General features: G+C 45.4%; 1 protein-coding gene and 1 pseudogene across 4 annotated transcripts; both read right to left on the reverse strand.

Moving 5' to 3' along the window:
* Nucleotides 1-5,305: 5,305 nt before the first annotated feature.
* Nucleotides 5,306-32,698, reverse strand: CES5A (carboxylesterase 5A). 4 transcript variants are annotated; one of them, XM_039880910.1, is made up of 14 exons: nucleotides 32,501-32,698; nucleotides 31,214-31,418; nucleotides 28,966-29,104; nucleotides 27,389-27,522; nucleotides 25,696-25,849; nucleotides 24,119-24,223; nucleotides 22,147-22,251; nucleotides 20,673-20,813; nucleotides 18,571-18,639; nucleotides 15,716-15,863; nucleotides 12,274-12,423; nucleotides 10,089-10,161; nucleotides 9,896-10,004; nucleotides 5,306-5,469 (listed from the first exon to the last, which is right to left on the reverse strand). In XM_039880910.1, exons 1-14 carry the CDS (start codon nucleotides 32,601-32,603, stop codon nucleotides 5,365-5,367), a joined length of 1,740 nt encoding a protein of 579 aa, XP_039736844.1. In that variant the 5' UTR covers nucleotides 32,604-32,698; the 3' UTR covers nucleotides 5,306-5,364. The 4 variants fall into 4 exon arrangements, with proteins under 4 accessions (XP_039736844.1, XP_039736845.1, XP_039736846.1 ...); XM_039880911.1 differs by lacking the exon at nucleotides 5,306-5,469 and having other exon boundaries at nucleotides 9,400-10,004; nucleotides 29,056-29,104; XM_039880912.1 differs by lacking the exon at nucleotides 5,306-5,469 and having other exon boundaries at nucleotides 9,400-10,004; nucleotides 32,465-32,698.
* Nucleotides 32,699-39,755: 7,057 nt separating this feature from the next.
* LOC120617416 (uncharacterized) lies at nucleotides 39,756-39,871 on the reverse strand (annotated as a pseudogene).
* Between the last annotated feature and the right edge of the window lie 32,030 nt (nucleotides 39,872-71,901).

Below are 71,901 nucleotides of genomic sequence, written 5' to 3' on the forward strand. Positions count from 1 at the left end.
GAGTGACCCATGGCAGGCACAGTTGACGCCTTTAGGCAGGGGAGGCTTTGCAAGTGGGGGCGGGGGGCTCAAAACAAACTTGAAACCGTTCAGAGCAAATCCCAGCCCTGTGGCGTGGACTTCGTGGTAGTCCCCAGAGGTGACTGCTTCTACAAAGACTGACCCGGGCTGAGATTCCTCCCTTACTTTTATCCAGGAGAGAAACACGGGTCACCCTAATAAGAACACCCCCATCTCAATCCACGTGCAACAATTCAGGTTGCCTTTTAAGCAGACAAAGAAGCTGATTCTTACCATTTAGCACAACACAGACACACACACACACACACACACACACACACACATTCTCACACTGGCCTTTGCAACCCGGAAACACAGCCCTGGCTGTTGGCCCATGAAGATTATAAGGTGCTGGGGATCAGCAAAACATAGAAAACATGGGCATTAATTTTTCTCCAATCCCACTTTTGAATCTTGTGATACCAGACAATTCTGCGAACAGAGGCAGCCACCTCCAGACCTTGCTGCATCCGGCTGCAGCCTGGTAGCTCGTTCCTGGCTCAGGACAACTCAACAGAAGTGATGAGTGAAGCCGGAGTCGGCCATGCCTGTATATTTCCCCCTATTTCACAATAGCTGTAAAGAATGTAGAATTTCTTTGTTTCAGTGGCAGTTGTTTGGGAATCTGGTTCTGCCTTTGAGAAACTCCCTAAGGTGCCCCACGTGGAAAGAGATGATCTGGAGAGTAAAATCTTGGGAATCGGCCTTAACTTCTAAGTGGCTGGGCAGGTCTTACGAGAGAAGACACCTCTGAGGGCTACAAACTACCTCACCCCACCTCTCTGTCTCCATCGAATTACTCCACGGGTGTATAGAAAGCATGCACTAGAGCAAGCACTGGACAGGTGCGAGCCCATGACCCACTTCACTTGGCTTTGATCATGGGATTAATCAGGTGAACCTTTCATGGTGGAGAACAATGCACTACGAGACGAGAGCTTGGGAAACCCACGGGGTGACACTGGGGTATCCTTTCTGGAAAGCGGGTGGTGAGAGGCAGCGGGTGGCTATGGATGAGGTGATCTCTCATGCACAGTCCTCCCTGGACCAAAATTCTGTGAACCTAGAATTCTATGACATTTTCCAACGCAGCCTGGACATATGCAGCGTTTCTCGAACCTCGGTTATTCTCATACTAACATCATGTTTTTTGCCATATCAGCATACCATCTGTACTACTGTTAGCCGTTTTCCTTAAATGGGTTAATTCTTTTTACTTTCAAGAGTAAAAAGGAAATTTTATATCATTTCCATAAATGCAAGACCCGTATAACTTGCCAAGAATGAAGGCAAATGGAAAATGCGTTGTCATATTTTTAAAAATTGAAATGATGGTAAAAATAAAAAGTGAATATGGAAATGTAATAACACCTCTAGTTGATTTACAAAAGTGTATACCTGAAAATAAGTTAATGTGAACTGTGGATGGTCAGTTAGCAATAGGAGGGCAGGGACAACCTGGTCCACCATCACGACCACCAGTTAGGTGACAAGGCACTGGCTTGATCAAGGGCCATTGTTACTGCAGTCATTTCAACGAGCTTCAGGGAACATTTTCCTTTTGACACTCAGATCATTAGGCAGAAATCACGTATCCATACCTCTCAAGGCCTGTGTTGTAACAAGGTCATTGGACTCTTGGCAGGAGGCTGGGGACAATCTGGTCATAAGACTGACTGAAGCAGAGCACTTGTGTGAAATTTCGGCCTGAAGGTGGGTCTGTAGGAGAGCGCTCGCTCCCCACGGGCGTTAAGTGGTTGTCCTGCGTGACACAAACTACTGGCATTCGGGCCATCGCCACCGGTCCCATGGGACAGCCTAAATTAGCTCTTACTAAGCACTATTGTAAAATTAGTGTGAATGACAGTAGCAAGAGTTCCAGAATTTCAGAAGTTAATTTCTTGCTTACGAAAAGAACAGGGGTGCTGTTCAGGTCAACAAGGTGGCTGGCCCCCATACGGTCACCCTAGGATCTACCAGAAGGTTGGAAAACTTTTTCTGTAAAGAGCCAGCTGGTATATATTTTAGGCTTTTCGGGTCCTAGAGTCTCCAGCAACTACTTGACTCTGCAAGTAGCAAAACCAGCATAGATAATACGTAGGCAAAGGGGCATGGCTGCGTTTCAATAAAACTACTTTAAAAACAGGCACTGGGCCAGATTTGGAAGATCCTTGGTCTCCATGGTGGAGGCTTTGTCATCTTAATCCATGGTTTCCAATGTCAGCATGGGCGTCGGTTCCAGTCACTGGGAGTGGGGAGGAGCCGGCCTGGATGTGGTGCTCCTCACTTCCACTCACGTTCCACTGGGAAGAACTGAACCACATGGCCAACCTAGGTGCAAGGAAGGCTGGGAAATGTGGTGTGGCTGTGCACCAGAGATGACCGGATGGATTTTAATGGACGGCTGGCAATTCCTGCCACAAATAAAGTCCATTCAATCATGGACTTGGTATTAAGGATTTTTTTTCTTAGCACACAGCAAAATAAATATGCAAGCATTGCGTAAATGCTTAAAACTTTGCTTTCATGCCGTCTAAAACAATCTAGCATGATTCCAGGAACAAGTGTGTTACTCTTTGGTAACAACAGAGTTTTCGTATTTATTTGATTTAAATTACAAGTGTCTGATTGGAAACCCAGTCCCTGCTTGCTAGGGCTGCTCTCTAAAAGCTTCTTTCAGCCTTTTAAGAATAAAAAAGAAAAATGAGTGAATCAGAAAGACATAAAACTTTAGGCCCAGGAAAGTTAAGATTGAATTCTATTCTGCAAAGGGCTCAGCAAACTCAAACCATTATTATAGGTTTTATTACAGACATCTGGGTGAACGCAGTGACCACAGACTAAAGCAGCGTTTTGTTTTCTTACCCTGAGAATTGTCAGAGTTTGTTGGTGTCCCAAACTGTCCGTGACTCCTCCTGATTCTCTTGGGCACTAAGAAATGAGCAGGATTTGGAGGAGTAGAGAAAAGAGCACATTAGCAATGGTGCAAGGTGGGTTTAGGGCCTTCTTCGGGAGGTCGGCAAGGGCTGGAAGGGTAAATAGAGGACAGAGGGCTTGGATGCCAAGCTAAGGAGAGCCAAGTCAGCTTTCACGCTGGACAAAAGGGAGCACGAAAGACTTTAATTCTGAGAATGGCAAGATTACAGAGGGCGTTTCCAAAAGTAGAATCTGGTAGAAGCAGGTAAGGCAAGAAAGTACTTCTGAAAAGGAACCACCTAAACTCTCACCTAAACTGGGAGAGTAGAAGGTGAGCTCACCTTTCCAAAAACAGTCAAGCCCTCTGATTATGAAAGCTAAGCCTTTTGAGGTCCAACAGGCTTCAGCATGAATAATGACATAAGTGTCTCCAACATGCTGAACCGTACAAAGGGATACAAATCCCTGAATTACTGATGCTGGCCCTCAGTTCTCACTTTGGTAGATTACAGTGGTCACAGGGAAGTTGCAAGTTTCTGAGACCCGCCCAAACATCGTTGGTTCTGTGCCTACGTGTCTTTCTATATCAGTAAGCCAGGGACATATCGGGGTCAGGAACAAGTGTTTAGGGGAGAAAGATGAGTCAGTCCATGGTCTCCCCCCAATCTCATCACCCAGGTTCCAATGGCCTTTCAAGCTATACACATACAACATGTCATTTCAATATACTAAGAAGCATGCAAATTAAAACCACATATTCAATTTGCCCCTATCAGATTGGCAAGAATTTTTACCACTATGGTTTTAGTGGCTGTGCCCAGTATCAGCAAAGAGTATGGAAAAATAGGAATTTCACCGCTGATGTGGGAGATAAACTACTAAAGACTTTCTTGGGGACAATTTTGCAAAATCTCACCCAATATATAAAAGGGGCATCTCTGTGGCCCTAGCGGGTCTCTTTCTAGGAATAATTCTGAATGAGCCCAAAGGTGTATGCATCTGATAGTTCTCAGTGATACTGGCAGTAGTAAAAAGTATGAAATAGCCTCGTGACCAACAATAGTAAATGGTTAAATAATTTATTAAGTATTCCTATTACCAAAAACATAGAAACACATATAATATTGTTTTTAAGTGTTCACTAAAGAAGCAACTCTCCGCTTACTATTAAAGAAGAAGGTTCAGACACTTGCATTAATTTCTACTCCCCCTGAACTCCGCTAAAAGGACAAATAAATGAAGTCTTTAAAGACACGAGCTCACATATACAAACAGAATGCAAGACAAGATGATGGCAACAGCATTTTGGAAGCTGGAAAATGAACATAGCAATGACAACTGCTCTTGGAGCAGAGAAAGTGAAAGTCAGTGCATGGGGAGGGGGGCGGTGCCCAGACAAAGGGGTTCAAACAGAAACAGTAGGAAACTCTCTGGATTCAGAGTTGCCGGGTACCTGTGTGTGTGTGTTGGGGGGGAAGCTGCCCCTCACTTATGCACATGGGAAGTGCAGATCTCCCCTCTGAGGCCCACCCCCAGGAAAGAGTGTGCTCTGCCTCTGCTGGTCCTAGAACTGTGTAGAATCCAGGGAATCTAACCACCAGATTCCAACAGGAATCAGAAGCCTTGAGAGTGTCAATATAATATGATTTCTGTCCAGAAATCTAAGTGTCAAAAGGAGGACATTATTTGAAACTCAAGAAACGGCTGCAGTAACAGTGACCCTTGATAAAATCAATGCCTGGTCACCTACCTAGTAGCCATGATGGTAAACAAAGTTGTCCCCACCCTTATGTTATCAACCGACCATCAATGATCTATTTTTCCTATTGAGTAATTTATTTTCAGGAATGCAATTTTGTAAATCAATTGTTACATCTAATAAAACTAAGCAAGGAAATAGACAGTAATTAATAATAAAGTATAGCAGTCTTTCAGAAAATGCCAAGTATTGACATTAATATGGAGCAGCTGTAAATCTCGCATTCTGCTAATAAGAGAGCAAATTTGTACAACCCCTTTGGAAAACTTTTGGAGTGCCTAATAAAGTTGATGTTTGTGACTCCCATGCCCCAGCAAAGCCAATGGTAGATAAATATCCAAAAAAAATGCATGCAGATAGCCACTAAATGACATGTTCTAGAATATTTATAATATTCTACTTATAATAACCTGCAACTGGAAACTATTCAAATGCCCAACAAGAGTAGAATGAATAATTTATGGCCTATTCACACAAATAATGACTCCACAGCAATGATGAAGAACAAACTACAACCAGATGCTATATAGAGAGTGTCATAACATGACTTTGAGAGAAAGAAGCCAGATGCAAGAGTACACGATTCAGTGTATACGAAGCACAGCACCCAGAAAAATGACAGCATGCTGCTAGAAGTCAGTTACCATTGTGGGTGGACCGCACTGGGCAGGGCCTGGAACTGAGCTCGAGATGGTTTCCAGATGCTTATCATCTCCTGTGCCTTGCTCTGGGTGCTGGTTACACAAGCACAATCAATCAGTGAAAATTCATCAAGACACACTATATATTATATATTAATATATTACACATTATATTACACGATATATACTTATACTTTCTTATATGTAAGATCTATTCAGTTGAAAACTTAAAAATGTATACCAGGTCTTAAGAACTTATTATCCTAGAGAGGAGACAAGATCGTTAGAGATAAAATTACTGAAGACTATGTAAGTTATAGGAATAGAATAGAATAGAAATAGTCGATGTGCAATTATTTTAATTAGTACCCTATCATATGTACTAACAGAAATTCTACTTAAACTTACCTAAAGCATATATTTACTATGTTGGCTCTTGTATATGAAAAGTCCAGGAAGTAAATAGAGTTTCAAATTTAATTATATAAAGGGGCCCAGATAGTTGATAGATGGATGGATGGATGGACGGACAGATGGACAGACAGCTAGATGTATAGATAAATTCACCTTTTATCAATCATCCTTCTGTAAAGAAAGAAATCTATTTCCTGCAGGTCCAGGTTCAAAGCCATTCCTTTAGGCCTCCACGGTGTGCTCCAGCAACCTTGCCAACAGTAGCCATGCCACCCTCTCGGTTGGCCTCTGGCCACCACTGTGCATCCATGGTCGAGCTTCCCCCACAGCTTTGATGGCCTTTATCCTCCTGTCCATCTTTTAAGTCCCAACTTGAGCTCCATCCTGTCTATGGAGCACAGCAAGGAATCGTTTGGATTTTGACACAATCAAGTGACAAGGTAGGTTTTCCTCTCGCGTTCCTCCCTCCTCAAGGAATAAAATGAGGTGCACTCTTAACACAAACTTTCAGCAGAACACAGGGCTCTGACCCAATAGGTCTGTCTCGGCTGTGAGAAGAGAGGTTCATCTTGTTACCTGGGCAATGCCAGTTAGGGCAGCTTCCCAGGTGCAGGGGTGAGCTCACCTCCCACTCTCTCCCCACATCTGCCCAGGGAAAAACCTTGACTTGCAGCCAAGGGGGCCTGAGGCTGAGAGGGAGAAGAATTGGGCTTTGGGGTTAGACAGAAAGGTCCAGAGTCCAAAGCATCATTGAAGGAAGAGGAAGGAACAGGGGGCCAGAGGAGAAGGGGCTCCTCCGTGGCCTTCTGAGGTGGGCTTCTAGGGACTTGATGAAGAAGAACAAACATTAGGAGAGAAAAAAGCTGTTGGCCCCAGCCTCTGCTCTGCCTGACAATTAAGTCATTGCAGTCAAACTTTTTAGGTAAAGAATTGTACTTTTCCCTTTTCCAAATGTTACAGGGAAAAGGGATAAGGATAAATAGTATTGGTTGTAATTTAACTGTTTTGATTGGTTTTCTTTTCCTTCCAGCTCTACAGTATTACAAGCACCTCAGAGGGGAGAGAAGCATTTTTCTCCTTTTATGATGCTGCCCTCTGCTGGACATTAGGAAATTCACAGGGGAAAACATTTGGTTTGTCTCTGGAGTTTTGTTTGGGTTTGATTTAGTGATTCAGGCCTAAGATTGTTTGGTGTGGGGAAAGATTTTCTGTAAAAAAAAAATAATAATAATAAGTGTTTAATTTACAATGAGAAAGAAATTAAGTGGTTTAGATTTTTACAATGATGAAAAAGCAGAGATGACTGTGAAATATGTCGCGCTGATGAGTATGAAGTGACGTGACACTTCAGGGAAGTGAATTTATAGAAAAGGAGTAATTTAAAAAGGGCACTGCCTTGGACCCTGCCCGCCTTCTCTTGCAAATCCAGACACCAGAAATAATTTTAAAAGCTAAAAGTACTTATTCTCAAAGTCGCTCTACAAATTATGCCCACAAATGTGCAGGAGCGGGCTAAAGGCTAGAGAGATTGTCATGTATCCATATCAGGCAGAGACGAAAGCTGATTTTTAAAAAGATCCTCTAGCAACTTGGAAAACACAAATACCATGCTATCCACACTCAGCAGTTCTTAATCAGGGTTATGCATTGAATACCTAAAAATTGCAAAGATTGATTTTTCAGGTCCCAGACAAGAAGATTCTGCTTCGGGTGGACTGGGGTATGACCTGGGTATTGGAATTTTGGGAAAGCCCTCCCAGCGAGTCCCCTAATTATACCCCTAATAGAAAACTCTGAGTTAAACGAAGACAGCAGGGTGCCAAAGGGCATTCATATATCACCTTTAACTCACTCAATAATACATCAACTGCACACGGACAGGAACAAAAAGAGGACTTTGTATCTGGATGACTTTAAATATTCTGTCTCTTGCAAGATACCTACCAAAATTAGAACCACGCATTTGAGGATTCTGGGACTGCGTGAAGTACATAAATAATATGTGTCATGTTATTTCACATGATAGTATTTTAAAAAATGAGTTGAGTGGTGTTTTCAAGCTGTTAGTTTAGTCAAATATCAATGTAGAAATTAGCCTTCTGCAGCCGCGGAGGCAACTGAAGTTCCAGTTTGCTTGCGTGTGGCTCAGTCCCTCTTCCTAGAGTCATAAAGTGGCCTGAGTATCACTGATCTGCCCTTTCCACAAACACCCAGACCAGAGATAGCCTAGGACCATCTGCTGAGGGAGGTAGGTAGCCTGGCAGGAAAGACAAGAGACTCAAGGCCCAGTTTTGATCTGCTGCTAACTCACTGAGGGATCTTAGGGGACTCCTTTGCCTCCCCACCGATTACTATAAAATGAGAGGTTGGGGGTCTAAATTTAAGCACCCGCAGGGGTCAGATGATGTCTGTGAGTGAAACGGGCCAGGCACAAGCCTAAGGGGAATAGTGAGGCCTGTGGCGAGTTGAGAGCTTGTGCCTTTGTAAGGGGGTGGCCAGTGCTCAGCTCCTGCAGATTGCTCTACCGGGGTCACTGAGAACAGCTGTGCAGGTTGTGTGCTGCACAAGGGCACGATGTCAGAGGTGGTGTCCTTCACCTCACAGACATAGATATTTATCAATGACAGTTTCCTGGAAGATGTCTGTACAGGGTTTTGAGGAAAGAATACCTTCTAAGATGCACGAAAGTGTAGTATGGACTGTCAGAAGCCCTGGTTACCACGTGAGAATACAGGTCTAACGTTGCCTGTTGCCAGATCTTCTTCTTTCTGTGTTTTTCTTTTTTTTCCCCTCTAAGTTGAAAACATGGCTTTTAATGTGAAATTCCCCTACATTAAAATTAGTTGGAAACTAATCCCAAAACATCATTTGACATTGTGATGGCTAAACAAATCACCTCTGGGGCCACATTCCAGCTATAGTTAGAGGTCCCTGACCCAGATAAATCCTAAGTTACTGCCATCTCAGAAACCCTCCTATCCTATGTACCTCATGTGTAATGTTGGGGCCATCACAGAGGAAAATGAATTACCCGGGTCAATTATATCAAGATATAATAGAGACTATACTTTTTAGAGGCTCTAAAAAGTAAAAGCGCAGCCTTTGAATGATGGTATATACGACCTCCCCACCTATCATCTGGTTAACTCTAATTCATCCTTCTTATTATCAACGTTATTTCTCCAGAGACAACTTCCTAAGACTTCCATCTAAATAAAGTTCTCCTGTTACGCTTTCTTAAAACACCTTGCTTTGCCGAGTGAACTTTTACATCATCAGATATTCACTTGTGTGAATCATGGCTTACTGTCTGTTTGCTTATGAGATGATGGATTAGTCTGGACCTCATCAGGGACATATCTTTTCTCCTTGGTGTCTCTGACCTGAACTTGCTGCCTGGGGTTTGACTTCTGGGTTCCTGACCTTGGAGGACGTCTGGTTTCCATGGCTGGGAAGGAAGCTCTCTGGCTTGCCTCCCTCCCCCTCATCTCTGAGCCAGAGAAGGAAGCCAGTCCAAGCCAGTGATGTTCAGGACATCAGGCTTGGCCGGTGGCTGAAACCTGCCTGGATTGCGGTTGGGGGCTCAGATTTCAGATAACGCACACAGATACATTCTCTGATAGACAGTCCACTTCCTCTTAGATAATGGGGTTGGGGCTAGAGTTTTCGGCCCAGAATTAAATTCTATTCCTGTACATATTTTACGTTCTGATTTTATTTCATAGGCATAACAAGATCATTATTATACCAACTAATAGGCCAGCCCTCTTGAAGATTTATCGAAGAAATCTGGTAGTCTTTAAGGCCAAGTGCATTTCTTGATACTGAAAAGAATTTCCTAAGGATCATCCATCCCCAAGTCAGTAAAAGATCAGCTAAAACAGCTCATTCCATAAAGCAGCTAAAAACAGAATGAAGCCAATGAATGTGGGAGAAATTGCAGAAGGAGAAGGAAAAAACAAAATCACACAAAGATAACTTCTCAAGGAGCAAAAGCGAGAAAAAAAGGTAAGAGCAGAGAAAGAAAGATTAAGGAGGAAAGAGGACCAGGGAGCACTCCGGAAGTGGACATTATCAGGGGGACAGTCTTCGTCCAAAACGCCACCTCCATCTCCTTGAGTCTCTGTCCCACACTCAGGTTCAAACCCAGCTGCAGGTACTGCTCCGTGTGATTGTAGGCTGGCCACAGAGGCAGGCCTTCCCCATTAGGGTCCCTGGGAGTGAGAGCAGAGGCAGCGGTGAGATTTTCATCCTTGAACACCCGGTTTGTGGCGGGGGTGTCCCGGAGGTTTACTTACCCGGTCCGAGCAAAGTTGGCCCAGTATCTCATCATCTTCCTGCTCAGCAGTTTCTCCTCTTCTGTGGCTCCTTCTGAGGAGGATAATCACAAAACTCGGCTCGCACAATGAATGCCAGACGCCCAAGACGTCTCACCCTTTGATGACTCTCTCACATCTCTCTTCCGGCTGGATCCTCACCAGCCTCCCAAGCCATTTTACTTATGTTGCATTTGCAGATACTGAGGCTCACGCCCAGGGTCACGGCTTCCACATGGCGGAGTCCAAACACACGCCTTCCTTGTCTACCTGATGTTCTCCCAGGCTTTCCCACGAGGCGGCAAGTTTCTTAGAGCGAGAGGGGTCGCCTCTCTGTCTCTCTGTCTCTCTCTCAACTGATTATTGTATCTCTTGATTTGAAAAAATAATACTTGCTCAAAGTACAAAATCCAAAATACAGAAAGAGCATCTCATGGAGATCCGTTTCCCTCTCATTTCTTCTCTCCACGGCTACCAGCCTCAGAGGCGACCATCGCTACCAGCTTCTCGAGTGCCCTCTGAAGGCTGCTAGACGTGTACAAGAGTTTATGTGACCATGTTTTTACAGACATAGTAGCATAATGGACATATATTCAGCATGTTCCTTTTTGGCTAAAATTCCATGTAGGACATAGTTCTACAGTGTCGCCTATAGAGCTTCCTTTTTTTTTTTTTTTTTTTTTGCCATTTAACGTTCTCTATATAGAGTTATATGCAATTATATATAAATACACCATTAGTGTATCCAGTGCTCTATTAATGGATCTTTACATTATTTCCAAACTTTTGCTGGCAAAAGCAATGCTTTAGGGGGCACATCTATGTTTGCATATGTGGAAGCATAACAGCACAAAAAATCCCAGACGTTGAATTGCTAAGTGCTATAAGTACTTCAAATTTTTGTAGTTTTCCATTGATTTGTAAAGTTGTCTGTTTCTCCATACCTGCTCAAATAGTAATTTAAAACGTATTGTTCTTCCCAAACTTGACCAATGAAAAATGATTCCTCAGTCAAGGTTAGTTTGTAGTCTTTTTGTTGTGAGTGAAGTTGAGTGGATTTTCCTGCTTAAAAGATTTTTTTTGTTTCCTTTTCCATAAACTTTCTATATCTGTTACCCAGCTTTTGACTCAGTTGTTCCTTTTCTCTACGATTTTAGGAGCTCTTTAGATATCAGGAAATTTACCCCTTGACACGTGTCATTCATTTTTTTCCAATCTGGAGAGTCCATGTGGCCATCAAATACTACAGTAATACTATACTGTACATCAAACAGTACATCAAATACTCAGTAATGGTTGCCGAGTAACGATAATAAAAACATTTATTAAGCAATAACTGTGTGCTTATGAGAATTATTTCATGTAACCCTCATGACAACCTAGGAGGTAGTTCTGTTATCTGTGTTATAAGAATAAACGAAGCAACGAATGAACCGCAGTGCCCAGATACACTCTGTATGAGAGATTCTGTCCTTACCTTCGAGAGGCCAGCATGCACTGGTTAAGAGCCTATATTGCACTATTTTTTAAACAAAATATTGTAGTGATATCTCCTGTGTGTAGTTCCTATAACTTTTATTTTTATTGATAACCTCATCTGATTGGCTTATTCTTTCGGGCACTGAACAGGCCATTAATTCAGGAATAAATGAGCTAACCTCACTGATAACAGTTCACACGCATTTACATTAGATCACCTGTATCTGGACCACTTTGGGCTGAAATTATGAAAAATGAGGTCCTTGCCTTTTAAAGCCCTGGGTGGTAGCCCCATGGGAGAGTTCTGAAAAGGGCAGGAAGGGTGAGTCCTGCAGGCAGAGAGATGTGAGAAAGTGGTTCTCATCTTTTAAAAGATTAGATTGCACGAGAGTCCCCCAGTGCCCACCTCCATAAGCAAAGAGAAACATTCATCAAGCAAACTTGGCAGCTCATTTTCATCTTAGTTTCTAAAAATACAAGTGGAGAGGGGGGCATTTTCCAGGGGAAGGTCATGTTTGTAAACCATAGATTAAATAAGCAAATGAAAACCAGTCCTCCGGGTTCTCCTGCAGCTTTGGGGCAGTTGAGGGGCTTGGTGCTAACAGTGGGGAGTCGTGTGTTCCCCTCAGCTCCCGCACGCTCACGTTCCTGCAAGCGCAGGAGCCCAAGGCAGCTTCCTCTTCCTTACCGAACATGACAACGTCACCCTTGAGGAAGGCGCCTCCGAAGACAAAGCGAATTTCATCAGAATGATCGGCTTTGACGAAGGCTGGCTTTGTGTCCTTAAAGCACTGGGGCCGGTGCTGGAACTCGTAGAAGTAAATGGGTGCACCAGCATCTGCGGAGATGTAGAAAAGGGTCCAGGCCAGGCATGCAGGCAGGGGAGGCGAGACTGTTCCTGCCTCCCTACCCATCTAATCCTGGATTCAAGAACCAACGGGTGGGGCAGCCCAGAGACAAGAGGTGACTCGAATGGAGCTAACTTCCCTCTCCCTCATTTGAGGCCTGCTCCAGAGGCCCTGATGACAGAGAACTCACACCCCTCAGGGCAGCCTGAAAGGTCAAGAGTTCTACTAAAAAAAAGCCCTTCGCACCAATCCAAGATCTACCTCCTGTGATGACTTCTCATTGGCCCCAGTTTAACTGCCTGGAGACAAACAGAACAAACTTATTTTTTTCTCTATGGGATCATTGCAAACATGCTTACGAAGTCTCCCCTTAAAGCACACATACAAACATACATGTGCACACACAAACATATGCATGCACACACATACAAATGCATGAGCACACACATGGGCACACACGAACATATATAGTCTTGGTCTCACCTTCCCCTTCAGTCACTGGCTCATTCCTCTAACTCCCTTCTAGAAAAACCCCACAGTACAGTTGCCTTATACTCATTATCTCTGCTTCCTCTTCTCTCATTTTGTCTTTTAATTGTAGTGTCATTTATGGACAATAAAAAGCACAGACTGGAAGCATACGGTTTGACATAAGTTTTTTCAAATGTAGCCACATGCATGTAACCACCGCCCTAGTCAGGACATGTAACCATCACCCCAGAAAGTTCCCTTGTGTCTCCTTCTAGTCATCTACCAAGACACAATGTTTTTATTTCGCCTATGTTTGGCCTCTGCATAAATGGAACAACACAATACATACTATTTTGGTGTCTGGCTTCTTTCATTTAGCATAACGTTTTTAAGGTTCATCTCTATTGTAGTATGCATCAGTACTTCATTTCTTTTTATGGTCAAAGAATAATCCATGGTGTGGATAGACCACATTTTGTGTTGTTTATTCATCCATCCGTTGATGGACATTTGAGTTGTTACCACTTTTCAGCTACTCTGAATAAGGCTGCTATGAATATTTACGTACAATTTTTGTTTTCAGTCATCTTGGGTATATCCATCCCCAGTTGTGGAACTGCTTGGGTTATGTGGTAATTCTACGTGTAACATTTTGAGGAACTGCCAAACTGCTCTCCGCAACGAGCACACCATTTTACGTCTCTGCCAGCAGCAGATGAGGGCTCGTTCCTCCACATTCTCCATAGCACTGTTACTTTCCGTTTTTGTTTCTGTTCCGTTGTTTGTTCTTTTACTACAGCCACCCTCGTGGCTGCGAAGTGGTACCTCGCTGTGGTTACGATTAGCATTTCCCTCATGACTAACAATGTTGAGCATTTTCTCACGTGTTTATTAGCCATTTGTGTGTCTTCTTTGGAGAAATGTTCATTTGAACCTTTGCTCATTTTTGAGTGGAGTTGTTTGGTTTTTGTTGCTGTTGTTAAGAGTTCTTTATAAATTCTGATTAATAGACCCTTATCAGATATGTGATTTGCAACGATTTTCTCCCATTCTATCGGTTATATGTTGTCCTTTGATATAGAATAGTTTTTAATTTTGATTAGGTCCAACTTATCTATTTTTTTCTTTTTTAATTTATGCTTTTGTGTTATATATAAGACTCCACTGCCAAATCTGAGGTCATTGAAATTTGCCCCTATGCTTTCTTCTAAGAGGTTTATGATTGTGGCTCTTATATTTAGGTCTTTGAACCATTTTGAGTTAATTTTGGTTTCCAGTGTGAGGGGAGGGTCCAAGTTCACTCTTTTGCAGGTGTCATCCAATGGCCCCATCACCATTTGTTGAAAAGACTATTCTTTCCCCCATTGAATGGTCTTGGCAGCCTTGTTGAAACAATAGACCACAGATATATAGGTTTATTTCTTGATTTTCAGTTTTGTCTCACTGATCTGTATGTCTAACCTGTGCCAGTTCTGCATTGTCTTGATTATTATTGCTTTGTAGTAAGTGAGTTTTGAAATTAGGAAGCGTTAGTCTTCTAACTCTGTTCTTTTTTTTTTTTTTCTTCAAGATTACATTGGTTGTTTTGGCTTCCTTGAAATTCCAAATGAATTTTAGGATGACCTTGTCCATTTCTTCAAAAAAAGGAGATTGGCATTTTGATAGAGATTGCATTGAATTTAGGGATTATTGCCATCTTTATAATACTAAGTCTTCCAATCTATCAACACAGGCTGTCTTCCTATTTATTCTTTAATTTCTTCCAACAATGTTTTATAGTTTTCACTATACAGGCCTTGTATCTCCCAAGTATTTTATTCCTAACTATTTAATTCTTTTTGATGCTATTATAAATGACATTGTTTTCTTAACTTCATTTTTGAAACATTCATTGCTAGTGTGTAGAAATAAAATCGACTTCTGTATACTGATCTTGTATCCTGAAACTTTGCTGAATGTATTTATTTGCTTTTATAGGTTTTTTTGGTGTGTGTGAATTCTTTAGAATTTTCTATATATAAGATTATGTCATCTGTGAGTAGGGATAGTTTTCCCTCTTTCTTTCCAATTTGGTTTCCTTTTAATTTCTTTATCTTGTCTAATTGTCTTGACTAGCATTCTAGTACAAGGTTAAACATTAGTGGTGAGAGATGACATCTGATCCTGATCTTAGGGGTAAAGTTTTCAGTCTTTCACCATTAAGTAAGACAGAAGCTGTGGGTTATTCAAAGAAGCCCATTATCAGGTTGAGCAAGTTCCCTTCTATTCCCGGTTTGTTGAGTTTTTCATCATGAACGTGTGTTGGCTTTCGTCAAATGCTTTTTCTGTATATATAAAGATACTCCTGTGTTTTTTCCTTTATTTTCTTAATATGGTATATTATTGATTGATTTTCATAGGATGAACCATCCTTACATTCCTAAGATAAATTTCTAGATCACAGTGTACATATTCCTTTCAATATGCTGCTAGATTCAGTTTTCTAGTACTTTGTTGAGATTTTTTTACATCTATACTCTGGAACACTGGCCCCAGAAAATCATGGGGATGTGGGAATTTTCTACATCGTCCTGAAGCAGGGAAAAGAACAGAAACAAGAACTGATCAACATTCCTGAACCCTGAAAGGCAGGGGACTTGCAAAGGTCAGTGCGCAGGGTTATATCTCAGACACCCTTGGGAGGTCTCTCTCAGTGAGGGAACAGAAGGGAGGAGCAGGTGGCCAGTCAGCAGGCCACAAGGATCCCTGCAGCCACTGGCCTTGCTGGGCTGTGGCCCTGCAGGGAGTGGGTGAGGATGCTAAGAGACTCACCTCTGTGATACTGAGCTGTGACCAGCCCCGGGACCACAAAGAACATATCTCCAAGCAAGTCGAGAAACCTGTTTCGTATTTCAACCAGGGAGTGCTTGTTGTAGAAGTATTCATCAACCAGAAGGCGTAAATACTGGGGAGGCGTGTGCTGTAAAAAATCACAGGCACAGGAGATCTGGGTCAGTGACAACAGCCAACAAATTAAGCATCTGCCTGCGCAGGCTCGATTCCGAGTGCTTCACATGCGTTGTCTCGTTTAATCCACATGGCAACTCTGTGATGTCAAAAGTAGCCCCATGTTACAGAATAAGCAACTGAGACCCAGAGAGGTTAAGTGCTTTGTCTAAACAGGTGGAACCATGATTCTTTCACAAGTCTATTTGCATCTAAATCCCATGCTCTTAATTATAGTACACACGTGGCTCCGAAATGTTTCAGAAACAGCCACCCCTGGGCTGAACTGGCTATATCATTTGCAGGGCCCAGTGCCAAGTGAAAATGTGGGGCCTCTCGTTCAAAAATGAAAAGTATTCAAGATAGTGACAACAGGACATTCAGCCAACCGTAGGACCCTTCTGAGCACGAAGATGCACACCCATGAGGCTGGCCCTGCTCCTGGCACCAGCAACGCCTCTGGGCCTTTGCTATTTGATCTAAACTAGTCCCCGGGAGTTCCCTCGTCTGTGAAAAATGGGTTGCTCAGAGGGTGACGTGAGAAGCAAACAGAAGAGCACGCTGCCTGGCATGGAGCAGGCCTTCAGTTCCGTCGGTCCCCGGAGACCATCGCCAAGTCCTTCGGCAGGGGGTCCCCTCCTCGCTATGACCTGACACCAGGCCATCTCTTAGTATGCGATCCCTCAACTAGACCCCGGCACAAACACCGGAGGGTGGAAACTAAATTCATGAAGGTTCGGGTCTGTCACGTAGGTGCTGTTCCTGGCAGGGATCTGATGCTCCAGGGAATGCTGGGACACATTGTTGCACCTCAAACTCCTGATCTAAGACAGAGGTAAAGCCCTTCACAGGTTTCTGTGCAATTTGGAGGTGCCATGTATCATATCAGCCAGCACTGCTCAGACTTGCCTCGGGGCCTCCGAAGCCCGCCTGCTTTCAATTGGGCCCAGAGCAATTGAGCGCTCCGTAGCAAGCCTGGGCTGTGGTGCAAGTGCCCTGCCCTTCTTGGACCATATGTCCAGCAGACCCCTCAAAGCTCGAGGGATCTAAGGTGGGTACAGATGCTGTGTGGAGCCTGTGGAGAACCCCACCAGGGCAGTCACAGGGCAGACCCCTCGGTTCTGGAGCAAGGCTGTGCCATCTGCAGCAGGGAACAACTAACTGTTTGAAAAGCACTTCCTGCCCCGCTACTGGGCCCTAGGAGAGACTCACGCCCACCCTCACAGTCCTCCTGCACCTTCCTGCACACCCTTCTTCCCAACCCCGGGACCTGGCTCAGATGCCTTCTCCTCTTAAAATGCCCAAGACCCAGATCAATGGTCTCCTCCTGCGTGAGGCCATCTCCTACCAGTCTGAGAGGTTCCACGGCCTGACCTATGTTAAATATCTCTCAAACCTTGGTCTCAACTCATCACCGGGCAGCCAAGACTCAGCCAACATTGCTTCTGAGCCTTAGGGCCTGAGGGGTCCCCTGCCTCTAATGGATGTGGAATCACGTCGCCCTTTGTTCCCAGCCCCTGGGATGAACTTGATATTCTATCCGTCTCACTTAAAAGCCGCACACGCCCTTCCCTGCTACAGCCAACCACTTTGAGCTCTTCATGCTTTTCTGCTCCTAACTGGTCCTCTTGGTCTTCTGGCTCCTCTCGCTCCTGCTCCTCCATCAGCCAGACAAACCTAACTCATTCTCCAAAATGCTTCCAGGAGGGAGCCACCTGCTCCCTCCTGTGGGCGCCTCAGGGTCTCTCTCGGACACCCCTCTGCCCTGATTTGTATAGCCATGCACTGAAGTTGCTTGTCATATCCGTCTACCCTAAAAGTCTACAGGTTCCTCAAGTGCGGGGTGGTGCTGGTGGTGCTGGTGGTGGTGCATGCTTATCACTGTGCCCCAGTGCCTAAGGGCATGTGGACTCTCAATAGACATTTGTTCAATGAATAAATGAATGGAACAAACCTGGTACAGAATACACACTGAATAAATGTTTAGGGGGAAAAGGAAGGAAGGAAGGAAGGAAAGAAGGAAGGAAGGAAGGAAGGAAGGAAGGAAGGAAGGAAGGAGGAAGGAAGGAAGGAAGGAAGGAAGGAAGGAAGGAAGGAAGGAGGAAGGAAGGAAGGAAAGGAAAGAAGGAAGGAAAGAAGCATGGAAAGAAATCCATCTCTAATCCTCATGTCCAGGATGTATTTGTGCAAGGAGTAAATGAATAAATGGTTAAATAATGGTCCTCGGTATTGCTAGATCCCTGTACAGTATGTACTGGCAGGTAGTAAACACGAGTCCCTAGTTTCAGGTGAGTTTCAGAACTCAGAACTTTTCAGGTTGTAGATCGGTAATTCAGTACGTATGCTGCATATTATGTAACATGCCGGGGAAGCAGCACGGTGGCCCCTTCATTATGAATAATGAGATAAAGAGAATGAAAGTGTGGGAATAATAAAAACTAATGGCTGTATCAGTCTAGGTCAAGTTTGGCTGCCATGTAGATTACAAAAAGCCTCTGGGTTTTCAGAGTACTTCGGATTTTGAGTTTGTGGATAAGGGACTATGGAACTCCACCTAAAAGATCTATTGAATAAATGAATGAATGAGGAACATCTATATTGCCAGCTCCCACCCCTGAGTGTGATCCAGGGAGGTTTGTTAAATGACTCTACGAGAGTCACAGTTGCCCAAGCTCACTCACCAGGATTGTGTGTATCAAGTGCAGGGCGAGAGACTTGTTGGAGTCTCCGAAAATCTCAGGAATCTCCTTCTGTGGAGAGAAGCAGAGTACTTCGTCAGCACATCACGTCATCAGAAGGGAGACCGGTGTCTCTGAGGGCCCAAGCACCCTCCTGTCAGATGGGAGGCTGAGAGGAACAGGAAATCTTTCGGCCCCCAGGGGACCCTATGTAGGAGCAGCCTCAGTGAGTGAGTTAAGCAACAAAATTTCTTCTTTTCACATTTGATAAAACGTAGCCATTCCCTGTCATCCCTGTAGTCCTGTGGGACCTGAGTGGCTGCCCTGTGAAAAGGCCGTGTTGTGGGCTGAGTTGCGTCCCCCACCAAATTCCCATACTGAAGCCCTAACCCCAAGACCTCAGAATGTGACTGTGTGTGGAGACAGGTTTCTAAAGAGGTGATTAAGTTAAAATGAGGCCATTAGGTTGGGCCCTAATCCAACTGACTGATGTCCTTAAAAGAGGAGGAAATACAGACACTCAGAGGGACACCAGGGATGTGTGCACACGGGGAAAAGACCATGTGAGGACACTGCGAGAAGGTGGCCACCTGCAAGCCGAGGAGGGAGGCCTCAGAAGAAACCAAACTGGCTAGCACCTTGATCTTGAACTTCTCAGCCTCCAGAACTGTGAGACCATGAATTCCTGTTGTTTAAGCCCCCAGGTCTGTGATTAGTTATGGCAGCCCTAGCAAACTAATACAGACCATGACTTGGCTTTGACACCAAGATCAAAGAGAGGCCAGAGAATCTTGAAACCAGTGGATTACTGGTCTCCTTCTAAAGACTCTGCAATCAGGGCCTCTGAGAAGCCAGCACTTGGCCGGCGGCCAGTGAGGTGGGTAAGGACATGGGCTCTGCTTCGTACATAGTGAGAGCTACGAGTAATTATTTATGAAATGACCTTGCCCTGGCCAATGTTATGGTTTAAGAAAGAGGGGGCATAAATACTATTCACTTGTCAAATGAATTTCCCTGGTACATTTTCTGCTGAAAATATCAAGGTTAAAGAATCACTGAGGTAGATATTTAAACGTATCCGTCTCTTGGAATCTGAGGGAATCCCCGGAGTCATTCAAGTTATCTGCAAGTATATTCTAACTACTAAGAACCCTCTCTGTCTGTTCAGGAGCTGGGATTTGTGGCCACCAACGAGTCTTGTAATGCGACAGACCTATGTGTTTCATAACCTCGTTTCCCCCAGCTTGAGAGGAGGAGGTTGGCCTACATCAATGAGCTTTGATGGCACTCTGAATCTGAGTACTCCACTCTTCCGAGGACAGATAAAGGTTTATTTCGAACATGGAGGGTCTTCTCAAAACACGAGGTCAAGAGATCGTGGCTCCTTTTCAGCATTCAGGCCTCGGCTCAGATGATCCTTCCTTGGAGAAGCTTTGCACAGCCACACTTCCTCCTGCCTAAAGAAGCCTTCTCCACCCCGTTTATATCCTTCACAGCACTTATCGCTCACTGGAACCGTCCTTCCAAACTTGCATTCCATCTGTCTCTCCCCTGGAGAATGTAAGCTGGCGGAAAGCTGGACCCATGGACTCGTTCGCTATTAAATGCTCGGTTTTTATAAGAGCTTAGGGCACAGAGTAAATGCTCAGTTCATTCTTGTTGAATGAATGAAGTGACTCAATGATTTTGCAACTTGCACAAGCTTAGAGAGCATTCTTGGAAACCCGAGTGCCAGAACTGAGGCTGGGTGTGAAAGCGTAAAGGCCTGAAGTTTTCAAATCTACACGGATTTCATCTTTGAAGGAGTAACTGTGCTTATTTGAAACAGCCATTGGTAATGCTTTGAACAAATCTCAAATGGGTCTCCTCCTAGCTTAGTGTTTCATAGAATTGTTTCTTATGACATAGAACTATACGAAGAGCAGGGTGCAACTTGCTACAGCTGACCCCAACTCTCAGGTACCCTCCTTCAGAGAGATGAAAGATGACCACTGTATACCTGACCGATGGGCTTCATCGCTCACAATGCTTGGTGTCATCTACAGGAATGTCTCACTGTGCCTCACTGTTCAAGGAGCCACAGGAGGCGCAGCCAGAATTCTTACCATGGGCAGCAGGAAGCCACACTCGTGGTTATTGACTCCGATGATAGAAGGAATTGAATTAAATGTTTTTCGAGTCAATAGTTTTAGAGGCTCATCAGGAAAGAAAAAACCATCAACCACTCGAGTGAAAGACTTGGTTTTCTGAAACAAGAATAGAAAAATCAGACACTGTCTCTGTTCACCAAATCTGCTGTCCCCAAACCCTAGCCAACCTGAGCCAACATACTCAAGCAAAATTCATAAAGAAAGGAAAAATAAACCACACATGGCCCATTCCAAAACATCTGTGCTGGCTGGCCAACCCTGCCACTTCCTTTGGCAATGGGGCTCAAATTCTCTGTGCCTTAGTTTCCTCATCTGCTAATCGGGGATAATAATAGTATCTACCTAAAAAAAATTGTAGCCTAGGATGGTGGTTCTCCGAGTGTGGCTCCCGGACCAGCAGCATCAGCATCACCAGGGAATTTGTCAGAAATGCAAATTCTCAGGCCCCACCCCAGATGTACTGAACATGGAACTTTGGGGATACAGTTCAGCCAACTAAATCCTCCAGGTGATTCTGAAGTTCAAGTGTGGGAGCCACTGGCCAAATGCATTGGGCAGAGATGGCGAGGGTAGCAGGGTTCATATGAGCATCTTCCTGAGATGTCTTCCTCACCACTGTGTCTTGGATCTGGCTGGGTAGCTCTTGGGTCTCAGGAAGGAACGCCTGGCTCTATTGATGGTTTTTGTTTTGTTTTGTGTTGTATTTTTGGGTTCCTGTTAGGGAGTGGTGGTAGGAGGGAGCACACAAAAGAGCTTTTGCCCGACATCAGGTCAAGGACTTGTTATCCACATCTTGGAGTCCAGGAGAGCTCATGGCAGATCCTTAATCCATGCCAAATAACTGTTTAACAACTGTTGGCATTTGACCTTGCTCTTCCAAGGACTATTAGAAGAGCGAAAGGGACATACAAGATCATCCAGTTCAATGAATCATCCAGTGATGGAAATCTGTCAGCAGTCATCTGGACTCTGCTTGCATACCTACAGGGGTGGGTATCTCCCTGCCTTCTAAAGGAGCAGATCCCTTTTCTGACAACTGAGTTTTTAGAAAGTTCTTGATCATACCAAGCCACAATGGCATCCTAAGAGGACTTCCAACTCTTGACCTTAATTTTAGCTTCTGGGGCATGTAGAACAAGTTTGGTCTCCCTTCCCAGCCAGATATCTTTAATGACTTAGAGACAACTTTTGTAATTTGTATTTTGCTGGATCTCCTCTAGGCTAAGCAGGCACCCCTGGCCCATAAAGTTCCTTAAATTGCCTATAAGGGTTCTATGTTCCACAATTTTGCAGCCATTACTATGATTCCCCAGCCCCCATCTTTCTAAGCCCTATGCTAAAACAAATAAGAGAGTGGCAGGATTTGGCTACCACTCCTCCATTCCAAAGGCCTGCCCCCCTGGCCCCCAAACCTCTCCTCCTGCTTCACCTGGTTTATGCCTAGCAACTCCGTGGAGGATTTTGTCCTCAGGCACTGCAGCAGGGCCTCGGAGTCCGCCACGCTGCAACCGCAGATATTCGCAACCATCTGCAACTATTTCCAGAGAAGGACCAAATCAGAACACAGTGCTGAGAGCCTCCAGGAAAACAAAAGTTGCAAAGAGTCCTCGATCCAGCCACGGGCTGGTCCTTCATGCACGAAGCCCAGCCCTCTGCCTCTCCCCAGTCCTATGGAGCTGTGGCAGAATGGACACTGAGGTCAGCTTGGCACTGTATCATTCTTAAGAGAGTAATGTCTTTTTTTTGTCTCTACACCAGTTTCACTTATTCTTGACCCTCTTTGTCATCTTTAGCAATCACTGGAGCTGAGGGTGGGGATTCGTCAGCCTGTGGCCATGGGAAAGAGTCAAAAGAACTAGTCACAGGCTCCATTGTGATGTCCCAGTCCTGTAATGTTGTCTTCACTGGCACTAGGCCCCACAGAGCCCAGGAGCCCAACTCTGGGGTGACAAAGAGAGCCAAAAGTCCCCAAAAGTGAGGAGCAGCTTTGCAAACTCCTTAACTGTCTGTTGAGGTATGACCCGATCTCAGAGTCCCAGTTTGTCAGCTGCATCCTCAGCCTGGAATGCCCTGAATGTCTTTTTTCTGTCTCTACATCGGTTTCACTTATTCTTTAAGGCCCAAGTCCCACCTTCTCTAGAATGTCCTTTCAGACTGTTGCAGCCCCTATGAATCTCTTCCTCCTCTGATCTCCACCCACCCGTTTGCTAAACACCTTCTTGCCCTGTCACTAAACTTTCCACATGTGTAGAACTTGTCCCTTGAATGGGATGCTCCTTAATCTTCTGAGATTCACGGATGCTCTGAGATTCCAGTGAAAGCTCCAGACTCTCTCCTCGGGAAATTGCGACATATACTGAGTCTGTACACAATTGCAGGAGGTCAAGGACCACCTCCCAAGCACATCCGTGGAGTCCAGGTTAAAAATCCTTCTCACGAAACAATTATAGTCTTCTTAAGGTAGTACATGGCTTCTCCACTTACAAACTCGCAGGTCCTAACACACAGCTGGGTAAACAAGGGGTACTCGGTATGTGTGTGGCGAATGAATAAATATATGCACACACTGAAAGTAGCTTGATATATCATGTTACCAACATCAATTTTCCCTCTGTAGTGAGGGTGTTTTTGCAATATTAAAACTCTGTTTCTGCTCTTGGTGTATGCTGTTATTTTCTATAAGGTGTTGAAGAAAATGCACCACTAACGTGAATAATACCCAGGAGGTGGCTCCACAGCTTCGTGTTTAATTAATATTCATTGACCGAATCAGCTCATTTGTGAACTCATTCATTCAGCAAACATTTATAGTTGCCTAATATACACCAGACATTATGCTGGGACATGAAAGATAAAGAGACCTTGGTCTCCAGGTCCTCGCTATCTGGTAGAGTGCCAAGACGAGATGACAAATGACAAATATCTAGAGCATATGTCTCACCTCCTCCTCACACTCTCATGCCAGACAATATTAATAAGTCACAGTGTTATTTCCTACTGAGCTGTAAACAGCCTCAGAACCTTTCTTATCAAAGTATCCTTGGTGGAATAGAGTAGGTACAGGAGATGAGCTGTATATAATACAGGCAACTGAGTTATACATCACAATCAAAGAATAATGGATAAGATGTAAGAACGGTCACAAATACATTTACACACAGACTCACACATACATACACATACACACACACTCACGGGCACCAGCAGCATTGCACTGTGTACCTGGACCCATTTCCTACTGAACAAGGCCTTCCATGGAGAAACAAGATTCACCCTGGGCTAGCATCAGATTCTCTGGCCATGATCAGTAGGGACAACAAAGCATATGGTCTATTGACACCTGACAGCATTCTCTCCTGATCGAGGCAAGGAAGCTGGAGAGGTGTTAACAATATACCTACATCCTCATTTCTCTCATCGTCAGGGGCCTTCAGGTAAGGGATGATGGCCACTCCACTCTCCATGATGGCTTTGTGGAATAAGCCATTAGCCAGGGGGGACAGAATCTGGAAAGAGAACACAGGAGACCCAGCGAAAGTTATCCAGGGGCTCCTCGGCATTCACACACACCACCCATCCCTTCTTTAAAGAAAGCTTCCCAGGAAGCCTCCTCAAAAGCGCTCACCTTGGAGGAAAAAAGTCCTGGTTTGGGGGTTCGACAACCAGCTGTGAAGTTTTGGTCAAGTTATTTAACCTCTCTGAGCCCCGGGTTCTCAAGCACTCTGAAGTCAAACGTTCTGGCATGCGAGCACCAGCTCCTTCACCTCCTAGCTGGGTAACCCGGAGCAAGTGGCTTAATATTTCTAAGCATCAGTTTACTCTCCTATGAAACTAGTATAAAAGTTGAGCCCATATCACAGAACTGTTTTGAGGAGTAGGAGAAGTAATGAATATAGAAGGCTTCGCACAGTGCTTGGTTAAATAATATGCACTCATGAAATGGTGGCCGTTATAGTGTATGTAAAACTGAGTTGATATAATCCACCTTCTAGGGTTATTTTGAAGATAAAAATACCTTCTATATAGTCACGTGTTATACAGCAGAAGCTCTCCTAACCCACTTCTGTGTAACTGGTTTCTGTGATTAGCATGTCATGTTAACCGATGTCCACTCAGAGCCATTGGGCCATTTTCTAGCACCTCTGTGCATTTCTGTTCCCACTGATTTCTTGCCAAGTGTCAGCTGTTTGCTTTCAAATCGGTTTGGTCAGTTATATCTCCTATCGTCATTACATAATCAATGAATTATCATGGGAACCAATGAAGTATGTGTGTAAAAGAAAAACAAAACGAAGTTATGTTTTGGGGGAAAACAACCTTGATAAAAGCGGGTAGCTAAAGAATATTACTATCAAATTAAAGGGGCAAACAAAGTAAGAGTAAACTGTGTGGGGGAAGCAGCAAACTCTAAGTGTGCCACATTCAGAGACTATTCTGCAGACGTCTTTAAGTGCGTGCTCACTGTAAAGAAAGTAAAACCACGATTTGAGGGCAGTGAATTCTGTGGGTGGTTGACGCAAGAGAGCCATGTAGGACCACCAGTCAGCAGAGCGACTCTGAAAAGATGAGTTCCCCGTATCAAACTATTGCTGAAGGAATGTACCTTTTATGTTTTTCGTTAAAATAAAATGTTTACATGCATCCTTTGTTATTTTGGGCTTTAGTTGAGTTTTCTATTAAATAAGTAATTATCAGTCCTGATAACTGGATATCAGGGCTTCGACTCTACAAATATAAATGATTTTTCCTTAAATTACCACTCACTCCGTGATCTCGGGAGATTTGTTTAAACTCTCTGACGACAGCTCTTGTCCTTACAATGAGACTGAGCACCTAACTCAGAGTGTGAGGCTGGAGGGAGAGGATGTGTATACAAGTGTTCGACATGAAGCCCCAATCAGGTGTGAGTGGTTCATCGTCCTCATTTCTGTAACTTCCCTCACTGAGTTATATTCAAGTTCCAAAGAGGAGAACTCACAAGGCTGGATACACTTATGGCTCCCGCTGACTCGCCAAAGATGGTCACAGAGCGTGGGTCCCCACCAAAGGATGCGATGTTCTCCTGGACCCAGGTCAGGGTGGCCAGCTGGTCCATGAAGGCCCAGTTCCCCAAAGCGTGCTTGTCCCCTGTGCTAGGGGCAAGAGGCGGGATGAGAATGCTCAGTGGGCCACTGTCCGCTTCCCGCAGCCCAGGGAGTTGGTGGCGGAGCCTGTATGTAAATGGATGTCAGGGCAACGCCACTCCTGCTGGGGAAAGGCTGAGAGTCGGAGGCCTGGGGCTTGGCTCTCTCCCTCTGCTGGGATTTGGGTTTGAGAATCTAAGGAAAGTTACACATCCCAGAAAAACGTACAGACAACCTTCCATATGCAGCTTCAGGGTAGTCCTAGGCTCCCCTGAAACCACAAACTCCAGAAGTGTCCAGCTCATGAGAACTGGTCTGCACCAGGGAGTGAGAACCGCCCTGGGCACCGGAGTGATTCAATGAATAATGATGATAATAATAGCAGTGGCAGCACCGTGAGAGACACTGTCCTGAGCTCTTTATAGTTGACACTCTCATAATCCTCCCAATCTATGAGGTAGGTGGTGCCGGTTTTTCTCCCTTTGCCCCTCTGGTTTTCATCTCCACCTTCTCTACCCTTCCTCCAAAAATCTGGCCCGTATGAACTGTAGCACCCAAGCTTCCTGCTACATGCAATCAGTGGGAGACACTGGCTGGGGGTTTGGGGTGGGATATCGAGAGACCGGGATGTTTATCCCAGAACCCCCTACCCCTCTCTACTGGGAAGTGCTTTTGGGCGGTGGCTGCACTTCTCCGAGGCCACAGCTCACGCCACTTCCCTTCAATGAAATCTGCAAGTAAACCCTAAGGGTACTGCTGGATACATTGGCTCCTTCTCACAGACAGGAAAGCAGGACACAGAAAGGATAAATTCTTTGCCCAGGACCAAAAAAGATGCAGATTTGGGATTCAAACCCAGTGAGTCTGGCCCCAGAGTCCACACTCCTGGCCATGGCCTGAAGCTGCGGCCCATGCAGGGGGCATATTTCCCAGGATAGGTAGACAATTAATGGGGAGGGGAGCCAAGATCACGAAGCGATTATTCTCAGGAGCATTTGAGGAGCCTTGAGGTGGGGCCCTATGGCAGAGACTGTACTGCTCACACACCCAGAGTCCTCAGCTTCCAGGCACACAGCTGGGCCACACTTCCCACATCCCTGGGTTGGGTGTGGCCATGAGGTTGAGATCGACCAATGGTGTGTGAACAGAAGTGACGAGCACCACCTCCAGGCTGACACAGAAGTACCTTCCTGCCATGGTCTTCTAACCTCTACCTCCACCTGCTGGCCAAATGCAGAGGGTCCGGGGCAGAGCCACGAGGTAGAAGGAGCCTGGGTGCCTGACTGAGCTAAAGATTGTCTGTCGGTCAGGAACATACAATGGGCCTTTACTTGACCGGAAAAGAGATTTTTATTGTTCTAGGCCATGAAGACTTGGGAGGTTTATCTGTTATAGTTGCTAAAATTATCTAAAAAAAATTGGGGGCCAAATTTGTTCAATGTCACTGAAGGCTCATTCCTCTTTGGGATGCTGGGCACTGAATCCCCTGTGGGTGCTGCACGACTGCCCCCTGGGGACGAGGGGTATCAATCACTTGGGGACACTCACTTGAAGAAGCCAAACATTCCTAGCCGATACTGGGTAGTCACAACCAGAACATCCTCATAGGCAGCGAGGGCGGACCCATCGAAGATGGAGGCTGAGCCAGTCTGGAAGGCGCCCCCAGGGAGCCACACCATGACCTAAGGAGGGAGAGGAACTTCCCAGTCAGTACCCACCAAGCACCCACATCCCAGCCCTATGTGTGTTGGGACCTTCTTTCTTTATGGAAATATAAAAGTCCCACTTTCCCTTCTAAATAGCATCAGGCGTTTTGTCTTTCAAAGAAGGCCCTGGGTTAAGCATCTGGGCTCTAGCAGCCGAGCGCCTGCCTCGGTTTGCTTCTGAGCTCTGCCATTGCCTCGCTGTGTGACCTTGGGCAAACTACTTAATCTCTCTGAGCCTCAGTTGTCTCGTCTGTAAGATGTGAAGAATGGACGTATTTCACTTACGAGGTTATCATGAGGTTTAAACTAGATTCTGCATCTAAGGTTCACAGAAAAATGGTGGTACATGTCAAGGGCTCAGTAAGTCTTAACTAAACATCATTGAACTTGTGACCTACAGCAAGATGGAAATCAGAAGCCATGTATGAGAGCAAAAGCAGCTTAAGCTGGTTCGGTGAAAGGGTCTTTTTCCCACCTACAAAGAGAAGAGAGGAAAGAAAAAAGGAAAGAGAGGTGTGGAAACCTTATTAATTAGAAAAATTGGGACCAGGAAACAGAAAACGTTATTCAAATAGTATTATTACTATTTATGTACTTAATAATAAATCCCTTTCATTCTCTTTTTTAAGCTCATATTAGGGACTATAACACTTGGGGCAGGAAAAGACAAGAAAGCCACTGAAGAAAAAGGAAAACTGGACAAAGCTTTAACATCAGGATCTACCACTTACTGTGTGCAGAGCATGGAGCAAGTCGTTTAAGCCCTCCCCGTTTATGCCTCATCTTCCTCATCTGTAGAATGGGTCCAATAATCCTGACCCACTGGGTTGTCGTTGCGGTTAGATGAGATAATGTACTGTGCCTGGCACATAGTCAGCACTCTGTTAGGATGCAATAGAGCATGTCTCTCATTGCAGGGGTGTTAGGGATAGAGGGTGATGAAGGGTGTGGTTAAAAATTGAATGGTACCTCCTTTTCCATTCACTTATACGGGGATCTTTTATATTCTTAAATGAAATACTTCAGATTATTACCTGTCTTCATTGCAAACAGAAAAATTGGAGAATACAATTATCCTCTTTAAGAAAGGATTTCCCAAACAGCGACAAAAAAATCAGAGTCTTTTTAAGCAGTGCCTTTTCTAAATGTTTACAGACCATTAAATACTCCACAGAGGGGAAAAACAAAACAAAATAAAAATCAAAGGTCAAGTCACTGCCCATAAAGGAGCAATCAGAAAAGATAAAGTGAATTTATCATTAGAAAGAACTTTTAAGAAAGTTATTGCTGCGCCAAGTGATGACATTTCCCTTTGACCCAACAGGGAGCTGGGTCTGATTCCAGACACCCAGCCCCTCTGCCTGGGTCCTAGCCCAAGGACCTGCTAGTTGAAGCCCCAAGCATGGCAGGCAGCCTTACGGGGAGCTTGGAGCCGGTGTCTGCATGGGCTGGCGCATAGATGTTAAGATACAGGCAGTCTTCTGACACTCCGAATTTGGGGTAATGCACCTTGAGAATGTGTTGATCTGAGCGCAGCCACTCCGTGTTCTGGAGGCACCTTGTAAAAGGGGAGGAGAACCCCCCAGAGTTGCTGTCAGCAAACCTGCCTGGGAGGGGACAGTTCTCATGACAGCAGGGAGGCCTGGCAGTCTCCTCTGCTTGAGCAGAAGATGAGTACAGGAGCTCTTGGCACAAAGTTGATCATGCCTGCCCTTTACCCCCAACTCCTCCCCTGCCCGCCGCCCCACCTCCTGCCCCCAGCAGTTGCACAAAAAACTAACAAACAATGATTCTCTTTGATCTGGTTCCTGGGTAAGAAAGTACACTGTGCACAATAGTGTACCATGAACCCCCAGGACCTACCCACACCTAGGCCCACCACCATAATCCAACACACATATAAAGACTCAAGCTGGCTCAACAATTTGCTTAACTGGAGGATGGGACACTGGGTGGCATATCAAGGGCTTTGCTCTGGCAGCTCTCTCTTCTGCCCCTAGGGGATCAAAAGGACATGCCAGGCCTCTCCACCAGGAACCAGCTGAGGTAGGTGTGCAGGGGGACCCCCATATCCATGCCTTTGTTCAAGCTGGTCCCTTTGCCTAGACTGCTCTCTCCCTATGTATCTGCTTGCTCATGATTTTTCCTTTCTTTCAGATTTTGTTCAAATGCTAGCTCCTCCAGAAAGCCTTCTGAGGTTTCTCCAGCTAGACCACAGCCATCTTTGGAAAACCCTGCACACCTTGTGTTCTGTCCTAGAACTTCTCCTGGACCTGTATGTGAGTACTTTCGTAGTCTCCAAGTCAACCGTGAGCAGCTAGAAGCTTAGGACCCTGTATTAGTCACTTAAGTACCTCATAGCCTCTAGTACCAAGCCTGACACACAGTAAGACTAAGTGAGATTGTATATAGGAATATTTCTACAAAGTGCTCAATTAATGTTATTTATTTTTTGATAGAATAGTGTATAGATTTGCTGCAAATCTCCCCCTTGACAAGTTTTTTTGTGCCTTTTAGCCCCTTTGTAAACTGTTTATCAGAAATTGAGGCCTCATGCTTTCAATAAAGCCATTCCTCACCTCTCCTCAAAACTAGGCTAGGTGGTTCTCTCTGCTTCCTCAGCATCCTTCTCCAGTCTCTTATGGTGGCCCTTGCCACTCTATATTTTAATTGTCGTTATTGTTTACATCCTTGCCACCACTATCAGTCCACAGGTTCCTGAGGGCAGCTGTGTCTAACCCACTGTGGTGTCTTTCAGGGTCTAATGGAGAGCTAGTTATGAAGTTGGTTCTCAATGGATATGAGTTGAATGAATGAATGAATGAATGAATGAATGAACAGATGAGTTCCAGCTTAGTGTCCTGAGCTTCTGAGCCTCATGGGGTCTTCTTGCATGGCTTAGGGAGCTTCCTGGCACCAGGGTCCTCTTTCTGCCTGGGACCCCAATGCCAGGAATGTGACCAGCATGAGGGCTCGAGAGAATCTGAGATTCAGAAGACTCTTGAGGATTTCCAAGTCTCAGTTCCCACCAAGCCCACGAGGCCCCTCCACAATCTACCGGGGAACTGGTTGCCTATCTAAGCCCTAAAATGCGCACTGAGTGGGAGCCCCTTACCTCCCTGTCGCCCTGTGTGACAGAGACACACTCATGTCGTCATTCTACAGGGGTTTATGGACATCCCACCGCTGGGCGCAGTGTTGACTGCTAGAGCTCAAGTCCGTCTAGTGTGATCCTTCCCTCTAGAGTACTAACCCAGTCTGACCTTGGAGACTAAGCCTGGGTGAGTCGTCACATGGAAACACTTGACAGTCCCTTCTAACCAAAGACTCGGTAAGCCCTTCACAGCGGTTCCCAAACCTGATTGGTCTCGGAGTCTCTACAGAGCTTTCAGGTGATCCAGTTTCCCTGGTCCAGCTCTGGAGATTCCAATGCAGGAGGTTCCTAAGGAAGCCCCGGGGGACCTGCATGTTCTGAACACTGCCTCTGGTGACTCCACTGATCAGCCAGTCGGAGAGCCACACAGTCACTGAAATCACGGCAGCCCTGCCCCTCTCCTCCCCGACCACCTCCCCTTTCCCACTGGGCTGCATGACCTGTACTTCTCCCTCCATGCTCTGCCCCCACTCCCAGGTCGCAGGCCACCCATGGGACCGAGCTTCATCTTACAAGTTAGGGTAGGATGTGGCATCTCGGAAGTCATTCCAGGGCAACGCGGGCTTCGGGTTCGCAAATCGCAGGGGTCCTAGAGGGGGTGCAGCATAGGGGACCCCAAGGAACACATTCACAGGCATGGCGCTTCCCAGCACAGTGGCTTGCTTGCCCCGGACCCATCCCAGCCTGGTATTCCTCACGGGTGCATCAGCAGCTGGCCCTGAGGGAACACACGGGGAGGAATCAGGAGCTGGCTGGGAAGAGGCCAAACTCAGACCTCCTCCCAGGGGAGGGAAGGGGGAGGCGCGCTTTCTCAGCCTAGAGTCTGTGCAACAGGAAGTATCTGTATTCCTTCTCAGGGGGTCTATGTCCACTGCTTCCTTTAATACCGCCTTAGAAGTCCCTGGCATCGGAGCACCAGCTTAGTTCCTCCTAGGGGCACAGCACCAAGCCATGAAATTTCTCCTGGTTACTCTGGGGCCCCATACCCTTTCTGGGCACAGCAGCTTTCCCTTCCTAGGGCACTGATGATACACACCAGGCTCTGTAGATCCTAGGACTGCACAAAATCCTCTGGCCCAGAGTTTCCTAGACTTCGGTCATTTTCATACCTTCCAGCATCGCCTCTGTGACCACTGATTTATTTTTCTTAAAATTATATATAAATAATCCTCAAATTTATCTAGAGGAAGCTTAAGCAATAACATCTATGGAACTGTGGTTTTGATGAGTTAGGTGCTTTGATGCTTTTGAACACACACGAAAACAAATATATAGCAATGAAAATAAAAATTCCCACCTGAAATCTGCTCATCTACCTCCAGGGGTCTGAGACTGAGAATGCAGCCTTCTCCGTGTCCAAAGAATATGAAGCCTTGAAAAGTTAAATGCCCAGGTATTTACTCAGCAGGACCCAGGTGTCTCAGCACTACCTCTGCTAATGTCATTTAACAGGGAAGGTCCCGCCTGGGCAGCCAGCACTACAGAAGCCCAGGCTCTGTCTCGTGCCCCTCCTCAGAGCCCAGGACAGAGGGCTCCCCAAGCTCCCGCAGGCTATGAGCAACCTAAGGGCAAGACCAGGGTCTTCTGTGCTCTGCCCACATGCTTGAGGAGACTATGGAGCTTGGGCCTTCAGCAACAGCAGGACATAGATCAGGTGTCTCGAGGTTACCGCACAGCCCTCCGTGGGCCCCCAGAGACCTCTGAGCAGTAACTTCATTTTCATCAAAGTCAATTCTCCAAGGTAAGGAAATCCCCTTACCCTACCTTCTGAGAGCCCTCCTCTCCCACTGGGTGTCTCACCCTCGGTGGCAGCTGCAAGGACCCAAAGAGCCCAGATCAGGGCCTGGTTTGGGTACACCCACTCCCCACTCATCTGGCTGGCCCGCCTGAACTCCCTGGACATCCACGCCGCTTCGGTCAGGGACGAGAAAGGGCTTCCTGCTAGCAGACAAATGTTGAGTAGGCAGACACAGGACACAGGGTTGGTGGAGAATAGTATCAGACCAAGACTGGGGAGAGAGAGAACTTTGCCGAGCAAGACTTTCCTGTTCTGATTTACATAAGAAGAAGCTGATGATTAACTCTTGAGCTGAGGAAAGATAATTTGGTAGTCTTTGAGTTCATAGGATAGTAGAAGTAGAAAGGCCATTTGAGATTAGGTAAGCCAGAGACATCACTCAGATGCCTGCAGGGGCTGGGAAGGCAGCAAACAAGCAGTGAATGGCAGCTAGAGGAGAGACCATAGGGAGTGGTGGGGACTCTGAAAAACTGGACAGCACAAGTTCTGTCTAAAAGCACAACAACTTCTCAACCCCGGTAAATATTTGGTTTGGATAAGGTAGGTAGTCCAAACCAAAAATATCTCTTGATTTTTAAATGTAGCCTCAATTTTAAAAATCATGAGGTGAGCCCAGTGGAGCATTTCTACTGGCTTGAGTTGTGTCAATGGGTAAGGCTTGCAATTCTAACCTAGACCCAGGCCCTCCAGTGTAAATACGAGGAGACAAGCCCAGGGAGGCTCTGCTGGGGCTTCTCCTCAGCATTCTGCGTTAAATGATTTGCAGCTGTTACCAGATTTAATGCAATGATTCCCATTGTATAGATGAGGAAACTGAGGCTCTGCAAGGTAGGATGACTTGTCTGATATCACAAGGCTGAGAAGCAGCACAGCTGAGACTTGAGCCCAGATTTCCTGCCTCCGAGCTGCAGGCTTTGCCCTGTAGGGAGGAGGGAGCAGGAAACGAGGAGCAACAGGAAGATAGGGAGGATGGGCTGAGTTACTCAATTCTTGGGTCATGAAAATCACTTAATTTTCTAGGAAGCTGAGTAACCACTTGCCATCACCTCCTAGGACCTTGATGTCCCCATCAGTAGCACAGACCAGTGGCCGAGATGGCCTCCGAGAGACACAGACCTTTGATGGGCTCTCTCTGTTCTCCCAGATCGCTCTGCCGAAACCCTGAGGGAGAAACCAGAACGAGAGTCCAAGGCTTGTCTTAACTCAGACACTCATCTGCTGCTGCTGGCAGGTAGTGGAGAGCAAAGCCCACTTTCCAGTTCTCATAAGGGGAGGCTGAAGGAACCCTAACGGCATCAGAGCAACGACAATGACCTCAGAGTGGAGACCAGTCTGCAGGTGGACGAAGCAAAGGGAGGATGCTCTGGAGATAGAATCAAGTCACTGGGCAGTGCCCCTCACACCACACACAGGCGTAGAGCTGGACCCTTCGAGTGTCCTTCTCATAACCTTTCTTCAAACTCAACTCACATTCATGTTAAACCAAACATGTTAACAGGCTGTTCAAATCTCTTCCCATCTGGCTCCATCCTGCCATTCCAGATGGCTGCGTCACTACAAGCCATCACTACACCTATCACTGCAACCCATCACCGCATCAAATCTCTGTTAGCTACATTTTCCTCTCCTGAAACATTATGCCTTGACTTCTTCACCTGGTGAAATCCTATTTGTCTTTCAAGCTCCCATGGAAATACTATCTCCTCCATGCATACCTCCTTATTCTCAAATGCTAGAATTATTTTCTCCTTTCCTCCTATATACTTTGTTAATGTCTCTACTATACTATTTACAATACTCTGTCCTAATTCTATAGCTCGTAGAGCCACAAATGATGACGGTGACGACAACGATGACACCGTTCATCCTCTGGTCACATAACCTCAGCCCACTTCTGATTTAATTCACAACTACAGTGGACAGTTCTGTGCAGGCTCAGCCTCACCTTGCACTGACAGCATACCACTTGAAGCATGGGCGGACCATATGACTTTCTATTTTCTGCCCCAGCTCCTTCACCCCCATCACAAAAGTCCCTTCTTTTTTTTTTTTTTTCCTCAAGTGAGACTGGAATTACAGTTAAATCCCCTGGGGAGTAACTCTCAATGAAAGGAGCATGAAATCCAGGAGATACCTCTGGAGGCAGTCTGTTGGCCACTGAGAGGCAAGAAGTCCTAGAGAAATTGGGCTCTCATGGCTCACAGCAGCAGCCTCAATAATACATGCCTACCTTGTTCTTTTCTCCTCCCCACCCTGCCTCAGGCTCTGCTCTCAGGGAACCAAACGAAGTCCACTGGTACTAGGAGACCTAGAAAGCAGACCCTCGGTGGAACTCTGTGACTGCATCCCTTACCAGTCAGACAGCATCATGTCGGGAAGGCTCTCGGTGGGGGGCTGGGATGCGCAGGCTGGAGGGGCAGGGCTGAGGTGTGCAGTAACCCCAGCACCTCTACGGTACAGAGGCAAGGGTAATGATAAGGGTTGTGGGTTGGCTGATTTTTTTTTTTTTTTAAGCTGCACTGGAAACCTTAATGAAAATAACAGGCTCAGGTCAATTAGCTATCAACACAGAGTATGCCATGAAAATTAGAAGGCCTTCTGGAAGCTTTTAAAGATAATTTTATCTCCTGGAACCAAAGTTAGACCATGCTGAAAATCAGACCCAGGATTTAACCATAAGAGTGAGAGAGCTACAGAGAAGGTCAAAGGCAAAGCCGTGGAAGCTCTCCCATGCTAAAGTTAGAGCCCAGATAAGGAATGGCTAGGACCTGAGACATGCGATGGAGACATTTGGATGGGTGCATTTGAAAACCATGAACACCCAGAGTCTCCTAAACTCTCCACACAAACAGTCCTCTCCTTCTTATTAGAAGAGATCAGACTTCACTGTCTCACGTGAAAATGCCTTTCCTCATCAAGATCACCCTAACTCTACATGTCACCGCAGGCAAGAACTAGGGCCAGGCTCAGTCCCAACAAGGAGGAGGAAATGGTTTTATCACTGAATTGTTTGAGGTGACTAACATGTCCCGAAAGAAAAATGTGTGGGAGTAGATCTTGAGGATGGTGAACCTGAGGCACATAGCAGAAGATAAGACTGCAGAGGAGAGAATTGGTTAATACAAGAGCACATTCTCCTGACTCAGGATTTATTGTTCTAGAAGAGTGCCTCGGGCTGGTCTAATGTGCTGCAGGAGTGGCTCCTGGAAGCTTGGACATGCTGACAGCCTATAGCAAATGAGACAGAAATGCTAGAATTACCACGGAATATTACTGATGAGCAGATCAGAAGGTTCGGGGATGTGAGTCTGTTAGAATAAACCTCTCTCCTCGAATGAGGGGACCCACCATCTGATGATGTTTACCAACAGCACCCAGGAGTCTAGATGTGTTTGGACTATATCGTGATAGAGAGTGGGAGACTTAGCCCCGTAAATGGATACTATTCATCCCATGTGAATGTGAATTGTTTCTGGTCTTCTTTCCTAATTGGAATAACAAGGACCGCATTTGCCAAATCAATGGCTGCATACCATGTCGCTGAGGCCTTATTAACCTGCTCAGGCAACGTTACCACACTTATCATAGCCACTGCAATTAGGGTGACTACTTTATTAAGCCTGTGGTAGCTGCCAGTCATTCTCTAGGATCCAGTCAGATTCTTCCAGTGGCAATATGAGAGGTACCACCATCCCTGTATCTTCCAGGCATTGAATAGTGTACTGATATCTGCCGTACTGCACCTTCAGAATACAATCTAACCTTTTCGTTTATATTTTGGCCATGGGGTGGGGGCCTCCTGGATCTTGGTAGGTTCAGAGGTTTCCTGTCGTGATAGCTCTTACTCCATAGAGCAGGAACCCAATATGGAAAATTTCTAGAGTTGCCAAGAATATCAAAACAATTTATACACTCGGGCCCTGGGGAAATGACCACTCGTTGGGGTCCATGGACCCAGTGGGCAAGACTTTAACAAATGTTACACCTAAAATTATGAATGTTCTTCTCTCTCTAATTTGATAGGTAAGTGGGAGTTTTGCTCAAACATGGCCTGAGAGCTACGAGGCATTATTGAAAGAAATTGAAGAAGACCCAAAGAATGGAAAGGTATTCAATATTCAGGGATTGGAAGAATTAATGTTGTTAAAATGTTCATATTACTGAAAGCAGTCTATAGATTCAATGCAATCCCTATCAAAATTCCAATGGCATTTTTCACAGAAATTGAACAAAAAATGCTAATATTTGTATCGTACCACAAAAGACTTTGAATAGCCAAAGCAATCCTGAGAAAAGAAACAAAGCTTGAAGTATTACAAGCCCCAATTTAAAACTATATTACAAAGCTATAGTAATCAAAACAGCATGGTATTGACAGAAAAAGACACACAGACCAACGGAACAGAATTGAGAGCCCAGAAATAAACCCACACATATATGGACAACGCATTTACTATAGAGCCAAGAGTACACTTTGGGGAGCGTTGGGACCTCCAAAGAACTTTGCTGGGTAACTAATATGTTTAAGACTCCGTGGGCAGGAAAGTAGGAGAAAAATGAGGCATAAGTTTCACCTTAGAGAGCTGAGATTCAGGTGAGACAGTTGCCATGTAAATGCAGGTAACTAATGGAAGACAGAACATGGTAAGTGCTCCCACTGAGATTTGGGCAGGTATGAGATGCAGAGAAAGAAGACAATTAAGCTAACCCAGAAGATACCCACTTATTTTCCAAGCTTGGACTCTTGGCTTTTGGATCAATGGCTTCAGGCCTCCTCAGCAGGGAGCTCCCAGTCCCTAGCCGGGCCCTCACCACAGCCTTCAGCACTCTTTCCATGCTGACCTCCCACTTTGAGCTTCAAACCGTGACATGTAACCCTGGTAAGCTGCAGGGCTGTGTCAAGGGAGAAAGGGTAAGGAGTAGGAAAGGGCTCTGCCAGATTATTGCAGTAAAGGCGCAAACCTGTCCACACCTACCTATAACCACATCCTTGGCCTTGACCCTGAGCGTGACTCTGAGCTTGGCCGTGTGACTTGCTCTGAGCTACAAAACAACAGCAAAACGAGTGGAGACCTGAATAGTGCCGTGTCTTGGGGTTCATCTTCTCATACTGCCCTTTGGGACCCTGCGGTCACTACCTGTGAACCAGTCTGGCTAGCCCGCTGGATGAGGAGACTGGCTGGGACCCGAGCCCATGTTTCTGACTCCCGATTGCGGTCCCCTGCACAGGTGGTGGAAGAGTCTCACTATCCTTCCCCGTGGTGCTGACCTTACAATGTGCCAGCAAACACTGTGGACTAAAAAAGCGACATGCATTGTCTCATTTCATCCTAACTCTGGGAGAGAGGGTTTATCCTCATTTTAAATGTGATGAAACTGTGGTTTCCCAAAATTATCATCTTGCTCAAGGTCCTCGATATTGAATGTTAGAGTCGGAATTTGAAAGTAAAACTCTATTAGGAAGATTGTGTTTTTAACTTCAATTCCCCCTGCCTGCGAAGAGCAGTGCTCACCCTGAGAATGAGTTCACAAAGGTAGATTTTGTTAGGTGGGGACCTCAGTATTATTCCCCAATCCCTAGGCCAGCCCCCTCCCCCCATGCTGCACCTGGGGGCCCGAGTAAAGGCCTGGCCTGCTCACTTGTGTGCAAAGAGTTCTCATTCTCTCTTCTCCAGCCTGTGTCTCCAGGGGACTGCTAAGTGTTCTGCTTGCCTGAGGCCCATGCCAAGAGCGCTGAACTGCCAGGGACCACTCCCTGCTGTCCTCTGTGGGAAACAAAGCACTCTGCCTGGGGGCAGAGGAAGGGAGAGCCAGCAGGAAGCCAGGGGCCTGGGGAGAGACCAGTTCATTAGTCTAACCAAAAGGCCAAGCCACTTCCCTGGCTGGGGCGGGGCAGGGGTTTTCAGGGAAGGGGAAAAAATGGTCCTGGGACCCTCTAAGCGACCCAGAGTCCAGGAAGGAGGCCAAAAAAAAGGGTTGCTTTGCCTTTCTTAAGAGCTAGGTTTTCTTGGCCTTGTCACTCAAAACCCAAACCAAAGGGGCCAGCTCTACAGAAGCCTGTTATGATGGTTAATTTTATGTGTCAACTTGACTGGGCCACTCACTGGTAAGACATTTCTGGGTGAGTCTGTGAGGATGAGATTAGCACTGAATCGGCAGTCTGCTTAAAGAAGATGCCCTCACCAACATGGGCGGGCATCGTTCAATCTGCTGAGGGCCTGAGTAGAACAAAAACGTGGAGGACAGGCGAATTTGTTTTTTGTTTGAGCTAGACATTCACCTTCTCCTGCCTTCGGTCATCAGCCTCCTACCCTTTGGACTAGGACTGGAATTTATACCATCGTCTCTCTTGGTTCTCAGGCTTTTGGACCCAGATTGAATTACACCACCAGCTTTCCTGGTTCTCCAGCTTGGAGATGGCAGATCCTGGGACGTCATGGCCTCCGTTATAATGCGCACCAATTCCTAAAATAAATCTCCTCTTATATATCTTTATATTTGTCCTATTGGTTCTGTTTCTCTGAATCCTGACTGTTAGATCTGCCTTGAACTGGAGAAGGACCAGGCAGGTGTCTGGATGTAGAGATGCACACCCAGAACACCCTCACATCCCTGATAGAAGGACCTGAGAGAGCATCTCCTCCCAGCCTCTCGATGTACAATGGGGAAACCGAGATTCAGCATGAAGCAGATGTTTCCACATTTCCTTAGAGAAGTGAAGATTTTCATGGTTACATGGGTACTGACATACCTCAAAGATATCGTGTGTTTGGTTCCACTGCAATAAACTGAATATCAATATGACGTGAGTCATAATCTTTTTTGCTGGTGGACGGTCTTGCCTTCGGTTTGTAAAAAGCACACTGGCAGTTTGCTTAAAAGGCACAGGCAGATGACAATGTGTCTTTACCATCAGGCTTTAGAAAGTTAATTTACCATGCATAGCAGCATTATTTGTGATAGTCGAAAACCAGAATCAACTCAAATGTCCAGCATCAGTAGCATAAGTAAATGTATTAATAGAATAAATGAGTTGTGGTATGCAGGCATATCTCATTTTATCACACTTTGCATAGATGCTGCACTTTTTATGAACTGACGGCAAGACCCTCCACCAGCAAAATAGATTATGACTCACTTCATTTTGATATTCACTTTATCGCAGTGGAACCAAACGCACAATATCTTTGAGGTACGCCTGTACCCGTGTAACCATGCAAATCTTCACTTTTTTTTTTTATTACTTATTGTTATTTATGCCTATAGCACCTGGTCTTCCTAGGTGGTCTCCCATCCAAGTACTAACCAGGCCCGACCCTGTTTAGCTTCCAAGATCAGACATCAGGCTTGTTCAGGGTGGTGTGGCTGTAGACCATGGGCCATGGTTCCCCTGGGGCGTGAACCCAGGACCTTCTGCGTGTAAAGCAGACGTGCTAACTATGCTTTACACTACACAACAGAACCACGTCCAAATCTTCTCTTCTTTAAAATGACTTTTTCTCTTGTTCTCCTTGATTCAAACCAGCCTTGGGCTCCCCTGCTTCTTTCCTTTCCTTATCCTTCTGCATACTGCACAACCACTTCCTTAATCATTAAACCCATAAGAATGAAGGAAGAAGGCTCCAGACGGAGTATAACAGCCCATCATGAGCATTCGATAAATATTTGTGGACTGAATGTACAGCCCCGTTGTTTCATTAGACCAAGGAAATAAGACCCAGTGAGAAGTCCTCTGAAGCCTCATCTCTAATTATAATTATGGAAGAAAGGTTTTAACCTCATAAAGAGGTGTTTGCTTGGGAGGCAGCTGGGGCCCAGTCTGGTCAGGTCTTGGCCACTCTGGGAGAGGCTGGGGCTTCCTGGGAAAACTGTCTGAGCAAGGACACTGGGGTGTGGTGGTGCCAACACCAAAATCTTCACAGGCACTGTCACTTGCAAGAAACCACTGTGTATCTGGCACTGTGCTGATATTTAAGTAGGTAATCTACTTTATTCTTCAATCCTACACAGGAAGTGTTAATGGCAGCATTTTGTAGATGAGGAAGCAGAGGTTTGCCCAAGATCCCACAGCTGGCGTGGCAGAACCAGGTAGAGGCTGAGAAAAAGGCTTTGTGGTAAGAGCTGTGGAGGAGCTGCATATGACTCAGCATGGACCAAAATACACTTGAAACTGTTTCCTGCCAAGCCCTCAGCCCGGCCAAGCCCAACACGTGCCTGCCCTGCCTTTCTGCAGAGCCTCGTGCTCAAGTACCAGCCCTTGGTCCCAATGCCAGCATCTCAAAGAGCCTGAGTGCCTGAGCCTATAGAAGAGAGGGCAGGTGGGCTTGGTGGAACAGAATGAACAGGCTCTTTTCAGAATAGATTCGGGAGTTGAGAGTACGTTCTCTCACTGCCCTTATGATGGAAGGCTTCCTGGAGAAGGATGCCTAGAAAAAGGACTGGTACGCATCCCTCCAAACTAGGAGCTGGGAGCACTGAGGAAGCTGCTGACTGTCCCCTCCAGAGCCCCCTCCTCTGCCTTTCCAAGTAAATATCTGACCTGGAAAGAGGCCCCTGGGTTCACAGGAAGTTTTGAGCTGAGAGACACTTGGGGTTCTGTGTCTATCAGGTTTTAAATTTTGTCTCCTGAAACACTGGTGTGTCAGAAGAGCTTCAGGGGCCACAGAGAATGGAGGTAGGTAACACTCCCTCCTACCCACTTTCAAAGGAAAATCTCACCTTTTAATTGGCTTTATTCAATTTAAAACAGTGGGTCTCAACCAAGGACAATTTTGCTTCCCAGGGAACATCTGGCAATGTCTGAAGATGTATTTGGTTGCCACAAATTGGGGCGTGCTACTCGCATCCAGTGAGCAGAGGCCAGGGGTGCTGCCAAACACCCAACATGACAGCCTCCCACAATTATCCACCACCAAGGTCAAGAGTGCTGAGGTGGAGAAACCCTGGGCTAATAAACCCTATGGTACAGCCTGTATTTGGCATTTTTGACTTAACAAAAACAGCAATTCCATATGATTCATATTGGGTTGCTACAGATTTCGATTTAAGAATGGATTCCAGAGTGTTCTCACACATCAGAAGCTATTCATCAGATCCAAACCCCTCACTGCCCAGGTAGCAAGAACGTGGTCCAGAAAGAAGCGGATTTCTCAAGGTGACACAGCAAGTGAGCATGCATCCGGACCAGAACATGGGCCCCTGCTCCTGTTAACCCTTCCTGTCAACACAGAAGCCCAACCTCCACCGCAGACTCAGCTCTGCAGTCGTGGGAAATGGCTTCCTCTGGATTTGCTGCTCTGATGCTCGACCCCAGAAGCTGTTTCGGAGAGGGCCGCTTCCTACCAAGCACTTGGTCTGACATTCATCCAGAACTCAGAAAGAAAATCTGTTTACTTAAAAATTTTAAAAATAGGGGAACAAAAGAACCTTATCCAGAAACGGCCATGCAAAGTGAAGCCAGCTGGAGGGAACACAGTGAGATTAATATCCACTCACGTTGATCAAGAGACAAAAGGCCCGAGAAGCACATAGAGAATGACAAGGCTTTCCTCTCGAGGAATAATAGCTCAGATGGTCAAGGAGCCTTTCACTCTGAAAGAATGAGCCTGGCGCCATCCACAATAAAGCCTGGGCAGGGGTCTGTAGGAGTCCAAGAGAACCTGTCCTCCAGGAAAAAATGAAAATGATGGCACGGCCACTTCGAGGGGCTGAGGACACACAGCCTACAGCAGAGCTCCACTTGTCCCAGCCTGGAAGGAACCTGAAGATCACCCAGGGGGAAAGACACGAGGCGAGCAAGGCTAGTTTGGGGAGAGGAACGAGAGTCAAGCTTGCTCTCGCTCTGCGGCCAGAGGCCAGGGTGCCACCTTGAACTTAACCTGCACACATTCGTTTTAGTTCTGGGACACCTAAACCTCCCCCGCCCGGTGCTCCACCCAAATTTTATTTAAATGCTTTTCTAAAAAGTGCCTCCAGAAAATGCTCGTCTAGTCTCACGTCCTCATTGAATGATGGGGAAACTGAGGCACAAAGATGGGGAGGGATTTATCTGAATCCGAGGAAGAGTTGCTCACCTCTCCCAATTCCCACACTGGGAGGGAAACAATGCCAGCAAATACTTTAAAGTTGTTGTTGTTGTTGTTGTTGTTTTTTAAGTTTACTATAAAGTTAAAATAAACCCCTACAGACACAAAATACACAAAACTGCCGACCGTACAGTTTGGGAAGCAGATTCCCCATCCTGGGCGAGGAAGCCTTCCCCTTACAAAATGCATCTGAGCCTCAGCTCTGGCCTCTCTAGATTTCCTATTTATTGAGGCCTCCATTATTTCCCCTGGTGCGCTGAGCGCCAGCTCGTACCACCGAAGGCCCAGCATCACCTGCCAAGACCTGAATCCCCTCAGCTTCCTCCGTCAGTTTCCATGGTGAACACTTCAACCTCCTGTTTTTACACGCAGGATTTAGGCCAACCCGAGGGCTCTCGAAAATGGTTTTTCGGACCCCACTAGTGCTGACCCTCTTTTCCTCTTATAAATCAATGGATTTTGTTTTAATTTCAAGGCTCACAATTACATTGCAGCTGTTCTGGGATTGTCTGTCAGCACGCGGCTTCAGCAGCCAGCCGCAGCCCAAATTCCTCATCCTTGTTCCTTGCCACAGAGAATGACAGAGCCTCACTGGGACTGTGATGAGAAGCAGGGGAGTTCACTCCCAAATGAAGCTCTTTCTCTTTGATCTCAGCCTTTTTGATTGTGCCTTTGACTGCTGAGCATTCTTTGATCTTTCACCTGCCAGAAGCCACCAAAGATTTTCCACATCCTCTGCTCCGTTTAGAATGAAATGGAAACTTCGCCGCCGGGCAGGCTAGGGCAGCCAGTGGCAGGGAGTGAGGAACATAAACATCTGCTCTCTAATGGTGACTGGACACTCTGGGAGGCTGTGATCAACGGGGCATGGAATGGGCAGAAGAAATTTTTCTTACATGTTGCCTCTGTCCAGATTAGCCAAGCCCCCAGGAGGGCTGTCTTCCACCCCCAGGTGGAGAGCGATGATACAATTTCTTGTTGCAGAACTTCATGCAATGTTCCCAGGCTCCCAGACCTGCATCTGGACTGGGAAAAGCTATTCTTTCTTCGTAGGGCTGTGGCCCATCCTACGCTGCTTGTCTGAGATGGGCCTGGACAGGCAAGGAAAACCCTGGCAACTAGGACTTGTCCAGGTGACTTGCGGGCTCAGTCACTTAGCAAATACATGAACTGAGAACCCACATATACCCCATCATGGCGCCTGGATCTGAAGCGAGGGCCAGAGTAGCTGAATGAAAACACCACCACACACACACACACATACACACACACGCGCGCGCGCGCGCGCTCACACACACGCACACACACATTGAGAGAGTGGTGAATACAGAGAGAAAGAAGGAAACAAAAATTCACTAAAAAATGTGAACTCACAATGTCATGCAAAGGTAGCCAACAAACTCAACAAATCTGAAAAATTATACTAGCAGAGGAAAAAAAAGAAAAGGAACAAAGAGAATATTAACGATCAAACATAAGACAGTAAAAGAAAAAAAAAGCATGTGAAGTAGGAAATACAAGATCAGATTGTAGATATAAAATCAAATATAGTGGTAATTATAAATGTAAAGGACTTAAATTCACTAGTTAAAAGTTGGAAGTCATTAAAAGATGTGATATATGTATATGTATGTATGTATATATATACATATATAACAGAATATTATTCAGCTATGAAAAAGGATATCTTGCCATTTGTAACAATATGAATGGACCTTAAGCACATTGTGCTAAGTGAAATAAGTCTGACAGAGAAAGACAAGTACTATAAGATATCAATTATATGTGGAATCTAAAAAGGTCAAACTTGTAAAAAACAGAGTAAAATAGCGGTTACCTAGGGATGGCGGGTGGGGGGATAAGATCACTGTTGTTTGGGGTACAAACTTGCAATGAGTAGTAAGTTAGCCACAGAGATCCAATGCACAATGTAATAAATATAGACAGCAACGCTGAACTACAATCAGCAAACTCGTTAAGAGACTGAAACTTAATTATCCCAACCACTAAAAAGAAAGGATAATTATGTAATGTGATAGAGGAACTAAATATCACTATAATGGCAATCACATTACAATACATAAATGTATTAAATTAATAAAATTTATATATCGAATATATTCAATTATAAGAAAGTTGGAGGTTATCAGATTGGACTTAAATCCAGTAATATACGGTTTACAAAAGACACACCTGAATCAAAATAAATACTGAAAATAAAAGTATAGAAAACATATTTCACGATCTTGAAATCAGATAAAATAGAATCTAAGTTGAAAAACATGAATAGAGATAAGGTTGGACTCTCTACGATGAAAAACATCCAAGAGGTTATTGCAATCATGTATGCACCTAATAACATAGCTTCAAAATACATAAAGCATAACCTATCCTAAAAATAAGGGGGCAAATGATAAGTTAGTTGACAAAAGAAATACAAGAAAGTTGGAAAAGTCTATACTTATCGTGAATATATTCCATTATATAGAAAAAGAAAGCGAGGCTCGGGAAAATTCAGTCGTTTTCCTACCGTGACGCAGCTAATGAGTGAGAGAGTTGGGACTGAACCCAGGTTTGTCTGATTGCTCTTAGCCATGACGCAACACTGCTTTCTTGACTGCTGAAGTGAAAACACTCACCTGGAACAGCATAATAGCAACAGATTCCTTTTCCTTTAAGTCTCAAGTCAGGCCTCCCTTTGCCCCCAGGCAGAAGTCAGCACCCATGTTTATAGTTCATACCTCCCCATCTACCACTCCAGAAGACAGTGAGCACCATGAAAGTGGCAACTTGTCCTTCTCTGGATCCCCGACCCCCAACACTATATCTAACCCGGACTGTCAGGATATTTTATTAAATTGAATTGAACAGACTGACAAAAATAAGCTAACTTTCATCACACCCAAACTCTATCCATGCAAATAGAGGCCCCTGGCCACCTGAGTCTCAAGCTTTATAAACTTTCTTTCCAAACAGGCTGCTGAATGAGCCAGTGGCCCAGGACGAGTTCCTTTTTCTACAGCAGCGAAGTCTGCCCTGGCCATCCATCCATGGTTTTCCCAGGCCCAGCACCCAGGCCTCCATCACAGAGGCAACTTCCTCTGCAGACAGATCATAGATGGTTCCCAAGATGGTGCAAGGGAAGGGAGTTTTGTGGTTGGGGTCTTCTAATTCCCAGTTTTCCTTTTCTCCAGAATACCCTAGTGTCCCATAAAGGATCTGTCAATCTGATGTTAGATGTGATCTTTCTTCCCATGCCCAGATCAAGCCCCAATTGCTCCAGGAAAGCTTCTCCACATGGGTTCCTCTGTGCTCCGCAAGGAGGTCTGGAACGTAGATAGGTTTGGGACTTATTATGTTGCTACTGACAAAAAAATCCTCATAAATACAAAAGCATACCCCCAACAGAGAACAAAGAACTCAATAATTAATTAAGAAGTGGGAGGAAAGGGAAGTTTTTATTTATTAATTGCTTGGGAAACATTCTGATGCTTTAAACATGCTATCTCATTTAATCATTACAAAAACACTGCTAGGAGGTATCATTGACTCTGTGTTACTACTTATGAGAACATTGAAACTCAGAGAAGTGAAACCCGTGGTCAAAGTTCACAGAGGAAGACAGTGACAGATGGGAGGTGAGTTCAGGTCTGTCTGCCTCCAGGCGCCTGCAGTCTCAAACTATCACAGCAGTATGTTCTACAGACTCCATTACAGATAGTCATTGCAGGGATCCCTCTGAGTCTCACCCACTCCCTGGGCACCAGAAAGACGCTCGGACTTAAACAAGACAGTGCCTTCCTGAGACGGTTCCTGTTTCCTGGTGAGCGTAGTTGAGGAGAGGGACGCTGATTGATGTGGGTTGTAATAATACTGATTTGTCTGTAATTACTCCTTGAATTCCAGCCAAAATGGGCCCCACTAAGCCGCAGCTGTACAAAATGTCTGGATTCTCCCACACAGCAAAGAGTGGGGGCTTTTCTCAGAAAGGAGCTCAGTGGGGGCAGAATGACGTTTCCATTCAATAAATATTTACTGAATCCCTGCTCCATATCAGACCTTGCTGCCAGAGGGAGAGGAAAGGCATAAAGTTGAACAAAAGTGCAGTTTCTTAACATGTCAATTAAATGTTTACTTAAAAAATACAAAAATTAAAAAATAGTAATGCTTTCTTGCTTTGAGAGAAATAACAGGCACATGAATAAAAACCAGCAGTATGATGTGACCGACGCCACAATCAGAGTGTGTTGGGGGAACCAAGGAAGACTTCCCAGAAGAAGAGACTCCTAAGAGAGGTCTTGTAGGCTGTGTCTCATGTGGCTGTCCATCAGGTGGACAAGAAGCCGAGAATGGCAGAGGCAGTCCAGGCAGGGGGATCGGCCTGGGGAAAGGCTGCAAGGCGCAAGCGAGCATGGCGTGCAAGAAGTTCAGTGTCTGAACCACGGTGTCACATTCATTGTACTGCCACGTCCTGGCTGAGAGACCTGTTTATTTCTCTGCTCCTCGGTCGCCTCTTTTATGAGATAGAATAATAGTTCCTGTCCAGAAGGACGTCGTAAAGATGAAATGTTATTACACTGTTACTGCTGAGAAGCGTTCCTGGCACATATAGGTGCTCAATAAAAGCTCGCTAATTTTAACTTTGTTGATGTGGATCTGAGACACATCACACCCCACAAGAAGTGTGATCTTCCTTCTCCCTGCCCCCACTCACTAGGTCCCTCCATTCCCAGCCACCTCGTCTCCCAAACAGCTCTTGGGAAATAGACATGGCTATTGCACTGTCCCGTGAAGCCGTCCCAGTCCAACTGGCCTCCCGACTGGACTTGGCATTGGGTAACCATCCCCTCCTCCCCCTGTCCTGCTTGGTTCTTTGCCAATCTGCCCTCTCTCCAAGCCCTCATCCAGCCACCCCCAAAACTGGCCTAACTCCCAGCTTTGTTCCTACTCTCTCACAGCATGGGGCTCCTGCTTTTGCTACTGTCTCCCTGAACACTGGAGCTTCCTGGTCCTGCTCCTTGTCTCATCCTGCCCGAATCCAACAGGTCAGCATCTGCATGGAGATTTCTTGTTCCATAGCACGCTCTGTAACTACCAGAGCCCACACTGATCTTTCTCTTCTTGCTACCTGTGTATTTAGGGTGGACCTCTGAACCCCACAGTTTAGTCCATCTTGTATCCTGCCTTGTCCACAAGCGCTGACCTGTAGGTCTGACTCTCCACGTAGATAAGGCGTCTCACAGAGGCCTATTTCCCCACCCACACTGGGCACAGACACTCAGCACTAGCCACAGAGGGTCTCCCCGGTTCCCTCGGGGAGGAAGGCTGCACCTCTTCCTCTTTCTTTCTCTCCATTCCAGACACGAATTTCCCAAAGAAAGCTGCTCATAGTTTTCCAAAGAGAATAAAACACAAAGATAATCTAGAACAGGGGGAAATGATCTACATTTATAGACTTGAGGAGTGAAGAGAGACGATGGGATTTGCAATAAGCCAGCAAAAGACAATTATCATTTGCCATGTTTGGGTCAAGTCTGTGCAGCCCACTGGTGTCTGAGAGACACTGCCCTCCACCCATCCCTCCAGAGCTTTGGTGATGACTGGGCTGCAGGGACCCTGGGTGGACTGCCTCATTCTTTTCTATGTGTCCTCAGTCCGCGGGAGCTGGGCGTAGAGGACTAGAGTCTTCCCTCCACCCCGCTTCCCACAGAAAAAGGACAGAGAATGAGGGTGAAGTAGATTTACTGATTTCAACCCACTCCTCACAGTCGTCAGCAAAACCAACCTGTATCTAGAGGTTAAAATAAATCAAAAGTAAAGCAGGAATGACTGCAGTTAGACGCCAGGAAGAACTGGCAGACCACTGTGACAGAGCACACAAAGGCGGCAGAGCGGGGCTACGGGTATTGAAGGGCAAGCAAAGGTAACCTCAAGCCAGCTGCTATGGCTGTGGATGCACAGGTGTCTGGAGGCAGAGGGACTGATCATCCCTTGGGTTCTGTTCTAGTTCTGAGGTTCCATGAATAAGTGAAAAGGACCTAAAGGTGGTGCAAATGACCCAAAGGTGGCTGGCAGCTGATTTGAGGCCCGCAACCTCACCTCTCTCTCTGTCAGCTGCATCAGGTGTGTGGTGAGAGGCATCTGACACTAGCTTCCCCACCTCAGGACACAGGGAGCAATGGCGATGTGCCCTACAGTTGGACCCCCTCTACCAAGTCACTCCCAGCTAAGAGGTATCCTGCATCCCGGTCTTCTAAATGCATAATGCAGCTAATTCCAGCATCCACTGGCCTCAGACCACACTGCAGTGATATGAGCCAAGTACCTACTTACCCCATACCTGCAGAGGAGCTACCCATGGCTCAGTGAGGACACCCTCCATCTCATCTCTCCAAGTCCTCTCCAGCAGATAAAGCTCAGCTTCAGTCCACCTCCTCCAGGAAGCCTTCCCTGACTATGCCAGTCCACATTCATCTGTCCCCTCTCTGGGGACTTGTACCATTTACTGCCTGAGCCCCAGAAATACCATGTGATGCATGCTCTGTTGAGACGCTTCTGCTCCTTAGAATGAACCTCGTTTCCCCAACCACGACATAACCTCCATGAATATCACATGGAGTCCAGGCGTTTGGAGAGATTACATAAAAGCAAAACTTCCCACACGCACAGCATTTGGAAATTAACTTAGGATAAAAGTTAAGCTCCAAAGACTCCTCAATATATATAGTAGCTTGAAGAACATAGTTTATTTTTCTTCTTGAAGAGCCACAGCTGCTGCTGCTGGTGCTAGGCTCACGTCCCCTCGTTCCTCTTACCATGTCCATGCCCACCAGCCTGGCCCTGACGGCCAGCATCTGTGTCTGTGGCAGAAGGCTGCCCTCGGGCTCCTGGTGTTCACTGGGCCCACGGCACAAGGAACACTGGAAGTGCCTGGGAGTCGATGTGCCCCAGGGACTGGTGGGGAAGGTTAAACGTGGCCTGGTTCCCTCACCTTTGGCTGGATCCGAAGCTGTGTTTCACTCAGTTTCCCAGAGCTTTCCCATGGAATTAGGCCCCAGCCATCCACTGTGGTGGCTGGGCCTTACTGGCTGCCTTCCATCCTCTCCGTCACCTCCCCACTCACCTGCCAGCAACCTGTGCCCTTCCAAGCAAACCACACGCACTCAGCCCTCCTCCTAGCACGTGGGCCCAGATTCCCTCCATCTTGTTGCTCTGCCACCCCCATTCCACCTCCAGCACATCATCTTGCTCTGCAACGTGGCGTCACGGGCATATCCACGCCCTGGCTCACAGAAAAAAAGGAGAGAGAGGACACCCAGGGAAGCAATTTCCTATAAGTGAGTAAAAGTTGTACCCATCCCTTCTTTCCACTTGTCCTTGGTGAGACTGCTGCTGCATGGGAAGCTGGACCCGTGCCCAGCTTAACGCCTATCGATCTGGATGAGATGAATGGATTGTGGTGGACACCTTAGTCCCTGCTGCAGAAACGGAAGGACGCCTATCCACTCACTGGACTCCAAAATATGCCAAAATACAGGTGCTCTGCCGCATACTTTCACGTGCTGCCTTGTCGAATCCTCATGGCCCAGCAAGTGTTACTGCTGTCCTTTATAGAGAGAAAAACTGAGGCCCTGAGGAGCCTAGTATCTTACCTGACATCACACATGAGTGGTGAGGGCCCAAGTCAGGGTCTGAACCCAGGTCTAGCTCCTGGATTATTTTACTCCATAGTTATTCTGCTTTTAGACCTATAAATGCATTTTTCTGGTTCAATATCCTTACTTTGAAGGTGACAAAATTGGGGGCCAGAGAAGGAGGGATTCACCTTAAATCACCTAGAGAGCGAAATGCAGAATTGGGCCAGAAGCCAGGGGATCTGGCCACCAGCCAGCTGCTTCATCCACGGAGCCTGCTCTGGGCCGATTGCCTCCAAGCAGCGTCTGCTCTGACTCAGACCAGTGCCCATGTGGCTGCCAGGGGGAGGGATGAGCATCCTGTGGACTCACTGAGTCCAGAGCCTTAACCCACAGTAGCAACTAAAGTTTCTAAAGTTTCTAAATATGAAATCTGCTAATCAAGGTGGCAGTGATGGTTCATCGTCCCTTGTCACTTGTACAGCATCTTCTGTGCTCAGCTCTCAGGCCTCTCCCAGAAGGAAGGGAGTGCTTATTCCCTTGGGCCTGCCAGTTGGCATGCAAGGATTAGACGGTGGAGCGGGATGGGGCCACCAGGGTCCCTAGATCCTCCATGAAGTCATCCCCTTGCTGTCGTCAGTGTCAGTTGCCTAGCAACTGCCTTTGGCAGATGGTGGCACTGAGAGCATGCCAATCTCTCCCACAGCTAAAAATACATTCCGACGACAACGGGTCTATTTTAAAAGATACAATGAGCTCTCAATGTCTTTCCTTGTCTGCGAGGAATTGTGCTGTGCCGGGTCTCTCCGGGCTTCTGACTTCGTCTGACAGGGTAGAAGGGAGCATTTGAGGAAAGGAATCCAAGGCCAGGCACCACCACAGTGGTCTTTAGAAAACTGTCATGGAGGAGGAGGAGGGGGGAGAGGAAGACGAGGAGAGAGAAGAAATATTGAGCTGGAAAGTAAACGTTTAGTAGTTGGCAGCACACGCTTTAATTTGGCCATATTTTTTAACCCACTCAAGAAGGTGGGATTAGGAAGAAACATCATAGAATCACAGAAGCTTAGAGCTGGAAGGGCCCCAATCCTGTTTCCCAGCTGGGAAAGCAGAAGCCCTGAGAGGCTGAGATGAGAAGAGCTGGTTCTCTGTCCCCGTTCAGGGTGCCGGGGCTGCTGTTCCGAGGCATGGGCATGAGGCCTCAGACCCTTAAACTCCTTCTGCGTTTCCATCGAGGTTGCCACACCACACCTCACCAGCTCAGCCTTTCCGTTTAATCACCATCATTTGCGGGTTTCTTTGGTGCAAAGGGAGCGGTGAGTCCATTCGAGCGTGCATTTAGCCATTCATTTATTCAGCAAATATTTATTAAACACCTACTGCCATGGTGTGCCAAGCCCTGGAGACACAGCGGGAAACAAACACAGTCCCCACCTCCTGTGGCTTGCGGCCCAGCAGTCAAAGCAGACTGAGCCAGTAAGCACAGGGTGCCCCATGCTAGAGACACCGGAGCCAGGTCCGAGGTGAGGCCTACTTACCAGCTCTGCAAACAAAGGATGTGACTTAATCAGGGTTGCGAGATAAAATGCAGGAGGCCCAGTTAAATTTGAATTTCAGATGAACACAATTTTTTAAAGATAGAAGTATGTCCCCAGTATCGCGTTATCCAAGGTTCAAATTTAGCTGAGCCGCCTGCATTTTTATTTGCTAAATCTGGCATCTCTACACTTAATATCACTATTGTTCAGTTTCCTCATCTCTAGAATGGGAAAAATAGCATTTACTTATAGGGATTATTCTGTGGATGAAATGAGAAAATGTATATAACTGTGACTGGCAGGTAAATGTTCTTCCTCTCCTCTCCAAGCAGAGCTTCTCTGGGGTTTTTCCCTGGCCAGCAAGTTAACTCTGCCCTCCTCCCCCCAGAGTCTGGTAATAGGTGACGGGTGGGGGTGGCCCTACTCTGTCCCAAGGCCAAGGCAGGGGATGAGGGAACTCTGCAAGCTGACACCTGACTTGCAAAAGGAGCTAGGAACCAACTCAACCTTACTTGGAGTGTTGGTCAGGGAAGCAATTCGCTGTGCTTATTAAACATGTCGAAATCGAGAGGAAACCTACTGAATCCAAATGTCTAGGGAAGGATGTGCCTTTTAAACAAAATCCTTGGTAATTCTCTAGCTTTGAAAGTTTGAGAACCACTGGCCTAGGGTACAGGAAGGAATGGCTGTCTCTGTAGAGGCATAATCTCGAAAGCCTGCTTTGGAATGTGGGATCCTGCACTGGATCCTGGAACAGAAAAAGGACATTAATGGGAAACTGAATGAAATCTGGAAAACATCAGTAGTTTAGTTAATGGTATTGTATCCATGCTAATTGCTTAGTTTTGATCATTGTACCATGGTTACGTAAGATGTTAACCTTAGGGAAAGCTCAGTAAAGGGTATATGGGAATTCTCTGTACTATTGCAGGAACTCTTGTGTGTAAACCTCAAATTATTCTCAAGTTAAAAAAGCTGCTTTGGCTCAAAGCCTGCCTTGGGCCTTTCTCCAGCTCTGCGGTACACCAGAAGGCCCAGCCTGCAGGCCTGCACTAGTTAAGCAAGTGCAGGTAGTGGAGAGGGCCCTTCACACACGAGGTCTAGGAGAGCATTGCTTCTCCTCCCTGCCATTCACTCTGGGGCCTAAATGTCAACCTCAATGAATTACATTTTAATCTATGTTATCAACCTGGCTACAGCCCTAATTGGATGCCAGGCACACCCGCTGAAGGGCATGCATAATTCATCAGTTGGGAGGGAGGCCACAGAGGCCTTTCATCATGGGCCAGAGAAGGAGGAGGGAGAGAAGAAAGGGAGAGGGAGAGAAAGAAGGTAAGCAGAGGAGCTGGTGAATAAGCGGGGCTTAGAGGGGAGCGGGGAGAAGGGACCTGGAATAATCCTTCCAGCGCAGTGCTGGCTGCTCAGTCTCTAGCCTCTGCTCCAGGAGAACCTCCTTCAGGAAGTCCTCATCTGCCCCTCCTCCTCTCGCTTTCTCATAGCACAGGACGTGCCTCTGTTATACTTTACTAATCTCAAGGTCCTATAATATTTACTTAAACATCTGCCTCCCAATAGACCTGAATCCTCTCCCTGTGGGGTGATGTCTGACCCGATGACAGATCCCCGCTGCCTGGCAGAGTCCCTGCATACAGTGTTTGTATGTGACTTAAGGACAGATTTCTAGCTCAGGCCACACAAAGAAACTACTTTAACCAATGAACCTTTCCACTTGAGCCCCCTGGCTCTGCCACCAAACTTTCTCCAGCTGCACCCTATTCCCCACAGCCGTGCCCCACTCTGCCCAGCCTCTGTCTTCTCCTCCTCCCTGCCACCTCTCAAGGCCAAGAACCTCACAGGAAAGCAAACACTATAACTTAAATGTCAGGACGAAAGTCCACATTCCTTCGGGCATGCCTCATGCCCACTTTTCTCACTTTTCCAGGTGGGCTTCCACTCTGCTAGAACTGCTCTTGTCCAGATCACCAACCAACTCCATATGGTCACAGCCAGTGGTCACTTCTCTGTCTTTTCCTTGACTGACCACTCAGCAGCACCACGTCTTCCCTCCTTATTGACACGTGACCTCTTAACTTCTGACACTACACCCTTCTGCTTTTTCTCCTTCCACCTTAAGCCACTTCATGTCCATTTGCTCTGCTGAATCTCTCTCTCCTTTGCCCAACTGTTGAATGTTGGGAAGCCTCAAAGGTCACTTCTTAGACATCTGCTCTTCTCTGGCTACTGTTTCTACTTAAATAATATGATCCAGTTCCATGGCTTTAAATGCCTTCATATACCAATGATTCCTAAACATACGTGCCTACCCTTGACCTCTCCCTTAAGCTCCAAGCACGAATATCCACTGGAGAGTCTGTATTAGTTATCCATTGCTGTGTAACAGACTATCTCAAAATTTAGCTTCCAAGCTCATCCATGTGGCTGTTGGCAGGATTCAGTTCCCTATAGGTCATTGGACTGAGAGTCCCAGTTGTTCACTGGCTGTTGGCCTAGGGTCCCCCTTTGTTCCTTGTCATGGGAACCTTTCTACAGATTGTTCACAACATGACAGTTCCTCTGCCTCAGAGAAAGTGAACAAGAGAACAAGAAAGAGCGCTCAACACAGAACCTCATCCAAAGTGACATTCCATCACCTCTGCCAAATCCTATTTGCTAGAAGTGAGTCTTTAAGTCCAGCTCTCACTCAAGGGGTGAGGATTACAGGGTCTGAACAGTAGGACACAGGGATCCTTGGGAGCCGTCTCAAATTCAACAAGTCCATGATCAAACTCCTGATTTTCCCACCCCAAACTTGTTCCTCTCCAAGTTTTCTCTATCTGGGTAACTAGTGTACCAGCACTGGAATGGATTGTCTTATCAACCTGCATAACTGGAACTTTATCTCCCAGAATCTCTGTATTGCATGGTTCTGGGACACAGCTAGTCAAAATGAGAACTTGCACAATATTTGGAAGGAGGAAGTAAAGTATCAGCCATTATTCTTGAAAATAATCATAGCAGTCGGATAATTATGATGAGGTGCCTGGAGGGTCCCGGCTTGTCCTGATTCTCCTCTGCCCTGTGTCCAGCTCATCTTCCCAACTGCAGGTCTTGCTAACCAATAGCTACCCAAGGCCCACCTCCAGGTACATACCTGCAGGCCCAGAGAGGTGGGAGGTATGCAGAGGCAACAGCACCCCGTATCCCTCTCCATGACGGATGTCCCTCCCTACAGATCCAACTTACCCGCTGACACCAGGGCTTCAAAGCTATTAGTGGCTCTTACCATGATCTTCCAATTCTTCCTTTTCCTTCCAAACTTCACTTCCCTAGTAACTCCCATTGTGAGACTATAATGCATCCCTTGTCCCATAATGCTCGCTTTTATCTTAATTGAAGCGTCACCTCCTCAGAGAGGCTTTTCCTGAATTCATCACCTTGTCCATGTTTTAGTCCCTCTAGACCACTAGATTCTGAAGGAGATAAGAGTCAGCGGTCTTATCTATGTCCCATCTATTGCGCTGTGTACTTTAATTGTGCTGCCATGGATAATTTTAACATCGGTCCTGCAAAGAGCGTGTATTTATCCCTTATTTTTGAATGAGTGCGCAAAGAGGCGAAGTGACTTGCCCGTGATCTCACAGAGTAAGCCACTAAAGAGACATGAGAGGGGGATGGGAACCTGGTGCCGCCTGACTTCTGGCCCATTCTGTTCATCATGCCGTAACGCCTCCTCACGCCTGAAGCTGGGGTTGGGAGAGTTTCTCGACCTCTCAATCTCAGCGTCGTCTAAACCACAGGTACCTCAGAGACTGATCATGAGCACTAATAGTACTTACTAAGCTTTTATCCCTTCCCACTTCCCCATCGCTACAGATCTCAAAGCCAAGGTCGGTATCTCCCCCAGGGCGGATCCCCAGAGTGCAGTCAAGGACGCCCAGATCCCTTCGAGCAGAGGATCCATGTGCCCTCTCCGAGACTATGTGGCAGATTTCATTCTGGAGCCTTGGCAGTGCCCTGCTGGAGCCCCTTCCTACCCCACTCCCATCTCGGCTGATGGTCTCAGTTGGGTTGCTGGCCCAACTCTCAGCCCCACAGAGAATCAATAACAGAAGGCCTGAGGCCACGAACCAAGCCCCCCCACCCCCCAGGTGACTCCCAGGCAGCAGCCTCCCCTCCTCGCTTCATGGCTTTCACCAGCTTCCGGGCAATTACACCCTGTGTTTCCCTGCGGTGGGGCTGGGTGTGTCCAGCCATCAAGGCCCACTTAGAGCTCTTCTGAGGAAGCCACACGGTTGGAGAAACAGTTTCCTAGTCTAGCAGTTCAAAGGGCCACAAAGAAGCCAGCGTCACTATGATTAATTTTCCCTCCAGTGCCTCTTGGGTAATGCCCAAAGTCCTCGCTTACCACCAGGCAGCTCTGGGGTCTGTCTTTGGCCAAGGTGGCCTGTCGAAATGCTCTTCTCTGCCTCGCTAGTAGACGCCTGCCCTCTGCCCTTTTGACTCCCAGCTCAGAGCTCTGCCCCCCCCCGCCCCCACTCCCCCGGTGACCCCTGCTCTTTACCTGGCTCCTACCTTTGCTCAAAGACACAGGTCAAAACCAACCAACTACTAACCACATACAGGTGAAATGGCCCTTGTGAATGATTATCTTATAAGATTTTGAAAAATCACTTTTTCATCCATTTGCCCGTTCTAAAAATGTTTTCCCGTCTGTGACCTATCGGAAGTCATTGGGTGGGTTGAACATCAAGCAGCCCCACTGGAGAGTTGTGGAAACCACCATCACCACCGGCACATTCTAAGTTCTTCCTCTTTCCCCAACAGTGTGCCAAGTACTTCCCATCAGTTAAACAGCCTGAGTCCTCACGCAAGCCCTGGGAGGCAGCTACCGTTCCTATCCCCATCCTCCAGAAGAGAGGACTGAGGTGCAACGGTATTTGAAACACACTTGTTCACTGCTCCTCAACGCATAAGTAGCAAAGCGAGGATCTGAACCCTGGTCCCCAGTTCCTATCGACTGTGAAACTGTACCCCGTCCCAAAGGAAGACCCAGGGAGGTGGTGGAGCTTATCCTGCTCCTCAATCCAAACGCTTTTCAAATTTTAATGTGCATGTGAGTCACCTGGGGCTCTGCATCTCTAACAAACCCCAATGTGATTCTAATGCTTCTGATCCAAAAAGTACACTTCGAGTAGCAGCCTCTCCGCTACACTGAGGCTGGGATGTACCTGCCACTCTCCCTCCCACATGCAGTCCTCCTGGTTAGGCAAGCTCTTGTATTAAGCACAGACCACTGTTGCCATTGTAAGCGACAGAAACCCCAATTCAAATGTTGGTTTAAGACAAAAAAGGAATTTATTGATTCATGTAACTGAGAAGTTCTGGCTTCAGGCACAGCAGTATCTAGGGGCTCTAATTTTTTATCAGGACACGGTCTTCATAACTACTCGGCTTTGCACTTCATGTTGGCTTCATTCTCAGGCTCAACACAGTAATACAAAGGCTGCCAGAAGGATGAAGACACAGCGGGATGGTCTTGACAAGCTGAAGCTCAGGCTGGCAAAGTGATGTCATGTTTGGAAAAAACAAAAGAGCCGGTTAAAGGCAGCTACTGAGTGGAGAGCTTCAGGCGCCCACGACATGATACTAACCCAGCTGTCCTCGAGGTCCGAGTTGACTAGCAATGCCCATGCCACTGGGCAGATATGAGACTCTCAGCTAAGGCGCAGGTAGAGGAGGACTGGCCTCACCTGGATGTGTAGCACCTTTTCATATCTCCTGGGTTATTCTTGCCTTCCCCATCTGTGGCAGGGTGAATCATTGGTCCCAATTCTTCACTCTCCTGTAGCAGCATTATATATCTACACCTTTGCCATTGCTTCATGGAGTAAACTTCACCACTTCTTGAGTTGGGTGTTGGCCACATGACTTGCTCTGGCCAATGGGCATTAGAAGATGTGAAGTGAGCAGAGACTGGACACCTACTTGCCCAGTTTGACTTACTGTCGTGTGCCATCGTGACTATAGAGCAGAGTACATGTCCTATCCCTGTGGCATGAACCTGTACCCAACCTGCAGGCTAGAGCCTGGGGGTCAGCCTAGCCCACTAAGCGGCAGCTGACCTGCAGAACTGTGAGCCCAAGGATAAATTATGCTGTCTCAGGCACCAAGACTGAGTAGGGGTTAATTTGTCATAGAGCATCATTGTGACAATAGCTGGTATACCAGCTTAATGACTCACCCTCAAGAACAAAACCATAAATTCTCCTCTTGACTCCTTCCAGAGTACAGAGTATATATTCAGGTATCAGAAACACTGCAGCCCTCCCAACCTAATTTCCTAATGTTACACGCAGGGAAACTGAGGCTCAGAGAGGCAAAGAGATTTGTTTAAGATCACACTGAGTGGGTAGCCCAGCAGCCGGGACTAAACCCTGGGTCTGCTGATGTCTGAGTCAGCACCTTTCTCCCGTTCCCTCTACCCCTCTCATTTCTTTATTCTGCGCCTGAGACAACATGCTGCTAATGTGACAGCCTTGACAGTCCCACCAATGTCCTCGATACTGAGAAGTCTCACTTAACCCTGACCTTCTAGCATGTACTCAAGACCCTAAATGGATGTCTGGGGTCTGCTTCCCAGCTGTAGCCTGCAGAACCACAGAGGTAAGTCATGTTCAAGGTCTGGGCAGTCTGAGACATCAGTGACCCAGACAAGTCCACACGCCCATAGGGTCTTGGGGCTGGTGGGTTCTGCACAGACCACACGAGAGAAGTCACAGCTGGGACCAGAGTTCACATGTGAGCTGTAATCAAGGAGGAGAATGGGTCAGAGTGAGCACTGGAAGGGGGCAGATAAGGGTCCTTTGGCCCCTGGGGACCACCTCAGATCAGCCCCAAGGCAGGGACTAGTCCAACCATAAAGTATTTCCCACCTCCGGGAAAATGGTTCCCCAGCAGCCTCGAGGCTGAGGAAAGTGGGCGCTTGGCTCATAAGCCTGGTTGGCAGACACGCAGTACAGATGGGCTACTGACAGCAGCCCCCTCTTGCCCCCTCCTCAGAATATACCGAAGGGGGAGCCAGCAGCAGGGCTGCCTGCACATCTCCTCCCGCCCACATTCTCACAATCTGGTTGCATCTCTCATGTGCAAACCACCCCCGCCAACTCACCTCACCCATCCACACTGGCCCCTCAGGCCTCTACTCCCCAAAAACCTTCCTATCACCTCAAAACCAGGGTAGGGACTAGGGTGAGGCAGGTGAGGCACAAAATTTATGGAGGCACTGACAAGATTCAGCAATCATGATAAATACTGTTTTCTTGCAATATTTTTAAAAATTCAAATTAATGCCAAAAAGTTCATGATGAACAAAATATCAAAAATGTACATAAAGACAGGCTTTGACAGGGCGAGGATTGGGTTGAGGTGAACAAGTCCATGTCTTGTAAGTACAGGGTTAGATATCTTTATTAAAAGTTTTGGTATTTTGTTCACGGTGGATGTTTTGCATTACCTTCAAATTTTAAACTATTGCATTAAAATATTATTTATTGTAATTACTGATTTTTGGACCCCACTTGAATACTGTATGAGGCAAATGCCTTACTTTCCTCTCCTGGGTCCAGGCCCACCCTCGTCAGCCCCAGTAGTGGCTTCATTGGCCAGAATCAGTCATATGGTTCTCATCTTACTGCAAAGGACAATGGGAAATGCAGGGGAGGACCTGGGATATCTGGTGAGTACTTTGCCTGCCACAGAAATGGACTCCTTCAAGATTTGTTTTGGAAATAGATGGGGTCTGACTTGTCCGTGGGTCAGATGTAGGGCTTGGGGTGGATGGTAAGGGAATGGGGAGAGTCAGGAATAATTCCCAAGTTTCTGGCATTGGCACATGGGTGTAGACTGATCATGTCCAAAACTAAACTATTGCTCTTCCCACCTCACGAACCCACTCTCTGCTTCCATAATAACAAGTGGCAATTCCATGGTTCTGGTTGCCCAGTTCAAAAACCTGGGTATATTTCTTGAATTGTACGCTTTAAATGGATAAATGGCATGGTATATGAATTATATCTCAATAAAGCTGTTTATATAGATACAATATGTAATATGTATACCGATATATTTATAACATACATAACACACATATATGGTACATAGACATATACCCATAATCTCATCACTTCCTTCACCTCCACTGCTACTACCCTAGTCCAAGCCACCACCGTCTCTGACCTGGACCACTGCAGCACAGCAGCCAGAATGATTCTGTTACAACATAAAGCAAATTAGGTCATTCTTCTACTCGAAGCTCCACAAGAGCTCCTATCTCACTCAGCATTAAAGCCACATTCTTTATAATGGCCTACAAAGCCCTACACACTCTGACCTTTGGCCTCACCATCTCTACTCACCCTTAGCAGCCACACCAGTGTCCTTTCCATTCCTCAGATGCACCTGACATGTTCTTATCTCAGGGCCTTTGCACTTGCTATTCTCCTGCATAGTCTGTTCTCCCCCCGATATCTGCATGGCTCACTCTTTCATCTCTCAATTCTTTGCTCAAATTTACCTTCATAGTGAGGTCTCCCTAAACTACCCTATTTAAAATTGCAACCTAGCCCCAACCCCAATATATTTAAACCCCTTTACTGTACTCAACATTTTCTATATTTCCATGTTATAAATTATACAACTTCTAACATGTTGTATAATTGTATAATTATAATTATTATATCTATTGTTTATTCTTTTGCCTCCCCCCACTAAAATGTAAACTTCAAGATGGATATGGATCATAATTTTGTTCACTGATTCATTCCAAGCATTTAGTAGCCATTCAGCAAATATTTATTGATTAAATAAATGAATATAGAAAATGTGTCACTATGTGGGATAGAGAAAACTCTCGTACGTAGTGGCTGTTCAATAAATATTTGTTAATAAATATAAGTACAATACTGATCCACAAGCCAGACTCAGAAATGTATTCCACTTTTCATGAAGAAAGTGACAAGTATAGTACCCACTGTAGATTCTCAGTCAGTATTCATTTACTACAAGTTTGCTTCAAAAAGCATGTTCCTTCAAGGACCAGTCAAGAACCACCTCTTCCTAAAAGTCTTCTAGCCCGCTCTCTCCCAACTCTGAATTCTACGTTTTATTCTTCAAAATCAGGCACCTCAGGTTCTCCCTGGGTAGATGTCTGTGTGTAAATGCTTTGTCAATGCATCTTTCATTGAACTCTCCTGGTAATCAGATTCATTGGTTAATGCCTTTTTTGGCATATCCTCCCTTCCACACACACTCCACCTCATCCTCCAGAGACCATACGAAATGTGAGACAAGTGTGCCTGTCAAGACTCTCATCACAAAGTTATCAGGAATAGAATTTAATAAACAGGAAGCAACATATAAAAACATTGAGTCAGAGAAATGACACACAAAAGCTGAAATTGCCTTTGCTGCCAAAAGGGTCCTTCACATTCATCAAAGAGGAGAGTCTATGTTCTCAAGCCTTTCCTCCTGGCTCAGTTCAGCATTCTTCAGTGTGGCACTTACACTTTCATGCCTCCTTGGGGCCCCGTCATCCCCAGTTTTCCTCGGACCCCCCAGGAACTGTGCTGTTATTTCTGGACCATTCTCAGAGGTATTCTTAGATTCTTGTGATATTTAGAAATCTACTTCCTATGCCTCAAAGAATTAACAAAGAAAAAGAGACAAGAGAGACTTGGCGTTTGCTTTGCACGATGCCATCTTTGCAGCCCTACAGGACAATGGCTTGGAATACTTGCTGGAAAATCTACTTGGGAATCCACTGGGATCTCTCTGCCAAATCAGATAATTATCTCATGTCCACCCCTCTGGCCATGATGTTTTCTACATGAAAGCACCTAAAGACTGGAAATAGGGTTGTCCTATGGTGTCTCTTTATGGTTGTATCCAAGCACATCTTGTGTTTCTCCAGCCGATTCCTAAGTCTTAGAGCCAGGACTAAGATATTGTCCTTTGTGTCTCTTTGACTTTTAGTAGTAGGTGCTCCTTCAGTCTTGACCAATCACTGAGTGACACAAACACAAATCAGAGAATTTGCTAATACAAGGGAGGAATGCCCTTTTAAGAGCAAGCATGGGGCTACTAGAGTCTCCCAATAGCCAGAATAAAATATTTATTTTAGGTGAGGGGTTACTTGAAGTTAAAGAGCACTTTAATAAGGGAAATATTTGTGAGCATGTATTATATACAAATTATTGTACTTTTTAAACATCTACTGGATGCTTACTCTGCATTGGAGTCTCTCTCATATTATTTATGCATATTCATACATATGAAATAATTTAATCCTCAAACAACTCTAATGAGGGAGCATTGTTATTACCGTCACTTTCCAGATGAGGAGACCGAGGCATAAAGAGGTAAAGTACAGCAGCAAGTGGGCTGCAGGAGACCTGGCAGATATGTGGGTGCTATCGAGAAGACAAATGCTGTAAGAAAGAAAGTGGAGACGGCACTCTGTTGCTGGAATTCTCGTATGTGCCTTGCCTAGCTGGAGAACCTGACATGTTCTTCAAGATCTAGCTCAGGGTCTGTGTTTTTTTGGTAAAGCCTTGCCTAACTTCTACCCGAGGTTAGGCAGAGATGACCACTCCCTTCAGTGACATAGCTTTGGCCCATCCAAATCACCCTGTGTGACAACTGCTTCCATATCTACCCACTTGCTGAACTGTCAGTTCCTGGAGGGCAGGGGCAATTTGGCCCTTCCCAGCACAAAGCATGGCACAGAATAGGTGCTTAAAATTTCCCTGTTTGATGATCTAGCAGTAAGCCAGGTTGACTCGGCCTCCATCCTGAAGCGACACATGTCACTTCCACTCACGTTCCATCGGCCAAAGCAAGTTACATGCTTTTCATTGCACTTTTCACACCTTGCCTGGTCAAACCCAGCTGTGCTAAACAGGCCCCCATGGCGACTGCCAGATGAATCAGTGACAGACAGATGGAGGGTGGCCAAGCTGAGTCAGAATATCCACACCTTGGGAATCCCCTCCCTCAAAGAGGAACGTCTGGAAATGTGGGAAAGTTGTAAATGAAATCTATATTGTGCGAACCATGACAGAAAGGCTTTGGGACACAGATGGAGCTGGCTGCACTGGAGCATAATTCTTATTCTGCAGTTAATTCTCCATGTGACCTTGGGCACAGTCCTTTCCTTCAAGGGTCCTCCTTCTCTCCATCAGTAAAATCTTGGGCTATAAAAGCAAGGTGTCCATGTTTTTAAGGCTCCATTATCCTGACAACCAAACTGGACATATGCCTCACTGACCTACCAAAAATGTTATACACCCCATTTGGAACCTGATGAATCTTAGCAAATACAGCAAAACACTACAGAGAAACAGATAATATTCCTTTCCTGTCTTTAAAAAGTCTGTCTTTTTTCTGCCCATACATATTTTTTCCTTCCTGAATATTGAGTCCTGGGGTGAATAAGCTATGTCATCTCCAAGTTCCCAGAAATTTAGATTCCATGGGGTAAGGGAAAGGAGGGAAAGGAGGAAGCTGCAGCACATTTCAAAAATAAGATAGACTTTTGATTATTAAAAATAAACCCTGGCCCAAAGCCTGCCCTGCACACTAATCTTGCCAACAGATGCAGACGTGCACACACACTTTCTGGCTCCATGCTTCTCTGGCCAGTTTTCATGCTGAGATTCTCTAAGGACAACTGTTTCTATTTAGACAACTATAAAATCAGCAATTTGCTATCTTAAGGAAGGGGATTCTATCCTATGTCTTAAGGAGACAATGGGTCCCTAGAATCTTGACTAAGGAACTTAAGTGGTTTGAAAGGAAACTTAAGATACGTATTAAGATTCTTTCAGTAATAAGTGACAGAAACACCAGCTGATACTAGCTAATTCAGGAAGGGAATTTTTTTTTTTTTTTTTTTGCTCATGTAACTTAAAAGTCCAGAATGTGAAGGATGCCTATAGGCTTCAGAAATGGCTGGATCTAGGTGCTTGGACAAGCTCATTGGGAGTTTATCTCTCTCCCTCTCCAGCCCACTTTCCTTAATGCACCTATTCACTCTCAGACAAACTCTTCTCAAGCTTGACAAGATTCTATCCTAGTAGTTAACTCTAGTAGAAAGAAATTCTGGATTCCGCTGGTTCCCACAAGTCTCAGAAATGACTCTTGCTGCATAATTTGAGTCACATGTCCATTCCTAAACCAATCATTGTAGCCTCAGTGTAGAATACACTAAATTCACCTTTTTCACCCAGCCCCCAACCTTCTTCCCATCTAGCAATCACCAGTTTGTTCTCTGTATCTATGGTCTGCTTACATTTTGTTTGTTCATTTATTTTGTTCTTTGGTTTCCACTTAAAAGTGAAATCACATGGTATTTCTCTTTCTCTGTCTGACTTATTTCACTCAGCAGTATACCTTCTAGGTCCAATCATGTTGTTACAGATAGCAAGATTTCATTCTTTTTTATGGCTGGGTAATATTCTATTGTATATATGTACCACTTCTTTCCACCTGTTGATGGAAACTTAGGTTGCTTCCATATCTTGGCTATTAAGAATAATGAACATGGAAATGCATATGTCTTTTCCAATTGGTGTTTTGAATTTCTTTGGATAAATACCCAGAAGTAGAATTTCTAGGTTCTTCTTCATCCCTTCTTATAGTCTTAACTTTAAAGTCTGTTTTGTCTTATATAAGTATTGTTACCTCAGCTTTTTTTTTTTTTTAATTCCTATTCCTTTACTTTCAGTCTGTGTGTCTTTCAATGAGTCTCTTGTAGGCATCACACATAGGGTCTTGTTTTCTTATCGATTCAGCCACCCTGTCTTTTGTTTGAAGCATCTGATTCATTTACATTTAAAGTAATTGTTGATAGATACGTAGTTATTGCCATTTTATTATTCATATTTTCTGACTTTTCTTCTTCTTTTTAAAGAAGTCCCTTTAACATTTCTTATAATACTGGTTTGATGGTAATGAACTCCTTTAGCTTTTTTTTGTCTGGAAAACTATCTGTCTTTCTATTCTAAATGATAGCTTTGCTGTACAGAGTAATCTTGGTTGCAGGTCCTTGCTTTTCATCACTTTGAATATTTCACACCAATCCCTTATAGTCTGTAAAGTTTATGTTGAAAAATCAGCTGACAGTCTTATGGGAGCTCCCTTGTAGGTAACTAACTGCTTTTTTCTTGCTGCTTTCAAGATTCTCTCTGTCTTTAAACTTTGGAATTTTACTTATGACGTGTCTTGGTGTGGGCTTCTTTGGGTTTACCTTGTTTGGAACTCTGAGCTTCCTGGGCTTGTATGTCTATTTCCTTCACCAGGCTAGGGAAGTTTTCTATTATTTTTTAAAATAGGTTTTCAATTCACAGCCCTCTCCCTGTGATGTGAATGTTGGTATGCTTAATGTTGTCTCAGAGTCCCCTGTAAACGATCTTCATTTTTTTGGATTCTTTTTTTTTCTTTTGGGTGTTTTCTGCTATTGTATATTCCAAATCGCTAATTTGATCCTCTGCTTCATGTAATCTACTATTGATTTCTTCCAATGTATTTTTCATTTCTGACTGGTTCTTTGTTTCCTATCTCCATTTTTGTGTTTCCTATGTCTCTGTGGACGTTCTCACTGAGATCATTGAGCATTCTTATAACCGGTGTTTTGAACTCTGCATCTGGTAGATTGCTTGTCTCCATTTTGTTTAAGTCTTTTTCTGGAGCTTTGTTCTGTTCTTTCTTTGGGGACATGTTTCTTTGTCTCCTCATTTTGGCTCCCTCTCTGTGCTTGTTCTATGTATTAGGTAGAGCTGCTATATCTCCTAGTCTTTAAAGAGTAGCCTTATGTAGCAGGTATTCTGTGGGGCCCAGTGGGTCCGTCTCCCTTGTCATCTGAGCTGGGTGTTTCAAGTGTCCCTTGTGAGGGTTGTAGTTGTAGTTGACTCTTGATTGCTGTTTATATGTTAATGGGAGGGATTTGACCCTCAGGCTGATTGGTTGTGAAAACTGGCCGTGACTATAGTAGAGGAGCTGTTATGCAGGGGCTGACCTTACAAAGTAGGATTCCCTATAGCGGGGCTCTGGTGCCTGCTGAGTCTGCCCTTTGGGTGTGTCATTTGTAGAGGTGGTTGGATGGTGCTTTGGAGTGGTCTGAAGCTGGCCACTGGGCGTGTTGGTTCTGAGCTTCTTAGAAGGGGCTGTGTAAGGCCAAGGACAGCTGCTTCTTGTGCCCTTCCTGGGGCCACTTGGCATGAGCTGCAAAGTGTTCTGCAGATGGTTGCCACTTGTGCTGAGCTTAGATATGCCTGGAATTCTGAAGCTAAGCTGTAAACTGAGGCTGGCTGCTGCTAGTTTCAGGTCTAGGTCTGCTTAGCAAGAGGTATGAGGCACACCAAAGCCAGATGCTGCTTGTTTGGGGTTTGTTTGTGAACATTTGGGAGATTTTAGGAAAGTCCACAGCATGAGCAAAGACAGGCCATTTGTATGGAAAAGCCACTGGAAGCAGCTTGGGTGGGTCCATAAGTTGGGTGGAGAGGGGTCTCAGGGAATCACCAGGGTGGGGAAAATGGTATTAGCTAGGTTAATGGAGACTCAGATATCACACTCCCCTCACATGCAGGCTGGGTCAGAAGAGAGCTCAACAAAGAAACAATGACCTCTGCCAGCACTTCTGCCTGAGAGAAAGCTGCCTCTCCAGCACTCTCCCTGAAGCCAGTCAGTTCAGTTCCTCTCCGTATCCCTAGCTCCTCTTGAGCTGCTGTCTCAGTCCTCGAGCTCAGAGTGACTGAGTCCATCAGTGGATAAATCCATGCAATAGCCCTTTAAGAGGACTGTCTGGGACTCTAGCAGCCCTCTGTCTCACTCAAGCACAATCTACGCTGGTTTTCACAGCCAAAATTTGTGAGGACTTCTCTTCCTGGCACCAGAACCCCTGGCTGGGAATCCTGGTGCGAGGCTGGGACCCCTCGCTCTGCTCCTCGGGGGGACCTCCACAGCTGACGTAACCCTCCAGATTTTTAACCACCACACTTGGGTGTGGGACCAGCCCTTTCTGCATCTTGGTCCTATCAGTCTCACTGAGGTTTCTTCTATATATCCTCTGTCATAGGACTTCTGTTCAGCTAGACTTTAGGCAATTCTCAGTGATGGCTGTTCTGTAGTTTAGTTGGAATTTTGATGTGTTTGTGGGAGGAGGTGAGCACAGCATTTATCTAATCTGCCATCTTGACCAGAGGGCTCATGCTAGTTCATATTCTTTTCAAGTGCACATTAAATTTTCAGCAAGATAGACCACATGCTGAGTCATAAAACAAACTTTAAACAAATTTAAAGTAATTGAAATCTTATAAGGTATGTTCTCAAACTATAATGGAATTAAACTAGAAATCAATGAGAAATAGAAAAGAAAAATCTCCAACACTAGCATATTAAATAACACACTTCTAAATAATACATGGGTCAAAAAAGTCTCAAGAGAAATTTTTAAATGTTTGAACTGAATGAAACAAAAATACAACATATCAAAATTTGTGAGATGCATTTAAAGTAGTGCTTAGAGGGAAATTTATAGTTTAAATGCTTATACTAATAAAGAAGAAAGGTGTCATATCAGTAGTCTAAACTTCCACCACAAGAAACTAGAAAAAGAAGATCAAAAGAAAACCAAATCAACCAGAATAAAGAAAGCAATAGAGGTTTGCAGAATCAAAGAAATTGGGAACAGGATGATAGAGAAAATTAATTAAGCCTAAAGTTGTACTTTTTTTTAAATGATTGATAAAATTGAAATGTGTCTGGAAAAAACTGACAAAGAAGAAAGAAAGATGATGTAAATTGTTAATATCAGAAATGACAGAGGGACTATCACTACAGATCCTGCTGCTATTATAAGAATAAGGAAATGCTACAAACATCAATACACATAAATTCAACAACTAAGATAAAATCAATGATTCCTGGAAAACCACAAACAACCAAAACTCACTCAAGAGCAAATAGATAACCTAAATAGTCCTATAAATATTAAAGAAATTGGATCTGTAGTTAATAACCTTCCAAAAAAGAAAAAGTTTCCAGGCCCAGTACTTTCACTGGCAAATTCTACAAAATATCTAAAGAAATGATACTAATTCTACATAATTTCTTTCAGAAAATTAAAATGAAGGGAACATATCCTCATTCATTTTATGAAGCCAGCATTACTCTGATATCGAAAACATACAAAATAGTAACAAAAAGGAAACCACAGAGTAATATTTCATGAAAATTTCTCAACAGAATAATAGCAACCAAATCCAGTAATATATAAAAAAGAATTAAACATATAACCATGTGAGATTTATAGCAGATATACAAGGCAGGTTCAATATTAGGAAATCAATTAATATAATTACCACATTAAAACTTTAAAGGGGAAAAACACATGATCATATTAATTGATCCAGAAAAATAATTTGACAAAGTTCAACACCAATTTATGATAAAAACTCTCAGTAAGACTGAAATAGAAGGGAGCTTCCTCAAACTGATAAAGGGCATTATTGTGTATTGTGTGTGACATTGTGTGTGTGTGTGTGTGATATGTATGGCCAGTAGCCAAAACCCAACAGCTAATATTATATGTACTTAATAGTGAAGGACTGAATGCTTTCTCCTCAGATTGGGAATAAGATGTGGATGGCCACCAGAATGGCTATCATAAAAATGACCCACACTACCAAATATTAATTCTACTGACCAACTGAAACTCTCATGCATTGTTGTTGTAACATAAAATGGTAAAAACATTTTGGATATCCATTTGGCAGTTTCTAATAAAGTTAAACATACATCTAAATATGCTCCAACATTCCGTTCCCATTTCAACAGAAACATATACATATGTGCACTTAAAATATGTACAACAATGCTCATTGCAGCCTTAACTATAATAGCCAAAACCCAGAAATAACTCAAATGTTTTCAACAGGAAAATAAACAAACCATGGTATGTCCATACAATGGAATACTATTCGGCAGTAAAGGAAAAAAACAACCTGGGTGAATTTCAAAAATATTATGGTGAGCAAAAAAAGCCAGGCACAAAAGAGTACATACTGAGTAACTTCATCCATGCAAAGTTCTAGAACAGGCACCACTAGGATAAGATGATAGAAATCAGAACAGTAGTTGCCTGGGGGAAAGGTTGACTAGCAATAGGCCCAAGGGAACCTTCTGGAGTGATGGAAATGCTTTCTATCTTGTTTTAGGGAGGAATTTCACAGCTGATTACAATTTTCTGGACTCAAAGAACTGAATATTTAAGATTTGTGCATTTCTATTGCATATAAAATGTACTTTATTGAGTAAGAAGAAAAGAAACCCTTTATGAATATAGCCCTTGACTTTCTACAGAACATTTTCACCTCTATTCCCTCCATCTGATCTTCTTAGGCCTAGGAAGTAGGAAGATTGGACACTGGGAGAGGATCAGGGTGAGGGAGTTGCCACCACCACCATCCAGTGGGAGCCAGAGCCCGGATCTGAGCTCAGGTGTCAGGACCCCTCGCCCAGGGCTCCTTACACAATGCCTTGGTTTCTGATCTGCATTCTCTCTCTCTCAGGCATTGCAGAGATGTCCAGGGGCAGCATGACTGTCTGCCTCCACGTCTCTCACCACTCTTACCCCTTCTACATACTTGAGTTCTGCCTAAGATTTCATTTGAACAGTTTGAGAATTGCTGATATTGCAGATGCAAAAATAAACATAATTGTCCAGGGTCTTCTCTCTTCCTTTGTACCTGGTTTGACTTGCAAGACACTAGAGTCTGATTTTCATTCTGAGTTAAAACAGTTATAACTGCCTGAAATAGTGCAGCCTCCACACATAGCTATTACGGCAGCATGTGTAAAACAGAAAGACCAGCTGGAAAGGAAAGGCTTTAACCATGGTTCTGTCACTGGGTGATGTCAGCCTAGTCATCCCCTCTCTTTTCTTGGTTTCCCCATCTTTAACACAAGGTACCTGAACTAAATAAGTTCTAAGTGACTGCCCTGTACTAGCTTCTAGAGATGGAGGAGTGGTATTCATCTTCTCCCAAAACCTCCCATGTGAACACTATTGGCCTGGATATCCCACCTGAGGAGTCTTATTTCAAGGAAAAAGCTCACCAGTCATTCAGCTAAAAAGGACCGCCCCCGCCCCACACCACCAAAGTAGAGAAGTGCCTAAGACCTCCAAGATAAAATCATCTTTCATTTCCTTGTCCAAGGAGATTTCAAAAGACCTGACAGTGCCTCTAGTTGTCAATTCTGGGCCAGAAATTGGTATTGTGAAGACTTGGGTCCTAGTCTTAGTTCTATTAATAGTTGACAAGGCAGCTTTTAGGCAAGATCCCTTCCCTGTAGGGACTTGCTGCCTCACCCCTAAAATGGAGTTAATGGTCCCTGCCCACTTCACTGGATTGGTGAGAAGACCTAATGAAGTAAAAAGTATGGACATGCTTTGAACAGAATAAAAGTCTCTACCAAGATAAGAGGATCTTATCTTTGTAGGGAGGGAGGCCAGAGCCATCTTCTAAGTCCCTGTGGTCCAAGCTTCCCCACGCACTGCCCCACCCAGGCCTGAGCAGTGCAGTTCAGACCACTAGATGGCGGTAGCTGTCACTTACAAATTCAGAAAGAAGGGTGTGGGAGAGCCAGGGGGCCGCCTGCTTTAAGAAAACTAGGCCAAAGCCAGCTCGTTATATCACTTCCAATGGAAGCAGCCAGTTCAGTCTGGATTTTTCTTTACTGCAGGTGACGGTGCAAGGGAACTTCCTGGCTCCCATGCATTTCGATGCTAATTATTTGGCCTGAAATCAGTGTTTATTTCCAAGGGATTGGTCCTAGAAGCCCTGCCTCACCTTCTTTGGGCAAAACAGGCCTTTCTCCCTCAAAGCCTCTTACCGCCTCTAAATGCCCCAGGCCCTACCTTCAGCCACGTTGAAAGTACATTTCTTGTTCTGCCTTTAAATCTCAAATGAGCTCACCAAGCACTATGTCTACTTATACCAGGGGCCGTACTGAGTAACTGTGACCCAAGCCCAGCCTTCAAAGACAAGACAGGGAACTACAGACTGCTTGAGCTCGAATTCACTTCTGCCTCTCACTTGCTACATGCATGATTTTGAGCAAGTCAATCTAATTCTGTATTTTTCACGTCCCTTAATTTTAAAATGGGGTTAATAATAGGCTTTTTAAAATATTAAATGAGTTAATACAAATTATTATGGTTTTTGGAATAGAGTCTGGTATTTTGTAGGAAATAAGAATTACTTATTGAGCACCTACTAGGTACAGGTACATTATTTGACTGAATGTCCATATTGATGGTCCAGAGAAGTTAAACAATTTGCCAAGGTTGTGAGTCAGAAGTAAAGGCAGGATGTGAGTCTGGTTCTGACTCCAGGACCCCTGCCTTCGCTGCTTTTAAAGAAAAAAAAACAAGCAGCCAAAAGTAGAGAATTAAGAGACTAGTGAATCTGCAGACTACACTGTCAGTCCCAGGTGGCTGCAAACCGGCCATCTGAAACTGTGCCATTCGGCTCTCAGAGAACTTTTTCTTGATTAACTCTAGCACTAACTGGGGCTTTGAGATCTAGGGCGAAACCCCTCCGTGGGGCTCAATTTATTCACCTATAAAACAAGGCAGCTTGATAGGTCACTATTTTCTACCTGTGCCTAGTCATCAAAATCACCTGGCATCCTTATTAAAAGTATGGATTTTTGGACCCCATTTCATGCTACTAAAATAGGATCTCCAGGGGTGGGGCCAGGGTATTTGTATTTTAAACAAGTGACTTATGATTCTCAGGACCAGGGAAGTTAGAAAAATATCCTAGGCCCAGATGATTTTAGAGGTTGTCCCAGCTCTGTCCATACTGATCCCACTACCCTCAACCAGGCTCCTGATCCACCTTCCTACAGACATCACCATGAACCCCTTGGACCCTCCCCTGTGCCCCACGATCTAAACCCCTGAGCTCTCCCCATGCGGCATGGATTTGATGCTCCCTTCTTCCTGTAAGACACTCGGGTTCTTGTGGGAGCTGAAGCTGTATGAATAATAAATGGAATTCACAGTAGCGTTTGGAATCCACTTAAGCAC

The sequence above is a fragment of the Pteropus medius genome, unplaced genomic scaffold (genome assembly GCF_902729225.1).
Source record: "Pteropus medius unplaced genomic scaffold, Ma_sr-lr_union100, whole genome shotgun sequence".
In the NCBI taxonomy this organism is placed as follows: Eukaryota; Metazoa; Chordata; class Mammalia; order Chiroptera; family Pteropodidae; genus Pteropus; species Pteropus medius.

Excerpts from the sequence above, each read along its gene's own strand:
- CES5A (XM_039880912.1), bottom strand. The coding sequence starts at position 32,603 with ATGTCCAGGGAGTTCAGGCGGGCCAGCCAGATGAGTGGGGAGTGGGTG. Across the intron at positions 31,419-32,464 it reads GAGAGGAGGGCTCTCAGAAG|GGCCAGCTGCTGATGCACCC; the intron begins GTAGGGTAAGGG and ends GTGTTCCCTCAG. Across the intron at positions 10,005-10,088 it reads GCCAACTTTGCTCGGACCGG|GGACCCTAATGGGGAAGGCC; the intron begins GTAAGTAAACCT and ends TCTCACTCCCAG.